The sequence below is a fragment of the Mchenga conophoros genome, linkage group LG7, assembly GCF_057382185.1.
Source record: "Mchenga conophoros isolate Kocher_MC1m ecotype Shallow Benthic linkage group LG7, M_conophoros_male_GT1.1, whole genome shotgun sequence".
Classification (NCBI taxonomy): domain Eukaryota; kingdom Metazoa; phylum Chordata; class Actinopteri; order Cichliformes; family Cichlidae; genus Mchenga; species Mchenga conophoros.
The window spans coordinates 51,499,666-51,571,754 of NC_140532.1; the positions used below are offsets into that span (position 1 = coordinate 51,499,666).

At 39.2% G+C, this 72,089-nt stretch overlaps 4 protein-coding genes across 4 annotated transcripts; 1 reads left to right on the top strand and 3 right to left on the bottom strand.

Annotated features, from left to right (window-relative positions):
• The first annotated feature begins 8,047 nt into the window (after positions 1 to 8,047).
• On the top strand, positions 8,048 to 11,886 carry ptger4b (prostaglandin E receptor 4 (subtype EP4) b). Its single transcript, XM_085280048.1, has 2 exons — positions 8,048 to 9,205; positions 10,363 to 11,886. Exons 1-2 carry the CDS (start codon positions 8,426 to 8,428, stop codon positions 10,930 to 10,932), a joined length of 1,350 nt encoding a protein of 449 aa, XP_085136174.1. The 5' UTR covers positions 8,048 to 8,425; the 3' UTR covers positions 10,933 to 11,886.
• Positions 11,887 to 19,957: 8,071 nt separating this feature from the next.
• Positions 19,958 to 36,375, bottom strand: ttc33 (tetratricopeptide repeat domain 33). Its single transcript, XM_085280050.1, has 5 exons — positions 36,136 to 36,375; positions 35,468 to 35,695; positions 27,192 to 27,273; positions 23,627 to 23,758; positions 19,958 to 20,893 (listed from the first exon to the last, which is right to left on the bottom strand). Coding segments are annotated over exons 1-5 (819 nt in total). The 5' UTR covers positions 36,138 to 36,375; the 3' UTR covers positions 19,958 to 20,518.
• A 431-nt stretch (positions 36,376 to 36,806) lies between these two features.
• prkaa1 (protein kinase, AMP-activated, alpha 1 catalytic subunit) lies at positions 36,807 to 52,611 on the bottom strand. The gene is made up of 9 exons (XM_085280049.1): positions 52,372 to 52,611; positions 50,408 to 50,549; positions 48,707 to 48,800; positions 48,267 to 48,411; positions 44,551 to 44,638; positions 44,179 to 44,403; positions 43,474 to 43,987; positions 43,160 to 43,286; positions 36,807 to 39,523 (listed from the first exon to the last, which is right to left on the bottom strand). Exons 1-9 carry the CDS (start codon positions 52,466 to 52,468, stop codon positions 39,240 to 39,242), a joined length of 1,716 nt encoding a protein of 571 aa, XP_085136175.1. The 5' UTR covers positions 52,469 to 52,611; the 3' UTR covers positions 36,807 to 39,239.
• Positions 52,612 to 57,670: 5,059 nt separating this feature from the next.
• On the bottom strand, positions 57,671 to 71,036 carry aif1l (allograft inflammatory factor 1-like). Its single transcript, XM_085280051.1, has 6 exons — positions 70,859 to 71,036; positions 70,602 to 70,663; positions 68,965 to 69,031; positions 63,648 to 63,689; positions 62,805 to 62,967; positions 57,671 to 59,216 (listed from the first exon to the last, which is right to left on the bottom strand). The coding sequence occupies exons 1-6, from the start codon at positions 70,881 to 70,883 to the stop codon at positions 59,129 to 59,131; spliced, it is 447 nt and encodes a 148-aa protein (XP_085136177.1). The 5' UTR covers positions 70,884 to 71,036; the 3' UTR covers positions 57,671 to 59,128.
• Positions 71,037 to 72,089: the final 1,053 nt, after the last annotated feature.

A 72,089-nucleotide genomic window follows, 5' to 3' on the forward strand; every position in this document is an offset into this window, starting at 1 on the left:
GATTTTCGGTCAAGACAATGAACCGCAAACTGTTTTATTATTTAGCTTGGTGATGAATCTAAAATGAAACCTAGGCATATCATGTTTACCACAGTTGCTGTATAAACATTGCAAATGCCCATCCTGGAAGAGTATTAATGGCATATCATATTAACTCTCGGTTGTGAGTCATATTTGCAAACACTATCATCAAAAATGTTTAGCAATGTGAAACCATAAAGATCCATAAAGATTTGATCACATTTCAAATATCTGACTAATTTGCTGAAGAGCCACAGCATACACGTCCTTGTGCTTACATCATTGTTTTTGTTTTGTACTTGTGCTTTGCACCCTTGGGTATTTGCAATTGTATCACTGCTGCCAGCAGTCATGCCTCAACAGTTACAGTAAATGCTTGTTTGCCTCTTTATTACTGAGCCAAAGCCACATGAAGTGTAAGCCAGAAAGCAGTACCCAGTTGCCCATTTTGTTTAGAGAGACTAGTAGCTGCTGCCCTAAAGGGAAAAACAAGTGCAAGCCAACATACTACAAGTGTAAAACAGTGTAAAAGTGTAAAACCCTTAAATCTATATATGGTCTTTAAATGATTTGATTTATCTGCATATAGTTTAAAATGAGATCTGAAAAATATGCCACTATATATAAAAATGTCTGTAATTCTTGAAAAGTTAATACAACACTTTCAAGTGGTAAATTAATCTACACTTGGAACTCCCTGCGTCGGTGTACAGAGGCAAAATTATAAAAACGTTGTCCTCATCCAAATAGTTATGGATCGAACTGTATTTAGGAGTTATATATACTTGGTTTGCTGGCAATGTAGAGCAATGTAAACCTTTCTACAGGGTGGGCCATTTATATGGATAATAAAATGGGAATGGTTGGTGATATTAAAGTCCTGTTTGTGGCCAGTGTTGGTCAAGTTACTTGAAAAAAGTAATCAGTAACTAATTACTGATTACTTCCCCAAAAAAGTAATCCCGTTACTTTACTGATTACTTATTTTCAAAAGTAATTAATTACTTAGTTACTTAGTTACTTTTTAAAAACACGATTTATCACCTGAATAGGTGATAAAGTGATAGATCTTTCACCACAGTTCTACTTTTTCTGCATAATCCATCATACAAAATGTAATCAAATGGAAAAGTCTCCTTTTTTAAAACTTGTTTTATCAGTTTTAATCTTTTAACTTTATGCATCAAGCAAAAATTTAATTATATGCACCATTCTCTGACTTGAAGAAATTTGTTTAACATTTAAACCTATTTTCTGCACATTCCAGCACATAAAATAAAATATTTTTTGTGTTTACACTCAGTCTTTCAAATAGATGCACGTAAAACACAGCAGAAAATAAATAAAATCAAAGACTCAGCGGTCCTGTTGCTCTATTTTCACCTGTAAAGCAGGCAGAGGTTTACCCTGGTGCAGGTGTGCCGCAGCGGTCAGTGGAAGAATCCGCGAGTTTCTCTGTGAATTTCCCATTACGTCGTAGCGCACTCGGTGCTTGTTTAGGGTTTTTTTTGCTGTAAAAATAAGTTTTCTTCCCACGCACAACAGACGCTAATATTTTTGTCACTTTTTATGGAATCAAACTCAAAGTAAGGTAAGTAAGTAAGTAAGTAAGTACTTCCACACTTTAAACGCTGCACGCTCATACTCTCTCCTGCACTCGATATATGATCCATTGTTGATCTGCACACAGCTGTTGTCACGAACGTCGCACTCGCTTACCTCACTGTCATGAGACATTCTCGCAAAAAAATCATGGTTTTAGTAACGCAGTAACGCAGCGTTCCTACGGGAAAGTAACGGTAATCTAATTACCGTTTTTGCAATAGTAATCCCTTACTTTACTCGTTACTTGAAAAAAGTAATCAGATTACAGTAACGCGTAACACGTTACTGCCCATCTCTGTTTGTGGCACATTAGTATATGTGAGGGGGCAAACTCCTCAAGATGGGTGGTGACCATGGTGGCCATTTAGAAGTCGGCCATTTTGGATACAACTTTTGTTTTTTCAATAGGAAGAGGGCCATGTGACACATCAAACTTATTGGTAAAGTCACAAGAAAAACAATGGTGTGCTTGGTTTTAAAGTAACTTTATTCTTTCATGAGTTATTTACACGTTTCTGACCACTTATAAAATGTGTTCAATGTGCTGCCCATTGTGTTGGATTGTCAATGCAATCACTAACCATTCCAATTTTATTACGGTGTATCCATATAAATGGCCCACCCTGTACAATAACAGGAGTGTTGAAATAGATAAATAAATAAATAAATAAATAAATAAATAAATAAATAAATAAATAAAATAATCTCAATAAAGGGAAATTCTCTCTTGCAATTAGGACAGGAGCAGTGAAATGTGACAGATCTTTGTCCAACCCTTTTGCCATATAAAGTGGGGTCAAACAAGGATGTTTGCTGGCTCCAACATTTTTTAGCTTATATTCTTTTGCCTACTTCTACATGACACATTCGAAGAGAGCATCACACAAGAAACAATGTTAAACTTTTCATCACTGAACATTGGAAGAAAAAGACCAAAGCATGAGAAGTTCTGATCCAAGATCTAGAATTTGCTGATGATGCAACACTCATTTCCCGCCCGGGAAAGCACTACACTGCTTGACAAGTTCGCAGCTGCTTGTGATGACTTCAAGCTGAACATCAGATTAAAGAAAACCCAAATCTTGTGCCAAAGAACATCTGCTGTCTCAAAGCTTCTAATCAACAGCTATGCACTGGATGCTGTTCCACATTTTGCTTCCCTTTGCTACACAACTACCACAAACAAGTCCATGAAAATAGGAATTTGCAAAAGGACTGGCCTAGCTGCCACCAACATGTTCAGCATGTTTCTCCAAGGAAGTGATTCCTGGACAACCTATGCTAGGCAAGAACACGGGCTGAACACTTTCTACATAAGGAATTTACAACTCCATTTTGGGCATTACATGGACAGACAAGGTCACTAATATGCTCATGCTTGCCAGAACAGTGATACCTACTACCAACTATGTACACTATCCTCAAAAAATCAGACATTTGGACTTGAACATGTCAGAAAAATGGACAATGGACGCATCCCAAAAGACCTTGTAAGAAGGCAAGCACCCCTTTGGATGTGTGTAAAAGAGACATGAAGAGGAGTGGCATGGCCACTGGCCTTTGGGTGAAGTTGCCTTGGACCATTGAAGGCAGAAATTGAGTGACCTCTTAAACAAAATAAAGAGAGGATAGCTGCAACATCCCATCAGAAAAGACACCAGCAAAGAGAGGCTGTCAGACCATAAGCCACTCCCATAATTGGATTCATCTGCAACAGAGTGTGCCTTTTAAGAATTAGACTTGCTGGCTGCTTTAGAAAGTGTTCCACAACTTCATGGCACTAAACATGAACTTTTCTCTGATATTTGACTACAATTGTCATGGTCCTGGGTCGGTGACCCAGCGCTTTTAGTTATCATTTTCTAGTTTATGATGATGATGATTATTATTGTTTGAGTTCTGTGTGTTATATTTGGTCTGCCTTTGAGTCTGTCTCTGTCTATGGTGTCACCCCATCTGTTTGTGAATCTGTCTGTTCAATGTCTTGCCTGGTTCCATGTGTCTGAGTTTCCTGTTTTATTGTGAAGGTTTGTGTCATATGTGAGTGTGCTCAGTTACGTTTCCCCTGTCTCGTCAGCTGTGATTTCTCCCAGGTGTGTTCCCCTTCTGTCTCTCATCCCTTGATTACTGCCGTCTGTGTATTTAAGCCCTGTGTTTCTCTGTGTCAGTGTCGCGTCGTACCCTCAACTAGCTGTGTGTTCTGCTTCTATGTTCCCAGTGTTTGGTCTCCTGCTCCAGTTTAGTGTTTCTTTCCAGTGTTTCAGTCCTTGGTTCCTCTGTTCTGACTTTTGGTTTTCTTTTGGTGAGTTTAGTTTGTACGAGGTTTTTCCCAGCAATAAAGCTGCGCCTTAAGTTTCACTTCCGTGTCTGAGTTCTGCATTTTGGGTCCACCACTCCTGCTTGCCTGCCACACAGCGATTCATGACAACAATATGAATTTGTTTGCTTTCTGACAAACTACCGGCTTAGAGACACAGCAATGCCATGAAACCTCTCAGAATATGAGACTTGCCATACCATTAATTAAACCTTTCACCTTGTACCTAGTTGTTACTAGAGCAAAGTTACCCATTAAAATGTTTTTTTCTGATATGAGTTATCTTTTTCTTTGTTGGAAAGAAAGCCTCACTGTGTGGTCAGAAGAAGTGCTACCCCTTTGAAAGTTTCACAAGTGTTGTGGTGGAGTAAGTGACACATTTGCAGACCAAGCTAGCATACAAACACTAACATCCTGCTCTAAATCATCTTGTTTACAAGTTACAAAAAACAGAATTGATTTGTTAGTCATGACTTGTTTAAATCACAACTATCACAACAACTATCAACTTCCTGACACGTGCCCTAACAAACATTTCGTTATGTACCTGCTGCAGCTGTTATTGCATCGCACAGTGTAAATGCCCATATTAAAATGTCATACATTCAGCAAACATAACATTGTGTTTGAAGTTGTATAGTTATAGCACTTTATATTATTTGGATTAATGGCTACTTTCTTAAATATTCGTGTCAATTTATATAATTGACATAGTCTTGCAAAGTTCTGAGGTGACTCAGTGGAATGTTTACAAGATGGAAAATGGTGGTTCAAATGTGTCTTTACCACAAGGTTAAAACCTACCACTGGCTGACGTAGACGTGTGTTCGACACGTTTTGATCTTTGAACGAAGTGTGAAAAGCAAATTAAGAACTTTATACAGCAATGTTTGCATTCATTGAGAGCAGCTTGGAAGCTTGTGCACATTTCCAGCTGTAGAGTGGATTCCTGTAAACTAGCATGTGTCACAATCTTTGTGTGGAAATCTGATAAGAAATGTGACAAAATACTATTTATAGATCTCTTGCCATATTGTCTTGTGGGATTTTTTTTTCTTTTTGTGATAACCTTTTATGTCATAGGAATCATTTGAAATTGTTTTGGTGTTAGCCAGTTAAATACCGGCGTACAGAACAAACTTGCTGTGCTTAAAAATAAGTCATCGGATTATTTTCATTTCTATGTCAGAGAGGGAGCACGGCAGAGGGAAGTACATTTTCTTCATCATGCTCATTAGCACTTTTTATATGACTAAAGCTGCATGAGTGTAACCCACCCAGTTAATTCTGCGTTGCTCTTAGCATAGAGCATAGCAGAATTAGTATACAGCTACAGTATACAGCTGACTCATGATAGCAAAGGTCATACATACATATATAAGCAAATACATCAGTGGGCTACATGAACAGTCTTGAAACTTTGTTTGTAAAACAAAATATTGATATGCTGCAGCATGCATTGCAGCAGCTTCTCTAGCTCTCCTGTATCAGTGTTAAAGTCTCCATTGCTTGGCAGTATGCAGCAATATCAAAACCTCAAGAACTGCAACAGAATCACTGGGAGGTGCGTGGGGTGGATGGTGGGCGTATAGAGCACACACTGAAATTTGAATACTTCCATCTGTGTTTTATTTTTTCATTTAAAAACTGCTTTGCTTAAGTCATCTTAAAGATTGTGGTTTTGGTTTAATCTTGATGGAGCAGATGTGTCTGCATGTCACTGGGGAATTCATCTGTTTTAAAAGATCTCAATCTAAGCTAAGTGAGATACTGCCTGTAGAGGTGTAAACGCAGTCATCATCAGTATTATCACTGGTTATGAATGTATTTTGAAGCAAACGTGTTTACCAATGTGGCAGCCAAACAACTGTTTCAAATTTACCTTTTATTCCAAAAACCCTGATCTTTGGCTAAATGTTTACCGTAACTGTAGCTTTGTCAAATGTTCTGTTTGGACAAGCGAGAATTGTTCAAGGCTCCTTGTTGGCTAAAGCCTTCCTGTGTCACGTTAGCATGTTCTCTGTGTACCTGCATGGGTTTCAGAGTACAGATTCATACATTTTGTTCACCAGGTACTTGCAGACATGGTGACTTTTATGACTGAGAGATAATTTGAAAGAAGTGAACGTCATCAACTGAGATAAAGAATTTGGTTTGATCTTTAAAATTGTCTGATTTAAAAGAGACAACAATTTTAATCTGGCCTAAATCAAATGCTCCATATAGAAGAGTAAAACCAGACATCGCTAAACATGAATTAATTGAGTTACAGAATTTAAATAGTAAAAAAGTAAAAAGCTATTTGGTGATTGGAGTCTGATAAAGCAACAGAATGACAGGAAGTAGGACAGGGCCCTTCGAAGTCTCGGTGCTGGTGCTAGTTTAGATGAAGCAGACTGAAGCTTGGAGAGGGTCTCTGATCGACCAGGGTGAAGTGGAAATGGCGAGGAGGTGGTTTGCGCAAATGAGAGCATCAAAGGCAGAATGACAGGAGAGCACTGACATTTAAAACATATGAAACAGAAGGTGGGTGAGAATGATGATAGCTGAACTTAGTTTGACAGCATGTGAAAATGAAAATGAAAATAATTTAAACCTGGCAATGTAGACAGATGAGTCTTCTCTTGGGCTTCACTTGGGGACGTCAGGTCTGGTGATTTCAAATGCCGATTGTACATGATGGAGGTGGAGGTGGACTTACCTTTTCCCCTATGACTAATTTGCTTTATCATTTGCATATATTAAAACTCTGGAAGTAAAACTTTCCTTTGTTTTACAAGAAAAATACAGCTGATACATTTTCCCTCTCACCCAGTTCTTGGGTATGATCATTTATAGACTCTACTTACACTTTTAATCTGGGTGCTGTTTCTCATCCTGCCCCCGGGTTTATCACTGACCATGTTTTAGTACTCACCACACTTTTCTTCATTGTGACAGGTTACCATTTCACTTAATTTCACAATGCTTAATCTGTGTCCCACACCATATCAAACTCTTAGAATGTAACTAAAATGAGTTTTTCAAAATTATACCAGTCAGTTATGTTAAAGTACTTGAAAACCTGGATAAATTCACTGTGCTAATTTTCAACACACTATTAAATATTGCAAAGGCATGCAAATTAAAACCACAGGTCCCGATAGACAGGTCCCAGTAATGGGGATAAAAAGAAGAATTTTTTTTTGTGCTTTTTTTGTTTTGTTTTGGGGTTTTTTTTCCCCCATTCATTAGGAACTAAAAGATTATTCCCAGTTCACAGTGACTCATAACCTCTGAGTTTGTGCTGACTGGTGACTTCTTTGAAAAGGGATCGAACAATCTGCAGCCTTCTGTTTCCTCATTCAAACAGACGGTAAGTCAATTCTTTCTCAAGCTTATACTTAAAGTGCCAATCACAGTGTGTGTCATGCTTCGACTTTGATCATTTTACTTTGATGGAGGTATACGCACAAGTAGCAGTCGAACAAAGTAAAAAAAAAAAAAGTTTAAGTACATTAAGTTCATTTTTCAGCTTAATTTTTCCAGCAGAGTGGTTTATGTTGTAATACATCAATATGACCGGGTTTATTCATTCTTTATTCATTTCTTGAAGCAAGTGAAAAATGACTACATAACCTGAAGAGTACCGTGCATCATGATCAAGATAACAGCGCATCAACACTGTATTTGTGTTGTATGAAAATAAGTCGGGAAACTGGTGTGCAGAGCTGTTTTGCAACTGTAGCGCAATAAAAAGTGCGACTTTTCCCTCTGTGTAAAGACAAAGATGAAGCAGGCTTCTAGACTTTAGTTAGACTGTTTCACATCATTTGAGTTTCCTCTGATTCTGGAAAAGCACTAAATCATCTCCTGCTATCTTTTAATTTGCTTGATAAATAAAGTCGCTTTTTCTTTTATAAACCACACTTATATACTCTATTTCATTAGATATTTTTTATGCATGGTTATTCCCAGTTTAATTAACTATTCTGGTTCAAACCAGCTGTTGTTATGACTTTTGCGGTGACGAAGACGTTGATAAACTCACGTCCTCGTAGGTGCACACTTGGAAATCCAATCATAAAGAAGACCTGAGACACTCATTTCTAACCTGCGCCTTCTTTCTGGCGGCTTCTCTGCTGCAGATGGTGTTTGGTTGTGTTGCTGCGCGAAAAGCTCGCTGGTTAAAGGAAATACAGAGGAGGAGCTGCCGTCAGTGACCCAAGAGGAAACTACTCTGTCAGATGATGGTGTAATTACAGCGTGAAGCGCAGCTCGCAACCTCGGTCGGAGCATCTCTTGCAAAGCAAAACCACCTGAGTGAACGTTTGTCTCCTGTGGATCCGTACTTTCACCAAAGATATGGAGTATAAATTCTGTGCGTAAAAAGAGACGTTTTGGAGATATGGGTTTGGTTACTGGAGAACTGGAGGAACGAGCATTAATGGGAAGTGTCACTGCTTTGCTCAGCGTGAACAAGTGAAAGAATTCATTGCAGTTATGAACTCCACGAAAGAACAACCCGGATTTCGTACGCCCACCATCCCGGTGATTATGTTCATCTTCGGGGTGGTGGGGAATGTCATCGCCATAGTTGTTCTGCGAATATCACGAAAGGAACGAAAAGAGACGACTTTCTACACACTTGTGTGTGGCCTGGCGGTGACAGACCTGCTGGGCACCTTGCTGGCCAGCCCCGTCACCATCGCCACCTACATCAAAGGCACCTGGCCTGGAGCTGATCCATTGTGCCAGTACTCCGGCTTCATCCTGCTCTTCTTCTTCGTGGTGCAGCTAGGCATTGTATTTGCAATGTCAGTGGAAAGATACCTGGCGATAAACCACGCATATTTCTACAACGAGTACGTCAACCAGAGACTCGCAGCGCTGGCTCTTTTAGCCATATACATTTCCAACGTTGTGTTTTGCGCGATGCCCAGCATGGGGTTCGGTCGTGTGAAACTCCAGGAGTCTGAGACCTGGTGTTTCATCGACTGGAACAGCAGTGACACAAGTGTCAAGACTTTTAATTTGATGTACGCTGGGGTGAACTCGGGCATCGTGCTGGCCACTGTCATATGCAACGTGGTCGTGTGTGGAGCTCTGATCCTGATGCACAAGCGGTTCATCCGCCGCACGTCTCTGGGAACAGATCCGCGGCGCGTCGCGGAGCTCCGGCGCAGACGAAATTTTGGACGATTAGCTGGGGCAGAGATCCAGATGGTGATCCTGCTTATAGCTACATCCGCTGTCGTCCTCATCTGCTCCATACCTTTAGTGGTGAGTATGGCGAAATGGTAACGAGCAAGCGCGCCACTAGTATATGCGCGCGCACTAGACTGTCACAGAGTTGTAACAAGCTGGTTCTTTCGAGACAGAAAAACCAGGAAAGATATTGTGTTAAACTTGATCAGTGTAATGAAAAAATAGACTGTGCGCACGCAAACACAAATACCAACACAGGTTTTACGCATATGCTTTCTGAATGTTGTGTCCTTGGTTTAGAGCTTTGTGGTCTGATGACACACTTTGTGAGCCGTCACACGTTTCGCTGTTAACACCCTTTGTGCTTTCACTTCAGCATACACACGTACACACGTACACAAGGGAATACGTGTGTTTGTGTGGGGGACTAATGCGAGTATTTACAGTAACCAGTGTCGTTAAAGTTGCTAACTTCAAAAGTCTCAATTCTCAGTTTATTCTCAGCTTTATCAGCAGACGTCATTGTCCAACCTGAGATAATGTCAAGGAGCAAAGTTTTGAGTGTTTTTGTTAAAACATCGTCCTCTTTGTGTTACTTTCGCAGAAGTGAACTGTGCACTAAGAGAACTGTCGCTTCAATTAGTACAACCCAGACAAGTGGCACGTTTATCTTTAAGATCAACTCAACAATACATTTGCAAAAGCTTTATATTCTCACTGTGCCCGTTAGAAACGTTTTAGGATAAGGTTTTTTCTATCCGTCAAAATTATGATGTAATGAAATTCTAAGAAGCAATTCATTGTAATGTTAGTAGCGATAACTGAGTGCTGTTTTAAATCTTAAGATTTAAACTTCCGGGCCTGCGGGTCTTGAAAAAGACAACTAACGATTAGACTCGGGGGAAGCCCAAGTGCCAAAATCTCATTTGCTATTTGAGAGCAAGAAATGTGGGAATTTCTTTTATTGGCTTCTTGCCCTTTGTACTTTATCTCAGTTAGCAGAAGTCAGATAGTGTCTGTTTATGCTTGACTATTCCATTTCAACTGTGTAAGAATATTAAATAAATATATAAAATATTACTCTTAAATGAAGGAATCAGGTGTAGCCAATCAAGTGTCGACAAAAACCAAAAAATTGAATTGTTTGTGAAATGTTATAAATAAATAAATAAAAATGTTCTTAATGCTTATTAAACTTTTCTACCTTTCTGTTTTCTCTGCTTGCCTCTCAGCTGAGGATCTTCATAAATCAGCTGTTCAGAAACCGCAAAGACGAGAACTCGATACTTGACGACCTGCAGGCCATCCGCATGGCTTCTGTCAACCCCATCCTAGACCCCTGGATCTACATCTTGCTCAGAAAGACAGTTGTTCTCAAGCTAATGGAGAAAATCAAGTGTGTGTTCTGTAAAATGGGTGGACGGGGACGAAGCAGTGGCAGGCACTTCCTCTGTGCTGACGGTTATCTCTCCTCATCCATCGTCTCTCGGGACTCACCATCACTGATGTCCCGTGAATTGCGGGAAATGGTGAACACATCGCACACCATGCTGTACCCATCAGAGAGAAACATGCAGGCGCGTGGGTCAGTTCAGGCGGGAGTGCAGGGTGATTCTAGCATTCCTGCTGTACAGACATTGCAGGTCCCCCAGGAGGTCCACGGGTCTAAGAGGGGACACGGAGTATTAGAGGACAAAGTGTCGGAAACACCACTGAAAGAGCCTCCAGTGTGTCCCAAAGACCCACCTCTACATGTCACCTTTACAGATGAGACAGCAGATATACAAGAAAAATGTATATAACCATAAGCATAATCACCAAAATAAGACTTTCCCCTCACAGATGGGAACCAGTGAAAGCACTGCAAACAAAATTTGGAGACTGAAAATTCTGTCAGTCTGTAGATATCTTGTGGACTGCTACAAACATTTGACAGATGAATTACAGACCTTCTGTAAGTACCCGTTATCAGTGTATCACTCCACATTCATTCTTTGCTATATTGCTAAACTCACATGAATACAATCACATAACTTTTATTAGTACAAGCCCACCGAGGGAGCATCATAAAGCTCTCCTGTTGCACTTTTTGGATTTCAGTTCATTGCCAGGTTGTCTTTGTTTCGCTGTGATTCAACAACCTGCATGATGTCTGTAAAGAATTTGTTGTGTTAAAATGTGAACAGTGTGCCAGGATGTTAATTTATTTTTAGTGTGAAATTGTACGTTACTGTCTTCTCCGTGAGAAGGTTCAGTTAGTTTGAAGATAGGTGCGGGATGAATGTGTGTTCGTGTTTTATTTTGTTTGTTTGTTTGTTTCAAACATTAAACTTTTATTGGTTGTCAGAGCAGCTCTTTCATCAAAACTATGATTATGCCATCCCCTGAATCCCATAACAAAGGCAGCTATACACTAGAGTTCCACAGTGCAGACACTGGAGGACGTTAGACTTCAAAGTGACTCCTAAAAATCCTTCTAATCCCGTCATTTTATTGATTTAATTTGTAATGCAATGCGTAATAATCCCAGCTAATCAGAGTTTATAAGGAAGATAAGGCAGGAAATGAAAGCTGAAGCCATGACCTCGATATACTGCTGCTATAGACGTATATAAATATAAACACACGTTCATGTTCAGTGTCAGATTTATCACAAAATGTTGTGTAAATGTGTCTAATGAAAAAAACAGCAACAACTTATGTACCAAATTTATAAACAAAATAAAAGTGTCTAAATATTCATATAAGCTAATAAACGTCAGTGTGTTGTTTTCTTTTGGAATCAACAGGAAGAGTGAATGATGATGAATGATGTGCAAACAAGTATTAACAGCAAATAAATGCTTGATGATGTACAGCTACTGTACGTCAGTAAGTTCTGGAAGAATGACACATTTTTTTGAAGCTTCACTTCTGTACAGCACCACAGAGGATTTTAAACAGTCAAGATGTGACTGAAGCGCAGGTGTTCAGCTTTAATTTGTTTCATTAAGTGTTTAGAAATTACAGCTATTTTTATACACAGATCCACATTAAAAAGGATTGTTTTAATGCGTTAATGAAGTCAGTGACTGCTTGAAGTCTAGAACCCAATGTTGTGTTTGTCTTGAGATGATCTACCAGGTCCTTGCTTCAGTTGCCTTTAGTTGCGGTTCTATTTGTGGAACCGCAGTGTCTGATCAGTTTTGCAGCATTTGCTGAACCTCAGCAGAGAGTATTCATCCTCTGCTTTTAGCAGCAGTCACGTCATCAATAACCAGCAGTGACCCGGTTCCACAGGCACATAACAACATCATGTTTGACAGATGACTTGCTGTTCCTCTCCTTCTCCACGTGTTTCCCTTCATTCTGGTGCAAAATAATCTTGGTTTCTTCTGTCCAAAGTTTTTTTTTTCTTTTTTGCATTTTTTCAAAACTCTGCATGCTCTTTTAGATGTTTTCTGGTGAATACCTTGCTGGTTTTCCTGTTTTTTAGTCTGACCAGTGCTTTGCGCCTTGTTGTAAACCTTCTTGATTTCCCTCCACAAAGGTATCTCCTAATTATGGACTTTAGAGCTCTTGTTGACATCTCTTTGGACCTCGTAATGAGAGTTCAAGTGACCTGTTACCAAATACAAGATCAGCATTTGAAATGAACCCAGATGTTTCGTCTGCTGTGATGGAATAATGAAGGGACAGACATCGCCTGGTCATGAGACAGCTTGTCAGTCAAATGTCCGATTACTTCTGAGCATCTGAAAATGGGGTACTGTGTCTGCACTTCAGTCACATCTTGACTGTGTGATTTTAAAAGCTACTGCTGTGGCATACAGAGGCAAAACACAAAAATATGTGTTAATGTCCAAATACTTATGAACCTACTAACATTACAAGCAAGTGCTTCTCCGAGTCTACTGAAAACAAGATTGATCAGTCCAGCAAAGACTGAGTTAAAATCATTAGTTATCACTTCAGGGTTAATGGCGTTCACCACTTTGTCAATTAAAACAATGAGGCTGGTTCAATTCTGTTCAGTTTATGTAGCACCAATTTACAGTACTCATTTAGCACTTTCTATTCTAAGGTAAGGATCCTACAGTATTATAGATAAGGGATCATGGATTGTTGGGTGTCAATGAGCAAGTACGTAAGGACAACGGGGACAAATAACATGACTGCGTGTGTTTAGGAAAAAAGCGAAAAGCGAAAAGAAAAGGATAGAAAAAAGACAACTTACAGAACAAAGCATATACTACAGAGAGAGAGAAGACCAAAGTTAAATAGTGGTCGGTAAATGCAGAGGAAGTAAAAGGGAGTTTTTAGGAAATCCGGAGATTAAGGAATTACAATAGTCCAGCCTACAGGTAACAAATGCCTGGCCCCATTGTGGAAGTGATTCTTTGCAACAAGAAAAAAGCAAAAAGCAAAACAAAAGGGAAAGTAGACGACTTCAACACAACCCAAGTGAAATTTAAACATTTCTATGTTATGGATGTTTATAAAAGACGTAGCACCTGCCATCCCCTTGGTCAGCACTGACTGCTTTGAGCAAATTTAAAATCAATAGCCGGTTCAGACGGCAGGATATCGTTCACTTGCAGACAGCTGGTTTCTTTACCTCTGATGATTTCCAGTTCCACTGTGGCCTCCGTCCAGAGCCTTCCGAGAGCAATGAAATGCCCCTCTGAGAACAATAACCCTTTAAAGACAGCTCTGACCTCAGAAATCTGTTAAAGCTGTAGAGCCTCTCGGGAGACAGGAAATAGTGACTGACAAAACAGCTGTGACAGGATTTTAGCAGAGACTCGGAAGGAAAAACGATTCTCCTTGGAAACTTGTCCCTTCTCTCCCCATCTCATCAGCTCGCGCCGCTAACATGTGACAGCCTGTTTTAGACATTTAAACTCTCGCCATGATGAGCCTGTGAAAACAAAGGGTCATTAGAAGATGCCATTGAAAAAGAGGCCAGTTGTGACATTATGGGCTTTTAGAATAACTATTGCACTATTTTAACTTGAGCTGTTGTTACCCAATCAGGATATTTGAGGATGAAAACAGAATCAAATTGATTTAGACGATGTTTGTCAGAGAGTAGCTGATGAATAATGGCACTTATTAGCATTGCAAACCATTTAAAAAGGTTGTAATTATTTCTAGCTGATGGCTTACCAAACTATACTGTGCACTAATCGTTTTCATGAGCTGGAATAGAATGGCTGATCTTGTTTTTATCTTGGGAGTGTGTAGCTTCATGGCAACACGACCATAGCAGGAACTATCACAAAGGTTGTTCTGAGTATTTTGGCAGATGTATCTGAAGGCAGATTTTGTCAAAACAATAGCCTCTCTGCAAAACTGTGTAGGCTGCAATCATGAAACTTTAAGACGTGTAGCTTATATTGAAATAAGAGCCAAGAAAGGTGTGGTCCGACACATGGCCACTTAGTGCTCGTGCAGTAATGCAGAAAAGACAACTGAGTGACAGGTTGTGCAATCCCATCCCAGCATGCTGTCATGTGTATTCTGTTGCAATGCCTTCAGGACATATTACAGTATCGATCAGCCACTGAATAGTGGTGCTGGCTGCTTCTTGGCAGTTTATAACTTTATTTATACGACTGGAGATAAAGAGCAATGCATGACACATTACGCCATCTCAATATTTATTTCACAGAAACAAAAATGCAGAAGTATTGTGTAAAAAAAAACTAAGCACACCCCATGATTCAATAGCATGTAGAAGTACTTTTACTAATAACTGGAAGCAAACATTTTCCCATTTGATCTGATTTAGTCTCCCACACTTTTGAAGAGGAATTTTGTCTCATTCGTCTCTACAGTGTCGCCTCAATTCAATGAAGTTTGCAGTTATGCACGGCTTTTTTAAGGTCCCATTTCTGTAAGTTAGAGGTCTAGGCTTGATTGGGCCACTGTGACACCTTGATTCTTTTCTTTTTTAGACATTCTGTTGTACATTTGGTGCTGTGTTTGAGTCATTGTCCCGTTACATGACCCGACAGTTGGACAAATGGCCCAACGTTTGATTCTAGAATACTTTGGTATACAGAGGAGTTCATGGTCGACTCAATGACTGTAAAATCAGTCTAAATTATTATGTCTCTGCCACTGTGCTTGACAATTGGTCAGAGGTGTTTGTGCTGATATTTTGGTTTGTTCAGATGCAACTTTACACATTTAAGCCGTGCTGGCATGCTCTTTTTAGATATAAGAGGGTTTCTTCTGGCAACCCTGGGGATATCTGCTCCTGAGAAGATGGGTAACTATGAATAATTCTCACTGTGGAATGACTTGTGGACTTCACTTTGATTTAACATGTCCCTTTAAGCCTTCCCATGGCAGCAACAATCACTTCTTTATAACCGTTGTAGATGCCTTTGTTTGAACCCACATTAATTGTTCTAGAGAAAAAGTAAACAGAGTTATCTTAATCTGTAGGACTTTTTGTCTGGTACCCAAGCGTATTCAGCAAATAAATAAAATTCATCCTCCAGGGATGACTTGCCTTGCAGACACCTTCACTTAAAACCACCCAATAACTGCTGAGACTGTTGATCGCAACATGAAGTGGCAGATTGACTAATACTTTTATCCCTTGAGCTACACTGTTAGAATGGGGGGGGGGGGAGTTCCCAAAACTCTGCTGAAGAGTAGGAAAAAGCCAGTAGCCAGTATATACCTGACAGCGTCAGAACAACTTCAAAGCAGCCGTACTCTTAGAAAAATAAAAGTTTTGACTTGTCCCAGAAATGCTGAGGCATCTGTGAAGTAGGAGGTGCAGGTTCGGCTGAGCAAAGCCAGTTGGTTAACAACAGTTCCTTTTTTTCATGCATTTTCTTTTATTTCTTTTGGAAAGTTTGGATTTACATTGAAATTGAACACGTGGCTTGACCAGCATTTGAACCATCCAAATACAGTGTGTTTACAGTTTTTTCTGATTGCTTAAGCACATTTTTTGTAACTATTGGCTAATTTTGCAAAACTCTTCATGTTAGATTTGTATTGTTGATTGTCATTTATGCTTAGAAATATTTACTTATATATGCTTAGAGTTTTGTAATTAGTTGTAGATTGGTAGAGGTTTTGATCCTTGATAGTCTGCAAACTTTGTGTGTATTAGACAGCACTTTGGGAGCATGAGAGGTCATACCGTGTCTTATTATTTTATGGTAGGATTAACGTAGTTGCGTCTGTTCTAGTCTAAGTGCTCTTTGTTTAGATGAACTGCAGGACTTCCTCACCGTGTTATCTAGGATGAACCATCTAGGGTGAGGGGGAGGCTACCCTCTTCCTGACCAAGGATGTTTGACCCTTTGATCAGCAGTCCCCACACACACACACACACACACACACACACACAGGCAAGGTACTCTTTGTTTGTATGTAGACGTCGTATGTTAATGAACCTATGTATATTCATGTAACCTCAATAAAAGGACAGTGTATGGGAGAACGGACGAGAGCTACTGGGGTCAAGCGAAGGAACGGCGCTCTGTCTGGTTCTCTCCCGTGCACGAGTAACATGAAGAACTTTGCCTATTTGTGTCTTGCTTAGCAGTGTAATTATATTGTCTTCAACGTTCCAGCGGATGGGTTCAAGCTACAAACCTAACACTTCACACAAATAAGAAAACCTGTCACCCAATCATCAAAACATTGTAGTTCTCTTGCAAAAGCAAACACAGCTAGATTAACTCTTCACACCTTCGTAAAAATGGTGTTTCCGTATCAAACAGTACACACAAGCCATCATCTACTAAGCACACAATGCGCCAACTGCACACCGATGGTATGAATACAAAACACATCTGGCGTTTGCCTTCCCTGTGCACAAGGTAGGCTATGTCAGTTTGAGCTCATACTTCTGTCATAGATCCATAAGCATGGAGGGATCCAAACTTCAAGTACTGGTGTTTAGTCAAACACATCAAAACAAACACAAGTGTTTATTTCCAAGTATAGGATTATTTGCAATCGCCATAATGACTATATGGGTTACGTGGTCTGCAGTGAACATGCTTCCTCTGCCCCCTCCTCGTCTTCCTCTTGCTCCTCCTTGTCCTTGTCGTCCTCTTCATCCTACTTCTTCACCTCCACGTCCTCTTCCTCGGCCTCCTCTACTTCTCACTCTTTCTGCTCCCACCATTGTACTCCGCACACACAGCTTACCTGTATTATAGTGCTTAGGCTGATTGCAAAGTGAACGAATTATCTAAAAAAGTTTTCACATGTGAAAGTGTGCCAGACAGTTGGCAAATTAGTGTTAATGATAGCCATACATGTGTATACTTTTGCTAGGAGTGTGTTGGAAATTTGGAAATTGAGTGTTGTGCAGTGAATTGTGCCTACAGTCTTGCAAAGTGTGTGTTACAAAATTGCAAACTGAGTGCAAAGCAGTTTTTGTGCTTTTAGTTTTGCACACTCAGTGAGTGGTTTTGCTATAAGTCTGACTAGTTTTAGAAATTGTGCTACAGGATTCACAGTTAGTGTTTAGGCATTCGGTAAAAACTGTAAAATCACTTGGCGCACCCTGATTATACACAGGTGACCTCCATTCATCTTATTATGCAACTTCTAAAAACAACAACTGCGCCAGCGATGTTTTTGGGTGTGTCTCAGACAAGCGTGTCACAACTTATATAATCTTTATATATAGTATATTAAATAAGTTAGATTACGTTGTAGAAATGTCTTCTTTTTCTCTTTGCCATATTTCTCTATTTCAAAAAGTGTTAGTAGTTTGTTTTCTTTCCTGTTATTATTATTATTACACAGTGTTCCTGTCAGTCATCTGAAGCGCTGACATTTATCACCACTGAGAATCAATCTATATCCCGCCTCATTACCCATCTGTGGTGCTGACTGATCAAGTAATTAATTATATGCAGTTTACGTTCACCTTCCTAATCGTCTTTTTTTTAACTGAAATGAATGTTTTTCCCATCCTTCCTACAAACCAGACAAGAAAAGGGAAGTGACTGCTCTATGCAAATAACTTCAACAGTTTCTTGGAATCAGATGTTCCAGCTAATCCGGTGAGACTTCACAGATGTGCCCCTCACTTGGAGGCATACAAATTCTGTACTGACCAAATCTGCTAATTTTTTGGAGTGTGAGAGCTGTACCTTGATCATAAAACACACTAAGCATGCACTTTATTAGGTACACCTTGTTGGTACCTGGCTGGACAGCCTTTTCCCTTCAGAGCAGCCTTAATTCTTTCTGACATGGATTTGGTTTAATATTTGACATGATAGCATCACAGTTGCTGGAGATGTGATGGCTGCACATCCATGACATGAATATGACATTCCAACACATCTAGAAGATGCTCTGTTGGATTGAGATCTGCTGACTGTGGAGGCCATTGGAGTACAGTGAACTAACCATCACTATTCAAGAAACTGACTGAAAGAGCTGGGGTTCTAATACTTCCAAGACACTGATGGAAGCAGTGTGTTTGCATGGAAGCATGGCAGAGGGAGAGTCATGGTTTGGGGCCTTGATGAGTCCTTGATGACTTACAAATACTGAGGAAAAATAAATTGAAAACTAAAAAAAAAAATGTAAAAAACAATTACCAGAGATAATCGGGATAATAGTTCAAGAGATTAAGCTTGTAATAGCTTCAAATAAACAAGTTAATCAAAAACACCAAAAAAACAAAAACTAAAAACTCCCTAAACAAACATTTTTTGAAATGAACAAGTGAGAATCCTGACTTTAGCATGCTGGGATCCTGTGGTATCACATAAAGAAAATGGTTCACTTACAATAGGGTCAGCAACTCACCAGCCGCAATTCAGGATTAGGGTTAAAGCCTAATCCTCTTAATACATACTATATGTATTAATTTATCCTCTGTCTGTCTGTCCCTCTCACTTCACTCCCGTCACCTGTCCATCTCATCCCAAACCATCTCGACTTGGTTTAGGTCAGGTGACTGTGGAGGCCAGACCATCTGTAGCAGCACTCCATTGACGCTCCTTCTTGGTCAAATAACCCTTACACAGACTGGAGATATGTTTGGGGTCAATGTCTTGTTAGAAAGATAAATGATGGTCCAACTAAATGCATACTGGATGGGATGGCTGTGGGAGCCATGCTGGTTTATTATCCCCATCAGTGTCACCAGCAAAGTACCCCCACAGCACCACAGCTGCTCCTCCATGCTTTGTGGTGGAAACCATGCCTATAGAGACCATCCGTTCACCTTTTCTGCATTGCACAAAGACAAGTGGTTGAAACCAAAGATCTCAAATTTGGACTCATCAGACCAAAGCGCAGATTTCCACTGGTCTAATGTCCATTCCTTGTGTTTCTTACTCCTAAACAAATCTCTTCTGCTTGCTGCTTTTCCTTAGCAGCTATTTGACCATAAAGTCTCGATTCTCCTCTGAACAGTTGATGTAGAGATGTGTCTGCTTATATATATTTATATTGTACAGTAGATCGTACAATAATACATACAGAGAAAAACCCAACAATCATATGACCGCCTATGAGCAAGCACTTTGGCGACAGTGGGAAGGAAAAACTCCCTTTTAACAGGAAGAAACAAAGGGTGGCTACTTTGAGGAATGTAAAATATAAAACAGAGTTTTTATTTTGAGTTATTGTTTTTTTCTTTGCTACATAATTCCATATATCTTGCTTTATATAATTGATGTCTTCAGTATGTATCTACAATGTAGAAAGCAGTAAAAATAAAGAAGAACCATTAAATGAGAAGGTGTGTCCAAATCTTTCACTAGTAGTGTACATAATAAATGTCTGCACAAGTCAATTCTTCTTCTCCGGTGAAAGTAAACTGCAGGAAACACAACTATGACATTTTTTTCATTGTTTATTTACTCACTGACAATTTGCTGAGCATAAATCGTGTTTTAATCCACATCCTATTTCACAAACAATCATATTCACAAGAGTAAAATGTAACCACAAGTCTCGTGAATTTTCTCTGTACTTTACAATCGCACATAAAGATTGTGGCTGTAGATTTTAACAAGCAAATGTTGTAATTTTCATGTAAATCAGGGAAGTTAAAGTCTCTCAATTTACGTGTCCACATTATTTTGAAACACAACTAGAAGCAAATAAAGTTAATATTTCTACAAATATCAGGATGAATCCTCAGTAATTAATGAATGGACCTTCACAGATTGAAATCTGACCCTCAGCCTGTTTTTACTGTTGTCTGAAACCACATTATGTTACAACTTAATTTTCACATGCACATTTACTACTATTTACATGAATGGGATTCAGACACACATGGGTAAAACTCAACTGTCTTAATTTGTACATATTAACATTCACAATTCTTGTGAATGTTAATATGTACAAAAAAGACAAACAAAAGCGGAACCTTGAAAGTCATTTATATTCTCTTCAAAGTCCTCTTGCTTTGACAAACTCTTCCTTTGATGGTGTGGCTGAGTCCTCTGATCCCTCCTCCCCTGTGAGTACATTTTTTACATTCCCCTCAGCATCTATGATTACAGCGGTCCTCTTTAGCTCCTCATACCGTGTCTGTCGCTCAGCGACGGCCACACAAGCAGCTAGCACTTCGTCAGACTCAAAATCATAGTCCTGATTGAGCTCAGGGGCATTAAGGATCTCTTTTTTAGTCTCCTCCTCTTGTCGAATCTTCTCCTTGGTTGCTGTTTGCTGCTTCTGTAACCTCCAAGCCCAGGTAAGGTCTTCCTGCCACAGGGTGCGCTCTGATGGGCACTGGTGGATGGCAATCTGGAATGACCTCACAGCCTAGAGGGACAGTAATGACATGCGCTTAGGGACATATACAAGATTTCAGACTACTGTCCTAAATGCTGCAGGTGATTGCAGCATCAGCGTTGTAATGAGCACGACCACAAGCTTCATTGTGGACAGATTGATCGTTCCATTAAAAGGAGCTCAATAACTTTTATATGACTGTGGGATGGGTTCGCACATTAGTTTGAATGTTAATAGTTATACTGAACAGAAAGATTCATGGTCTATAATTATCTATGTGACCACACATCACTCCTGAAATATGCTGCCTGGTTTCTTCTTCTTCTTGTTGCTCTCTTTAAGGGGTCGCCACAGCAGATAATCTACCTCCAATCAATCTCTAGCATCTTCTTCTGTCACACCAACCTTCTGCATGTCCTCCTTCACTAATTCCATGATTCTTCTCCGTGGTCTTCCTCTTTTCAACATCCTTTGTCCTGTATACCCAATATCTGCTGTCTGCACATGTCTGAACCATCTCACCCTTGGCTCTCTAACTTTGTCTCCAAACAGCTCTGTTTTAGCAGTCCCTCTGATATACCCATTTCTAATCTTGTCCATCCTGATCTGTACCAATCCTGATCTCTGTCAGTGCCAGTGTCCCCGCACAGTATACATCATAGCAAATGGGAAGGTTTACAATCATCTTGTAAACTTCTGTCACACTCGTCTCCACCCACACCACCTTGCCTCTACTCTTCTTCACCTCTCTTGTGCACTGTCGGTTGGCCCCAGGTACTTAGGTGCTTAACTGTCACATCTATCTCTCCTTGCATTCCTCTTCTCACCAGTGCATAACTCCACGTCTCCAGGCTCTCTACCACCTGCTGCCTACTCTCACATTATTGCCTGACAATGTCATAGTCCACGGAGACTCCTGTCTGACCTCCCATTTTCCCATAAAAGTAAAAATTAGAAAAAAGAAAATCTGTTACTTGTTCATTAAAACACAATTCTTTAAAGGATAAGATAAATGGTGTTTTCTGTAATCTGGAGATTGCTTTTCATGCTTGAATTGCTAGCCTGCATTAATCTCCTGATGGGAATCTATCAAAACTACTTGATGTTAACATTCCTCACCTGTAACATAAATAACATGTGCTGTCAAAGATGATGACAGGTTAATCATAATAAGATTTCTGAAAAAAGTGCAACCGTCTGTGCCTAAAACAACACATCAAGTATAATCTTGAATCAACTAGAGCCAAATCAACCTTTATAAATGAAAGTAATCCTTCAACTGCTACTGCAGGAAAAAAAATCATCACTCTTCTCTATAAAACTCATGGCCAAACAAACTTTATGCTAAAACGCAAATCATACATGGAGACTATGCATTTTTCTTGAATTGGATTGCAGGGGATAATAATTAAAGAAGGGAAGGACTAGAGCAGAGCCATGGAAAGGAAACATGGAAATCACTGTGTTCACATTTGCACAAACATGTGCTACTCAAACATGTTGGTGCATACAAAGCTTTGAAACTCGACTGAACAAGTCAAGCTAAAAATAGATGTGCCGTATTTTTCTTTTCCATCCCAAAAGCTTCATTACAGAGGGAGGTGTGTCTATATTTGGTTTAGTTTTAGCTGTAACTTTCAACACTTCCTATTGTTGTTGTTGGTACCATAGGACAGGTTTCCCGCTCTGGGGCGTGTAGGAGCAACATTAGCTGAAGGCGTTCTGAGTTCACCCCTGTTTGTTTGGCTTGAAAAGGGCCGAGCAGCAGAACTGCGAGTTTCGAACACCCACAGGTCCCGGCGTGTTCTGGGGCAATTTAAGCAATCGTCCAAGCCCCAGGCACCTGGGTGTGCTTTCATAGAGTTGCTTTGTCTCACTGAGTTCACAAAAAAAGTAATAGTAAACACGGTAAGTCATCCATCTTAACGGCGCTCCAAATTCGAGACAACTGACTTACATGTATCTACATAAACAGGCATAGTTTATTGCAAAATCAAATGCATAAATTGATCCTTCCAGTAAAGACCATTAGCGACTGCCTAAGAAAAAAAAAAAGCCATCAACTGTTATGCAACACTACTGATACAGCACAACTACAGCATAACTAAATGTGGATTAAGGGTCACCTAATCCAGCCCTAACTGTAAACTTTATCAAAAAGGAAAGTTTTAATCCTAATCTTAAAAGTAGAGAGGGTGTCTTGTCTGTCTCCTGAATCCAAACTGGGAGCTGGTTCCTCAGAAGCAGGGGCCTGAAAGCTGAAGGCTCGGACTATCCTTCTACTTTTAAATAGCCTAGAACGCCAGGGTAGAATGCCTAGAGTGGCAGCAGAGAAGTATCACAAGGTATCACAGTTGTGTGGTGGGATCTGACAAAAGCATGAGGCCTTTCCATGCGAATTTGCATGTTAGTCGTCTCTTTGCACCTGTTCTTTCCAGGTACTCTGGCTTCCTCTCACAGTCCAAAGATAAGGTTATTCGGTTGGGCGAAACTAACCTAATAAAACTGCAAATATTAGCCTGAATGATTGTCTGTCTTTCTGTGTTAGCCCTGTGATAGACTAGTGAACCGTTGAGGGTGTGCTCTGGCTCTCGTCCAATCAAAGCTGGGAGAGACTCCAGCCCCACCGTGACTCTGAATTGGATAAGCAGTTAAGGAGGTCAGTCTGCAGTAGTTGTGACTTAAAAATACCATTTATTATTTGCATTTTCTTGCAGCCCTGCCTTCACAGGACGTTTTTAATGCATTGCCAGATACACTCACTAGGTCCACCTCTCCCAAGTTGAGCTGAGCCCGACCCAAGGTCTGCCAGCCCTTCCACCACAATGGCCGGAACTTCACTGCCATCTCTGCTGCCTTCACAGCTGGAAAGACTTCCTGCAGAATGGTCAGCACCTGACAACAAAGAAGGTTAAAGATGATGCACGCATGCCATAAACAAAACAGCAACAAAATCAAAGAGAGAAAAAAAGATCATCGAGATCAGAAAGTACACAGGCTTTAAACTGTCTTTGCTTACATTTTGTAGTGTGACTATTTATTTATTTATTGTTGCTTTATATCTTTTCATATATCACACCATTTTATTTTCAGCTTGATACTGGTCAGTTACCATATTAAAAGTAAATAATTGATATCTCCGTCCCTGCAGACTGATTTGTGGTGACTCACTGAACCACTGGTCCTGCAGTACAGTGTAGAGCACCTTCACGGTCACAAGATTTCTCTCTAAATCACTGACATTTTCTGTGATCGCATTTAACAGTGTAAAACTGAAGTTGTTAACGTCTTTAACCTTGTATTATAAAGTCATCTATTATTCAGACGCTGGCCCTTTTTGATTTTGCTTTTGTCATGCCTGAAGTCAAGACCTGACAACTTTGTGCATGTATTTGCATAATAAACAAAAACTATTTTTGAAGAGGTTCTCTTTCGCTGGTAATGCCGTTAAAAATAGCATTATTGTCTTTTACGATTTTTTTATATATATGCAGAGCAAAGCGATGCTGACAAAAATAAAGCTAAACTGAGTATTGTTGTTAGGACATTTATGCTCTTGCTATTGCTGGACACAGGTTTACTTTTACTTCCTCCTTTTTCAATCACATTTCAACATGAGACTTAGACGTGAGAATAGCACCAGTGTACAGCAAGATGCACCAACACAACATGTTGAAGTCTAAAGACTGCTTTAATACCATAGCTTGATACCCACTGATACGCCAGGAATACCTACAATGTCTCTGTCAGAACACCGCAAACCAAAATGCCTTCAAAGCCATAACATTTTGAAGACATCTCATTATCAACAGGATCCACCATAGGTTGGAATCATTAATTTATAGCCAGTAAGACGGAGTAAAAGGTTTACAAACTGGACTGATTTCAGCCACACAGATATACAAGTGGCAGGACACAAGTGGCACAGATTAAATTAAACAGGAAGAAAGTGATGAGAGGAAGTAAAAGGCCAGCAGAGTCACTGTAACCAAACTCGTCATCTGGGCCAGTAATAGGCATTTGATGAGAACCAGCCCATTTTCAGTCTAACGACTGTGAACAACATCAGCAGTGCTAATGGATACTAATAGGTGAAGTGGGTGTACATGTGTGTCCAAACACACTGAAGCTCAATCCAAGTAGAAATGGTATAAGGCCAGTTTGAATTTATGCTATAGCTCATGTCATTCCTGGAATGAGGAAAAAAAAATCATGCTGCAGTGTTTTCCCAATACCCTAATAAATGCTTCTCTAACGATTTCCTTCTCAAATTTCTTATAATGGATGATATTATATTAGGCTTGGAGTACTCTGTGAGATGTGAATGACTATGGAAATAATGGAGGAAATAATGGAGTTTGTGAGACTACACCCACGACTTCTTTACTTTTCTTGTGTAACAAGAAAAGGAGAACTGAGGCGCAGCCAAAATACCTAAAGGAAGAGTAACTATAAAAACAAAGAGGAAAAGAAAGTTGAGAAAAGTTAAAAAAAAAAAAAGATTAAAGATTATTTACATGGTATTGAAAATAAGCAACAGATGTTAATATCAAAGTGGAAGCGGGAAAAATGGTCTATGTAGCCATGGCCACCGGCAGCTTTCATTAATTTATCATTGCTGATAAACACCATGATATCACAAAAAATATATTTTTTGAAATTTTATGCGACTAAACAAGAAAATTTTAACTATGGATTCCATGGACTGATTATAAAAGATTGATGTTTGTGGACTATTGCTTAAAGTCTCAAGATTAGCATTTGGTGAATTTTTTAAAAGGCAGAACTGGACCAGAAGGTGCAGTGTTAAGCTAGGTGTTAATAATAGAATTTAAATTCTACACTGGCAACACTGAAGGAGCTAGTTTAATGAGTCAGATTAAGGTAGGTAAGATAGGTAATGCCTGACATGCCCATTGTGATATGCAATTAACTGAATCAGTTGCTTGAAAAATATTGGCTATGGATTATATTATGAAAGCTAATGTTAACTGCGCATATTTACTTCTGCTGCTGAGCTGGGCATTAAACTGTAACGTTCTACAAGAACTGACCCACTTGTGGAGCTAGCCTCACGCAGTTACTGCAGTTTTTGGTAATTCTGCACTAGTTTTGTTTTCAGCTCTGACGTTGCAACCTGGTTTACTGGCATAACTGAATACAAAACTCCAAGTGTAAAACAGCATCTTTTAAAGTTTTGAGGTTTCGCATCTCACAAAAATTCTACAGTGTATCAGGAAACAGCAGAACAAAATGGGGTGGCTGTTTCAACCATGTGGTTAAAGACAATGTTAACCACATATGCTTTTTAAAGTACATTTTCTCACAAATGAAATATGATACTGCACTCATGTCAGATCCAAGCCATACATACTGGAACCGTGATCCCTTTCAAATGCAATTTCAATGGAAGTGAAAATAAATTATCATTAAAATGGCACTAAGATCACATTTCTTCAGGGCTGCTACTGATAAGAATGAATTTTAAAAATCTATTATTTGATCACTAAGCAAAACTTGAGTAAGCACTTGGTGGAAAAACCCTTGTTGGCAAGCACAGCAGTAAGACATTTCTTCTAGCTGGTCACCAGGTTTCACACATCTCAGGAAGGATTTTGGCCCACTGCTCTTTACAGAAACTCTCTAAATCCTTTAGGTTTCTTGGCTACAGTTTGGCAACTTAAAGCTTTGGCTCCCTTCACATACTTTCTATCAGACTGAGGTCTGGAGACTGGCTAGGCCACTCCATGGGCTAATGTGCTTCTTCTTTAGCCACTCCTTTGTTGCCTTGGTGGTTTGTTTTAGCTCATTGACATGCTGGAAGATGCATCTGCGACCCATCTTCAGTGTTCTGGCTGAGGGAAGAAGGTTTTCATCCAAGATCTGACTGTGCATTGGCCTCTCCCGTTACATAAAGTCGCCCTGTAGTTGCCCTTTGCAGAAAAACAGTCCCAAAACAAATTGTTTTTACCTCCGTGCTTGCCTGTAGGGATGTTGCTCTTTGGCTCATAATCAGCATTTTTCTTCCTCCAAACACAACGGGTCTGTTGGTCTGCTAGGACGTTACCAGTGGTACCAGTTGGTGACTGTGGTCCCAACTGTCTTCAGATCATTAACCAGCTCCTTTCATGCAGTTTTAGGGTGATCCAAAACTTTTCTCATGATTATCATCACCTCATGAGGCAAGATCTTGTTTACTTGCTATCATAAAATTTGAGATTGCTCACTTACAAAGATGTGAACAAACTTCAGTAGAGGATCAACTAATTATTTCCACCACTGTTTGTTGAGAAAATATGTCTGTTAGAGAATATAATTAATGATATACCTGGGACTTCATTTCATACAGTAGTGGGTTGTCTGGAGTCAACTGAATGGCCTCATCCCACTTCTTGATGGCCTCCCAGTGCCTGAAGAAAACACACACTGTGGTTCAAATCCAACTGAGAAAAGTGGGATTCAGGTATCTATAATCAGAGTCGTAAAGGTAAAGCACATTCACTTCTTAATAGTCATGCATTTATGAACCATGAATGCTTGCTGTGTTCACTGTGAATTTACACAAAGCCAATCTAAACATTGCCAACCTACACAAAACCAAACATCCAGACGTGGCTCACAGCACCAAGTTAAACACAGGTTCATGATGAACTTTGCTGAGGTTAAATTCTGCAGGTAATGCAGCACTGAAGCGCAATCAACTCAAACAGTAAATAATATAATGCAGTGAAATGAGACACCCAGTTTCACCATCTCCACCCAGAGATTTGATATGTTACGCAAACTAACATGGGTCCACATGCTTGTGGACATCATAAAAGCACTTTCCCCTAATTATTTCTATTGTTGCGTGCTGTAGAAATGCCACCTAATTTGAAAGCTGCCTCTGCCCTACTTTTCTATTCTTTCAGGCAACTCCCTAAAAGATTAGAAAACCAGACTATTACTAACATGGCTGTATCATGTTTCATTTGTTTACTACAACCATAACCACATGGTTGGTTTTGTGCTTTTTTTGTCTTGCCAGTTAAAAAACAAAGAAACCTAAAATACATTTATCATCTTTATAATAGGAAAAAGTGGGGAAAAAAGAACAAAGAATTTCTTAAAACTATAAAGCTGCATGTGTACGCCACAACATCTGCCCACTTCCGGCAGCAGAGAGTGCACACAGGCTGCAGCAGGTTACATAAACAGAAAAAGGTTGGCTGAAGTGAAGAGACAAACGGTAAACCAAAACCTCCCTTGGTGGTTTCTTAGCATGAGCTAATTACGTTGTCTACTAGTTCCTTCCCAGACATTAAAGCAGAACGATAGCAGAATTTGCACGAAGTCACATTAAGCTTCTCTAGAACCTCACTCCAAGCAGCTGTCACCACTATAGTTAACTGCTTTGCATAGATTTGTATACCAGGATTCACAAGTCTTCAGGTATTTCACCACATACGCATACACTCCAGGCGATTCTAGGAACTCTCTTCCTCTGGTCAATATTGACACAACACTGTTTTCCTGATCAAGATAAAGACAAGAGGTGACGTCCCGGGTATGTCAAATCGACACCTTTTATAGCTTTATGGAGATGGATATCCTGAGAAAATCAAAAGCAATTCAAATCACACAATGAGACAACTAGTGGTCATCACCTACAAAGTTCAGACTGCAGTCAGAAAACATGCCACTGCCATTCAAAAGGCAGAGAGAACAGTGAGGAAACGGAACTAAAGGAGTGTGGAAATCTTTCCATTACATGAAGTAAAGAATAAGGCAAAATCATATGAGGAAATTAAGCAATGAGCTATAAACCATGTGAGGCCTGCAAGCTAAAAATGGCTCTTCTAGTGGCATCATAACTGTTTATCAGTCAAAGATGGGTTAGAGAGACGGGACAGTGACTAGTATCAATTTTAAGAAAGTCCATTATTTGGGCAGCTATTTTGAAACGTAATATAAATTAATATAAAAACTGCATGCACAGAATCATTTTTCAAATCTATCTTTAAAAAACACACTTAAACAGTTTGCCAACTCTTTTCCAGTGGAAGTTATATTCCTCTGATTTTACTGTTGCAAAACTCTTTCACGGATTAAAACAAACGGCTAATGGCAGCTAAGCTGTCATCCCTGTTGGACAACGTCTCCCACCCCATGCAGCAGACTGTGACAGCACTGAGCAGCTCCTTCAGTGGGAGACTGCGGCACCCACGGTGTGGGACGGAGAGATTTCGCAGGTCTTTCCTCCCCACTGCTGTCAGACTCCACAACAAAGACTTTAACTGAACAAACACACACATCCACACATGTGCAATAACACTAAGTGCAATAATCTTTTCTGGCATCGTTGTATTTTTACTCAGTTGTATATAGCATTCGTATTCTATTTTTATCTTATTGTACATTTTTATTCTATTTTATTCTACTGTATATAGTATATTATTTTATTCTATTCTGTACAGCTGTGTACTGTATTTATTCTTATTGTATTCTAATTTTTGCGTCATAACTTTTGCACTGTCCACTTCCTGCTGTGACAAAACAAATTTCCCACGTGTGGGACTAATAAAGGTTATCTTATCTTATCTTATCTTAAACGTTTCCTTTAGTGGTTTATGTCTCTCTTATAATGCCTCTGCTCATAGCCTAATACCGTTTGAATGATTTAAGTGCTTACTTGTTATTAGTTTAAAGAAAGAGTGGAAAATTATGAAATACAGTAGAGGATGGATCATCATTTAACACGCTACTGTCCAAAAAAGGAGAAAATCCCAGCATGCTCCTATCATAAGAAACCCTCATATCCTTACTAGAGATGGACCGATCCGATATTACCTATCGGTATTGGTCCGATACTGACCCAAATTACTGGATCGGATATCGGCGAGAAAAAAAAAAGTAATCCGACCCATTAAATATCAAAAAAGCACCTCACAAAACTTGCTACATGGCGTAACTCGGCTCATAACCGTAGCACGTCGCAGCAGTATGCATCACGTGATAAAGCGGCTGTGTGTATTTGTAGCGTAGCTACCAAACCAGCATTCCATCTCCGAGGAAGTTATCCCAGAGAGAAGTAAAGCAAATGTGTAAGTTCATCTCTGAATGTTTGTAAAGCATTCCCACGTTAAGCTTAACAACCGATATATGGTGCGACTGCCTCTTCTCTCTCTCTCTCCTGCTGCTACTTCAATCCTGAAACTGCTTAACGATCAGCTGATCGGCTTTTCTGTCGTGAGTCCGTCTCTCTTCTTTGTTTTTGGCCCACTTCTCACCAGAAAGAGGAAACCAGCGGCTGAACAACAGCAGCACGTTTAACCTTGATAAGCTGTTGTTAGAATTTATTTAATATTACTTTCTACACCAGGATCATTTTCTGCGTAGCTGATGGCTGGTAACTGTGCAGGGGCGGATCGAGCAAAGTTTAGCCAGGGGGGCCGATGGGGCATGAACAGGGAAAAGGGGGCACAAAGACATACTTTTCTTTCTTATTCTCATTTAAAATGTCGAGCTTTTAATTATTTAATATTTATCTGAATCTTACACCCAAAGTTTTAATCTGATGTAAAATATATAGAAGTCCATTACTGTATATAGTAACTGTTAAGTCTAATATACCCTAGTAAGCTATACTACTTTTTCCTTTGGGAAGGTACCATCTGTGAATTCTGCAATTCTGTTGAAGAAAGATGTTGAATCTATTTAATTATTCTTGAAAAATAATTTATTTCTGTGCATTTTCCCCCCTGCATCAAATTAAATTTGATTACATCGATTAAGCATCATGAGGTGGAGGGTGGGGGGCAGAATAAAATACCAGAATAGGGAGGATGGTGCAGGTTTAAGTTTATTAGATTAATCAGTGTTGCTGAACTATGACATATTTTGGACGCAGTGTATTTTTTACATACAGGTATAACAGAATAGCTTTAGTGTTGTTAATTATTTAAACTTGAGTATAAACTTATACAAAATGCAGCAAGATATTAAAAAAAAACCAGTTTTATTGATTAAAAAAACACTATATCGGATTCATATCGGTATCGGCAGATATCCAAATTTATGTTTCCGTATCGGACATGAAAAAGTGGTATCGTGCCATCTCTAATCCTTACTACACAATAACATGTTGACCATTTCAAAGAGATTTCAAATATCATATTTGGCATTCTCTGCTTTTGAGAAAACACAACTTGCTGGACAAAATTTAAAAATAAAAAAATAATAGACATACCTAAGATGAGCTATTACCTTATATTTTACCTTATAAACGCCTTTAAACGTCACGTTTTGTTTGTTATGCAACCTCCTTGAAATGATGATTGTTTCACTGTGAGGCAGACATTTCGTTTTTTTTAAACACATATGCAGTTTGTGAATAAATGTGTCAGTGAGCCCAGTCATACATATACAACAACGACGAGGCAGCTAATCTCCTAAAGATGGCAACAACAGCCCAAATTACAGAAAACTCTTTGGTAAGCATGACATTTAGTGTGTTAGTGGGAAGTTTATATTACTCTTAAATTAACTAATGTTTCAGTAACACTAGGGAAATCCATGGTGTTTCCCAAAATTAATCTGAGCGTGTGCAAAGAACTTGCAGCTGAGTTGGATTTGAAATGGTTGTTTCAAAAGCATTAATCAGGTCTGCGATCACTGGCAGTTACTTGCTGCATCAACATGATGATAAAAAAGCAATAAGATGGAAGCTGCGGTCAGTTTGTGACAGAATGAGATCAAGTTGGCAATAATATGCAACCGATTTGTGATAAAGCAGCAATTAACTGACATAAACCAGGAAAAACTGCAAATCTGTTACCATCAATTTTTACAATTCACATTAAAAACAAATTCATATTAACTATTTATGGAGTTAACAAATATTTAGAAATTGCTCCAAAATAGAAATGTAGTTGCTGCAGAATGGCAACCTTGCTTTTATATAAGAATAGAGCCAAAATGCAACCAGTTGGATCGACTCCCCTACTGCAAAGAGTTGTACTCCAGATAAGGTGCTGCCCTCATCGGCGCACACGGACTCTAATTAATTCCAACATGATGGCAATCTGACTGCATTTATACAGCAGATGGTAATTATTTGTCTGCCACTTTATTTGTTACTCTGTGTGTGACTGAGCCATCGCTGAAGTATGGCAACACATTATGCACCATAGTATCACAATAGAGCAATTTTGATATTTACACTGCAAAGCTGTTAATTTTATATCAGTTCAGTTAATAAGCTCTGATGTAGTGACGGTAATGATGATGGTAAAGAAGTGTTTTAAGGCAGCTATGGGAGGGAATCCACTTAAAGCATCTTAATCATATATGGATATTTAGCAACAGGAAATAAAATTAGATAAATATCAAAACAAAATACATTTGTGGCAAATATAAATATTAACTGTGGATGGTAAAACCTTTAGGTAGCAAATAGATGTTAACATAAAGACATAATTGTAGAAAAACAGGCAAAACATAACCCCCCTACTATTCTGCTCACAGAACAAGTGGGTACTATAGGAGCTGTTCAATTACATCACAAACATCTAAACCTTTGTAATATCAGGCTGACATCACAGATCAATGTTATTAGAGGGAAAAGAAAAAAAAGACATGGCTGACATCCTCGACCAGACACCATTTCAAACCACTGAACTGCAATTATGGAGCAGTAAGACATAATTTCCTCAGTAAAATCCACTTTCTTCTCACAAATATAATTACAGGCAGTCACTGTGGACAACAGCATTACGTCTTCTGGACTAGGAAGCTTTCACAATGTGATTGTTATTTGGTTAAAGAGGTTAAATTATCACAAAACAAACATAAAAACAGCTTCTGAAAGAGGCTTATTTTTTTGTAATATCTGTATCTATTTAAAAAGAAAAAAATTTGAGTTGAAATGGTGAGTATCCATTTAAAATAAAATAAAAAGCTCTCTTAAACTGACCACATTGCTTGTTATTAGTCAGTCTAACGTTAGTTCTAAAGTTTACTTCGGGAACTCTGACAGTAGAGCTTTGAGTAGATTTAAACCTTTAAATCCCTGCTCTGTTTGAAAAGCTTAAATAATGCGGCTGTGTTTTTATTTTCCCCTCCAATATTAAATAGAGATAATCTGACCAGATGATCTGAGAAGAACAAATGCTCTTTGACTTCTGAAACATGTGCTAGACCTTTCACAGAAAAGCCATTAAATTAAATACAAGGAAAACCTCAACCTTAGATGCCTTTCTAAGTTACACGTCTCCTTGGATTTAATATGTTTTTAATGTAAATCTTTACTAGAAAGCCAACAGAAATATCTAAACTGTGATCGATATGTCTTTATTGTCTGTACAATGCTGCCCTCCTCTGGAGAGGATCTGAAGTAACTTGACTCTTACTAACAGCAAAGCTGAGGAGGGAAAAATGTTGAAACTGACAGTTCTCCCAGAACTTTTCACAAGGGAATCTAGCAGCACACTGACAGGATGCCATTATTACCACAGAATACAAATATGTTTCATGCTGTAATCCTACTTGGCACACAGTGTGGAAAATTACTTTGAAAGAACGCGGCTTATGTATACAGCCTTTTTTTCACCACTGGCTGTTTTTGCCAAGGCAACAGCTGCACAAATATTGGATTTCTATTGTCTGATTTCATTAACAACTACAGCTTTATTGAATTGCAGTGCTGTGCAAAAGACTTGAGCCACCCCTCATTTCTTTATTATTTGCTTCCAAATCAGGCTTTCTTGTAATTTTTTAAAGTGGTCTTGAAAAATAGTTGTCCCGTCTTTCTGATGGTCTTTCAAAGTTTTTCTCTCGACATTGGCAGCTTTTTCACTAATTTTCAGTCCAGTCCTTGTACCTGATTATTTTCAGAGGAATGATTTTTTTGTTTCTCAAACCTTTTAACACTGAAGTACAAATCATTCACACACTCAAAAGGCACCTAACTAAAGGGATTAACCAGTGTGTTTTGTCTACATATAACAGACAACTTAGCCAAGAACCAATTTTAAATTGTATCTTTAGAAACTTTGTTACTGGCAGCTTGTAACAAAAAACACAATTTGTTTCCGTTTCTTTGTCTGAATCTATGAATCTAAGTGCCAAAAATAACACAGACTGACACGTATAAAATAATATTTTTGTTCCAACAAGGTTGATTTCTAAAGAGCTATTAACCTTCTATATGTGTGCAGTGCGTCCTTAAAAGAATTTGAGGAAAGTGGACAAGTGGAGGACAAATAAGAAGAGACAGGCCTTAAAAATATATATATAGCAGATGAATAGTATCTGGAAGTAATTTCCTTAAGAAACTGGAAAAAATTCCACCAGAAACCAGACACAGAACATCTGGCCCTTCGGTTTATCAATCTACTGTTCACTGAAGTCTCATCAAAAATGGTCTCAGTAGAAGGCTGTCTTTCAAGTAGCCATTATTAAGGAAGGAAAATGAAGACAACACACTGAGGTATCCCAGATTACACAAGAAGTGGACTGGTAGTCAGTGACAATGGGCACTATCAGTTAGGGACTGGCCTCACCATAGCCCAGAAATGACAAACTAAATTTACATTGAGGGCCACATACAGACCACTTTGATCTTCAGTGGGCCGGACAAGTGAAACGCCACTTTCTGTCAGTGTAAAGATGGTTAACTACACATTTAATGCCTGAGATATCTTAATATATAAAAGAAATGCAATTTCAGGAGCACAATTCAGAATTGTAGAATTGCAGAAAAGGTTCCGATAGCTCACTGCCCATACTGTTCCATATTTATAAAACCTAAACGGTATAAAAATACAGTTAAGTCCAAAAATGAAAATACACATTTTCCAAAGCAATCAAGGGAGCTGGATTGGAGTTTTTGCTGGGTTGTGTTGAAAAATAAAGGCGATCATACCATATATTTACACTAACGATACAAACTGTTTCTGTCCTATATAATGCATTTCCATTTATGTTAGCACGTTTCAATAAATCGCCACAACCATTTCTAAGGCTAGGTTCACACTGCAGGTCTTAATGCTCAATTCCGATTTTTTGATCAAATCCGATTTTTTTGGCTACTTGTTCACACTACAAATAAAATGCGACAGCAAACGCTCTCTAGTGTGAACCAGTCATTGGTGTGAACGCTCAGAGCAGCCTGCATGCGCAAAAGAAGATGTCACACACAACGCTTCTCTGGCGCTGATAATTGGCGTCTGTCTTGTGTCAGTGACGTAAAAGACTGATTTAATGCGACATGACCATTCAAACAGCAGTCGCTTTCTAAAACATCCTTTATGTATCGGATTCAGTAGCACATACGAAAGTGACCCAGATCGAATTTGTGCCGTTCACACTGTCATACCATGATCGGATATGGGTCGCATAGGGTAAAAAAAAATCGGATTTGATGCGCTTTCGCCTGCAGTTTGAACGTAGCCTAATTTTCCAAGCTAAGGGTAAGGAAATAATAAATGACAAAAATAAGAGGTGGATCAAAACATTTGCACAGTACTGTGTGTTAGGGTGACCATATTTTGATTCGCAAAAAAGAGGACACTTGGCCCAGTTTCTGTGTGCCTGTCAGAATGTGTTTGCGCCAAGCACTCTCACCTGCCATGCTCAGCCAACAGGGCACCCTCCTCCTCCAGTCTCTTGCTCTTGGCAGCACAGTCCTCCAGCAGGATCTCCCGCCGTCGTTTGATAGCGTGCAGCCAATCCACCTCGGGGTCCTGACTTGGCCCATCATCCACAGCTTTCTCCGCTTCTGCCTCAAACTGCTGCACCGCTGACTTGGACACCTTCTCCCCAACTTTCCTCTTCCAGCCAAATGACGCCATCCTATATGAAAAAAAAAAAACGGGATACGACGCGTGGTGGCGGTGGTCACTTATCATATATATACTCGATTTCAGCTTTAATCACGACAGAGTAGTACAAAAATGTACATTATTATGAGCGCAAGTCTGGCCTGCTTTTGCCATCTAGATTCGTATACATGGCCGCTGAATGAGTTTCCAAAATACCGTAGCAGAAAGATTTATATTTTATTTTGGATATTTAACGTTTATTATGGCAATAACATCCCCAAAACTCGCTAGAAAAACAAATTAAACTTCGTCATACTGACGCCAGCTAACGTTAATTCGGGCAACTCAGCTAAAACTTGCAATTAAAACTTGACATGCCAGTAGGCTTGCCTACATAAAATTAACTTCTTTTAATTTTGAAGGTATGTTTTTATACTTCGTTATTTTAGAACAAAGTGGGGACATACGCACATTCATCCACGGCTTTCCACGAGCAACAGTGGATAAGCTGCAGTTAGCTAATCGTTAGCCACATTTGTTGACCTTCACGTTGCGTTCAGGTCTTATCGGTTTAAAGCCAACATCCCATCGTAAATACTGGAAAATTTGAAGAGCGGGGGGGGAATCAGCCCGTTTTTGCACAATTCATGCAGTTTCTTTTGGTAAGTATATATCTCCAATTGAAACTACAGACGTGAGGGAACAAAAGTGTAACTTTGCGTTAACACTGGTAAACTTTTCGGAATGAAATGTGTACGCCCCTTTTTTTTTTTTTAACTTTGCCTTGAACCGGTCCAACCCCCCTCCCATTCTGTGGAATGCGCGTGAATGCAGCATGACCCGGAAGTTGTGAGAATGTTTACAGTCTTTTAAAGAAACAAGAACCGTGTTTTAAATCTTTTAAAGCGCACGAAAATCAACGTGAAATCAAAATCGGTTAATATAGATTTAATTTAAACGACAAATATATGAAATTTTAATAAAATTACCGATGCCTGCGATCACATTCCAAAATACAAGTCCAATGCTATTGCTGTAAACAGAAAAGCTTAGTATGGTAGTGGTAGATTTAATATTCTATATATTCTTCACAGTATGTTTCAGGTAAAAACAAACAAACAAACAAAAGTCAAACATAAATGTGCATTTTAGCAGTTTATTATGCAGTTGTGTATATAAATGATTCAATACTGTCCATTCAGATTTACACTGATCAGTCTGGTTGGGTCCCCTTACACACCAAACAAAAACAGAACAATTATTCTTTGAAGCAGATGAAGCGGATGCTGAACTCAGACCACTAGGACAATACTCCATCAGAGGCAAAAAGAAAAGAAAACTTTTTTGCACACATTCTTTCAAAATGTATCAAGCAAGCCATGAAAAGCAGTTTATAACCAGAGGTTGCAACTCCTCCCCCCCAAAAAAACAAAACAAAAACAAAACCCCACCATAGTGTTTGTGCCTTTACCATGATCCATATATTTTGTCTGTGAGACATGAAGGTCAAATGTGGATATGAACAAAAGATGCAAGTTGGTCACAATTATCGTCACTCCTGAATTATCTCTGAAAAGTAAAATGCTCATACAACAGATAGTTCAGATTGCTGACATTTGCTAATAAACATGTCAGATAATAAGATTCTGACTTTACAGCAAGGGCATACAAATACTTTAATTCAAATAAGAACCACCCCCAAATTATCTTAAAAGTTTGATTTAACTTGATCCTGTTGACATCGTTTTAAAGATGGCAGTAGTTACTGATGTCTATAAAAAGATGACAATCAGATCTTTTAGGTTTTTGCAGTTAGAATTTTTTCCCTTTTTGGTAATGCAAAGCACCTAGAAAAATGAATAAACCAACCATAAAGAAAGTGTAATTAGATTATTTTAATCCTCAAAACCGCAAAAACAGCACCAAGAATTCTGACCGGCACAATTTCCAACTTTTACTGACATAAAACTGATAAACAGTACTGATAATGATAAGGCAGCCAAACAGGCATAACTTAAAACTTTAAGACCACGGAGAGGCAATGGATAATGAGATACATCACACTTATAATCAAAGACATATCCAACTCTACTTTGTGAGCCTGCAAGTTACCAGAAGTGCGATCTACCTCCCCGATCTATGTCATTCAAAGCTCATAAGTCTGTTTCAGGTTTAAAAACATAAAACCTTTAACAAGGTCAAACTTCAAGGGAATGTACAGGAAATTAAAACGTGTCCAAAAATGACATTGTGGATGTATTCACTTACCAACAGACATTGTCCACGCGCTGCATGTAATTGCTACTACTCACTGAGCCCTGAGGCCTATTCATGTGTGATGGCATTTACAAAACAAATGTAGGCAAAAGGCATTTCACTTAGTAATCATACTGAAATCGTATTCATTAATCTAAAACAAAAACACTAAAGAAATAAGAGAAAATAAGTAAAAATCAACTTGTCATTCTAATGCGACATGGAAAGTTATAGTTCTAGATTTTGACTGTCGTGGGAAAAAGCTGTCTAAAGTTAAATACAAAGACAATCGTGTATCAGAATAACTGATTGAATGAAATAAAATTCATTATGATTACAAGCCAGACTGTTAAAAAAAAAAAAAAAAAAATGATATAATATATATATATATATATATCATCCAGCAATAGATCTTATTGCAAGAAAGAAAGAAAGAAAGAAAAAATCAATTTCCTTTACAACCAACACTCCACCTACTTAATGCACTGATAAATATGTTTACGTCTTTATATATAAAAAGGTGGCGACAGACAAATTCAAAAACACATTTTTACAACAGGACAAAACCATGAAATTTAGTCTGACAATTTCTTAAAAAGAATTAAAAATAATAATAATAATAACCCAACATAAATTTGATGAACGCATTCTTTAGTCCCTGACGCAAGACAGAAATACAGGAGTCACAGAACTTCTTCAGACTCCAATGAATGTGATGGGTTTGCCCACCCTAGTTATATATAACGCTTCGGAACATGTGCACCAATTCTCAGATCCCTACTGAAAAGAACCAAAAAAAAAAAAACCCCAAAAAAAACAAAACAAAAAAAACAACAGCAGCAGGAAATAAAAGAAACTTGTGCAAAAGTGCTTCCTGCATCCCGTGACTGCCACCCAAACCCCCAACCTCCATGTGTGGCTTCCTTTTGTACAGGTAAGAATGTGATTTTGCTCTCTGTACTGAAAAGCAGTGCTCACCTGACTACAGTACAGAAAATTCAGTGTAATCACTTGCGCATATGTGTAGTTTGGATGTAGACGCTTGCTATTAAGTTGTTCAGGAAATTGTAAAACCCTCGTTCCTAAATGTTCTGTCCTAGCTAATTAATCAGCTAGTCATTTGTCTTTCCCCCAGTAACCCTTTGCATCCCCAGTCAGCTCAGTATACATCCCTTCAGCTTAGGGAACACCAACCTGCATCAGTGCCATGGAACAATCACTTCATCCTCAGCCGGGATGAACTGAGCCACGATTCAGTTGCATGCTTATTGCTATAAAGACACTCAGAGGGAGAAAAAGGCTAGCGATTGTTTTGCGAGCTATCGTGCAAGTAGTTTAATAAGATTTGCACACATCTCAAAGAACTCGATGGTGTGGCTTCCTGGTCGAGGGACAGATGCATTGTCCCCGCCTCCTGTGGAATCGATGGATGAGGTCAACGATGACGTCAAAGAGCCTTCTCCAGTCTTGGTGGGGTGCACGGTACTAGGTGTACCTGGAAGTTCTGCTCCATCTACATCGTTCTTAATAGCGGTCCGGTAGTTGCCCACAGAGCCAGAGCGCAGAGGGGTAGCACTTCCAGATTTTGTCTCCAACATGTCATCTGAACAATAAGACAAACTGATTTTCAAACACAAGAAGTTCAATGGGTATCACTAGGGTATCTACAAGTCTTGGAAAATACTCAATTCAATTCCTGCCACAGAGACACTGCTGTAAACAGTGAAATTAATCACTAGTTTATACTTAGTCGATTGTTTAGGTTAGGGATAAAGTGTAAGATTTTTGTAGTCAAAAATAAAGATTATTTTCTTCCTTTTAACCTAATAAACTGTAATATAGATATTGCACTGCGGACACCCAGATCATCCTGACACCCAGAGTTTGAACAATTTTGGGTTCAGTTCATGAAATATGCACAAGCCAAAGCAGCGTTCACCATTTCCTCTCAAAGCAGCTGTGGCTACACAGTCCATGGCTCTAACACCCACATACATCTCTGTTCACTGACTTCTTCTTAGCCACCATTTACTGAGATAAAAAGCCTTTGGTTCATGAGGGGTTGACCAGTAAACAAATTTTAATATAAGCTATTCGGCTTTCTAAAATGAACATATTCTAAATGCAGCTATATTTGCCGGTGCATGACCTGCCTCCTATGAATGTGGTTATGCATTTTGTTAGTACCAGTTTTAATGCTGGAAACAGACTGCATACAACTGTATTTTAATTTTCTCGATCAAAATACTGCTGACCGTGATAATTTTATGAGATTACTGCAGTCCCAATGTCCACTTTGCTTGGTCAAATTATTATAATCTGGGGTGTTAGACACACACTTGCAGTGACAGGAGGTGTCAAACAGTCAAGGTCTTGAGCCAGCCCTCATTTCTTTATAATTTGCCAGGAAAAATAGCTGGAACTATTTGTTTATCTCTTGAGCTCGGTCCCTTTTCTGTGATTGAATGAGTCACAGGTTAGTGTTAAATGGCTTAACAAACAAAATGTTAAGGCTACGTCCACACGTATTTTTGAAAACGCAGATTTTTCTATGCGTTTGCACCTTTCGTCCACACGTAAACGGCGTTTTTGGTCACTGAAAACTGAGATTTTTAAAAACTCCGGCCAGGGTGGATATTTTTGCGCCACGTTATTGTTTCGGTGAAATGAATTTCTACAATACTGTTAATTGTACTCTCTGCAATGTTTAAATGCTTACATATACACAGTTACTGTCCCTCCACACATACGACTCTGTTCTGCTTCTATGCCCCAGCTTTGTTTACTTTTCCCCACGAGGCTTCTAGACTTCTGATTGGCCAACATTTCTGCACGGTTAGGAATCTAGCGCCACCTGCTGCTTTGGCATGTTCATAGCAGCGTTTTCCTTCATTTCTGCCTTTATGTGTGGACTGGATTATTTTTGAAAACGAAAACGGTAAATCTCAGTTTTCAAAAATACCCGTGTACGTGTGGACGTAGCCTAAGACAGAGGGATTGGACTTCAAATGAGTAAAAAAGTAGCCAATGTCCAAAGAAAAACCCTCAGAAATCCTGGAGAACTATTGCTCAAGACCCCTTACACAAAAAAGCTCTCGCTGCTTGGAAGCAAAATATAAAGAAATGAGGCAAGTGCTGTATATATAGGTGAAAATCTTTCTTGTAATCCACATTCACACATCCCTTTCCTTCCCATGCAGTGTCAGAGGATGCATCCAACTTTCCTGATCTGGTGCCCGATTTGTGCCCAATTTGGTTGTGCCTGAACTGCTGCTGCTACAGCAGTCCTATTATGAACTTGCTAACAGCATTAGCACCCAGGTTCCCAACAGGAGGCAGGACTGTTGCACTGATACAGCTGCTGATGGCTTATACTTTTTACAACTTCTCTCATAGTCCTCCATGTTGTCCACCAGATGGACATTTAACAATGCCGAATCTTGCTTGATCAAACCATTTAATATGTATTAATATGTTTGCAGTCTCTCAAACTTAGTTCCCAGATAATTTTGTTAAGACCTGCAACAAATATTACTGCAGGTAAATGATTAATTTAAGAAATGCTGCTAAACTATCATGCAAATAGTTTAAAACCTAAATTAAGCTAAGCTATAAATCCATGCGATTAATTATGTGTAGTTATAGACAAATGTTAACAATCAGCATAATATTTTCTATATTTCTGAGTCATCAGGTATAAGTTCAGATAAACACAAGCTTAATGATGGACTTTGCTGTAGGCCAAAGCCAAAGCTTCACATACTTTAAATGGAAAGCCTGTGATGTATCAGAAGCACACAACAGCTCTTCAATCTCATGTTTTCCTTTGAGGTAATGCCAAACACCTACACAGACTTCCCAAACCATCATCCATGAGTTAATCATTTATAAATTCCACACTGAGGCAGCATACTAGAGGACAAAATCCAGATAAACACCGAAGATACAGAGAACTGAGTAAAGGGCTTACCTGAAGATCTAGGTTAACTGGTCAAATGTTGCAAAACTGAGTGTAAGTTGTATGAGACTAGTTTTAAAAATTAAATATATTACAATACAAGCAATCAAAACTTGATCCATCGGTAAATTACAACACATGCTGTACTGCTGCCATTGAGCTTCATGAGTCAAATAATGCCCAAACACTGATGTGTTATTACTGCCCTTTAACACAATTTCCTCATTTTGCACAGTACTGTGTTGAATCCCCACCTGTCCTTGTTTGCATTTGTATGCTGGTGTGCAATGTTCGCTCTAAGCTGCGCACGTGCGCAATTGCGCACTGCTGGCAAGGTCTCTGCAGGTATCAGGCTGTTGTTCTCCTTTATCTCATAGTGGACAGAAATTATTTTTTCAAGTGGCACAAATAATTTGTGTGGCATCAGATTTGATGCAGAACAGCTGATTGTTCTGTCAATAGTTTGAAATGTTTCTTTTAAAAAAACGCCTTGGCTGCATTAAAAAAAAAAAAAAAAAAAAAAAAAAAGCTACAAAAAACGTTGTTGTTTGCATAACTCAGTCATTTTTTTGAAGAACTATATAATTAATTGCCCAACATTGGTCATTATATACTATATTTTGCAGGCAGAGAGTTCCAGGACTCTCTCCCAGACCACAGATTCATACTCATAAGTCAGAGCTTTATAAAAAAAAAAAAAAACACATCTGCTGTCGCTCACAGTGGTCCAAGGGATCGCTCAGGGAGTTTGTGTGTTCGCTCAGACACGTGAAAAATTAGAGGGAACATTGCTGGTGTGTCTGCCATCATAATTGAAACCGAGCAGTTCATGGAACTAATAAATCTCGAACAACAGTTACTTTTATTGAAACACAGGAAGATAAGGGGAATTCACAACTGACCTTGAGTTTATGCACGTATCGCCAGAGGTAATAAAATGAGACACAATGTAATTACATTCTATTACATCTTGTTTCCCTGTGGTATAATCCATGTGCTAATCAATAAACAGATATTGACATCTGCGTCATATGTAGTTACATTTCTGGGAATGTGCGGGTCAGGCTATGACACAGATTTAATGGTGCACTTTGAATCATCACAAATAACGGCCTCGTGTATGATCTTTCATGTGTTTTATTCTCTAATATTTGAGCCATACACAGGTTAGCTATGTAACCTTATCAGTGTATCCTGCCGGGTGCTTATGCAAATGAGTGGTGATCTAAATGCAGACTGTTTCCTCACCTACTGCTACAGACTAGTGAAGGTGAAACTTACCATCTATGCTACGGAAGTCAAGGAGGTAGGTTCTGCTGTCCACTGTGTACAGTTGAAGGCTCATCTTGGCAAGCATCCCAGTAACAGGATTCTTCCTTCTCACACGCAGATAGTATGGATTCACAACCTAGAAAATTATTGAAAGGAAGGATAATGTGTCTTTGTGATGCTTTAAAAAGTACACCTGGAGCTTATTAAACTTTTAATACAATCCAACTTCAATAACTAACTGTGAGATTACATTTTACTACATTTTTTTTAAAATTGTAAATATTAAGCCTTTCCTCCTACATCTTGTCCCTCTTCTTCCTTACCTTCCACTCATAGTCCAGCTGTTTCATTGCACGGCACACCTCGGTCATGATATCATTTGGTCTACTTTGACTGCGTATACCCAGGTGCCACTTGGCTCTCCTAACACCCTGGTGCTTGGACTTCTGAGGGTTCAGTTCATCCAGTGTGTGACGGATACTCCTGGGAGGAGTCTCCGCCACGAGAAAAGGTACACGCTCAGGGTGAGGCTTCACTATCGCTGCACCTGATGAAGTCAGGTGTTGGTCATCTAGAAAAGAGTCAGGAGGGCTAGATGCCAAGTAGAAATCCTTGGCTTCGCTCATGATGCGACGATTGTCAATGATGAGATGGTAGGCAACAGCCAATGGATCCTGATGGTTGCGACTGTATATGCAGGCAAGGACCTCCTCCTCTGTGCACTCAAACTTCTCGCAAACCTCCTTCAGGGCCTCGTCGTCGATCATGTTGTTGCTGTAGGAGGGGTCCTCAGGGAACAAGTACTTTGGCAGATCTTTTTTGAACCACTCGTCCTCTCTGTGGCGAAGAATCATTTTGGTAGTTAAAAGATCATGAATGCAAACAGCACCAACAGAACTAATTTTCTACGCAGACAGTCCCTTGCCATCATGAAATAATGTGATTTACAATCTAGACAACCAAAAACAAACAAAAACAAAACAAAGCCTATAGGATTTTTGACTTTGTAAATACTCCGCCAGGCTTACCGGATCTCTTTGATGGTGGCTCTTTTCATCGGGTCCACCTGCAACATGTGTTTCAGTAAGCTTATTACTGCAGGGTTCAGATACTGTGGGGTGAAGAAGATCCCATCACAGATCTTCTTAAAAAGTGTTGGCACATGATCATCATCAAAGGGAAGTGTTCCACACAACAAGGCGTAGAGAATCACCCCACTACTCCAAATATCCACCTCTGGTCCAGCATATAACCTGAGGAGGCGTAAAAAGAAAGAATCACAAAATCTATTTTTAACTAGGCTGTGTTTTTGAGTTGTGTTTCTGTCTCACTTCGAAATGTAAGTAAAGTATCATTAGAAGAAAAGAAAAAACCAAACAGAATTTAAAATAAGCCATTACCTTCCTGAGATGACCTCAGGAGCAGCATAGTTTGGAGAACCACAACTTGTTCTGAGGAACTCTCCATCTGACATCATGTTTGACAAACCTGCAAAAGATTTTAACTATTATATAATATGCACACTTTTCAAAACACAACAACTTCAATTATTTACCTCACATAAACATTTAATGTTTTTAATGCAGTTTCAAACTATTCTAGTTTGGTTTTAGCTTAAAGTGCTTTATTAAGTATATAACTAACGTGAAAAATACTAAAGCAGTAATGTTTCGTTTTCTGTCGGCCCCCCAAAAAAAGCTGCTTTATAATTAGCTGTACCATTTTTTTAAGATTCTCCACTTACTGCAGTTCATCCTCTCAGCAAGGAGACAATGTCTTTTTCACTGGTAGCAATGGTGAACATGATTCATGAATTAACAGAAGAGTGACAAAAATACTTTACTAAAGATTCAAAATAATTTGGAATAACTGCAGGTTAAATAACAACCAATGCACACTAGAATAGTTTAATATTATCAAAGTCTTGAATGTAGTTCTGTATATTTGCTTAGCCAAATTTAAGGAATGTATGAAGGATTTTCTGAAACATATTTTATGTTTCTGGCACACTACTGCCAGAAATGATTGATCGTTGAAATAACAAACTGTTATTAGAATGTGTTTTCATGCTCGCACTAAACAACCCTGGAATCTGCTCATGGATTATGAACCTATGTGGTAAAAGCTCACACTAAAAACCCATCAAAATACCAAATGTAGTCAGATTTGGAGGACAATTTTTTGAAATTCTGTTTCAAATCTGGAGGTTTTGTAAAAATCTTTTGAGAAAGTAACTTGTAATCAAGTTGTGAAATACTAGTTAATATATGATTTGTCTGCCTTTCAAGTTAACGACTCTACAGAATCGGCATTTTTAACGGTGGTAAATGATCTGTTACTTGTGTTGGACTGACTCAATCTCTGTTCTCTTGTTATTAGACCTTAGCGCTGTGGTTGAAACAGTGGACCACAAAATACTTAAGAACAGGCTTATGAAACACTATGTCATCTCAGGTGTGTCAACAGTTGAGACCATACTTTCCAGAAAGATCTCAATATATGCTTTAAATTATTTTCTGTGTCGTGCACTATTAAGTATGAAGTCTACATGCAATGATCGGGGAACATTCTTAATTTCATTGTACCTGTGATAATGACAATAAAGTTTCTGATCTGATTGATCTGATTACAAGGGTCAGTCCCTGGCCGACTTTTATTTTCAATAATATGCAGCACCAGTGGGTTAAACTCAGCTAAAACTGAGATGTCAGTGACTGGAATGGCAAGAGTGAGTCATAAGTATGACCAGTTGTCTTTGTGTTTTGATGACTGTGTGATCCACTGAGGATTTGGTAAGAATCTTGTTGTTTTTTGATCAGAGCCTTTAATTTGCCTTTTAATTTGGTGAGAAAAATGGCTACAATCAGACATATGATGGCGCTCAAGGACGCCAAGGTTCTAGTTCATGTCTTTGTGACATCTTGCATCATAGCAATGCTTTACTGTGAGGTTTGCCCAAGAAAATCTTTAGAGGTCTGCAGTTGGTTCATATTGCAGCACCATGGATTTTGTACTGCTGCAGTCTTATAAAATATTAACTAGCAGAGCACCAAGCTACCCGAGTGATCTCGTGAGACCATATGTACCTATAGGTCCCCTACACTCTCAGGGGAGTGGTGTCCTGAAGGTCCCAAAGGTTAAGAAAACAACATATTTTTATATCATGCCCTAACATTATGGAAAAGCCTTCTGTCTGACATTAGACTGTCAAGTTCAACTGACACCTGTTTTCTATTGTATGTAGTTCTTGGGGTATTATTGTCTTTTTGTTTATTTATGCTTCAGTTATGGATTATGGTGTTTTAATTATTTATTACTGTGTTTGCTTTTAGCTTTGTTTATTCTTGGCTTTGGAAAGGACTTTTTATGAAAGTGCTCTAAACATTATCATTACTATTAGGGCTGTGCGATATGACACAAAATCTCATATCCCGATATAAGACATCTATCGTCCGAAACGATATAAAAATCACAAAAATGTAAATTCTTTTTGTAAATTCTGTGAATCTCGGGCAGCTCGACTTGCGTGAAGTGTTTCCAACTGAGCGTCATGTAGCTGGAGTCGAGTGTTTTAACCAATGCATGAAACGATACATTTTTTAGACATAAGTTGTAACGGCTGCCGTTTTCTTTATGAGTATTTATTACACGGCGTGGTGCAGGGAAAAGCCTGTTCTAACGTTTGAGTCTAAGGTTTACTTTTTAGCATCTGACGGCTAGAGCTGGGCTATATCATACCGTTCACGATAATACCGGTGTAATGTTGGGCAACGATAGGAAAATGAAATATCACGATAGAATATGGGTAAAACGCACATGCGCAGTGCCTTTGTTTACATACGCACATAGCGGCGACGCAGAATGAGAAGAGCGAAAGCGTATCGTTAAATGAAATAGATGAACCAGAACTGGTTTGTAAAAATGCTGCAACTTCAGTGGTGTGGAACTGGTTTAGCTTTGGTCCGTCAGATACACAACAAAGGACTATTTTTGGTAGCGCATGCTAGCGGGCCGTCGTTATTACCATGTTGTTTTGGAAAATACGGCACACTTAAAATCAATCCTTTGATTTTTCTGAAAATCGACAGTGCCCCTTATAATCCCGTGTGCCTTATGTATGAATTCTGGTTGTGTTTACTGACCTCAAAACGATTTTATTTGGTAGACTGTGCTGGAAAAATCTGTCAAATGCTTTAGTACAACTTTGCTAAGCTACGAAGCCGCACCGCTTGATGGATTGTTGGAGCATTATGGCTATCGTAGGCAGGAGCCTCGCGGAGTGATACGTACTGTGCTTCAACATAATATTACCGTACTGTGGTGTATAACCTCTTTTTTTAGTTTTGTGGATATTATATACGGTTATGCCGGCCAGTTTCCACTGGAAATGCCTTTTGGTTAAACTGTCAGAAAGGAATTTGCATTTGCACTGTTAAATTTTTATATAACTTTAATGCGCATTTAAAAAAAAAAACAAAAAACAGCTGCTTGTTTAAGAGAAAATACATTGATGTTTTTTGGGGGTTTTTTGCACTAATAAAGTTGAGGAGTTCTAAAGTATTTTGTCTGGTGTCAATTATATCGTCAGTTATATCGTTATTGCAAATTTTCAAATGTATATCGTGATAAATATTTTTGGTCATATCGCCCTGCTCTACTGACGGCTCTTTTTTGCTTCTCATCCGAAAATACTCTGCATACTCTTTCACGTGATTCAGTTTATTTTGAAAAGTCTCAACAGGATCTTGAGCTTTATTGTGAAAAGTTTGTGGTTTTACCGTCATTGTTGCTAAAGACAACGCATAAATACAGGCGCTTGTCCGTCCGTAGTGTAGTTATATTGAATATAAGAGAAAGAGAGAACTTTAAGAAATTAATATAGCCACTACAGTGACCATCAAAACGATGAAAAAAATATTGCCGTAAACAGTTTATTTTGCGACACCACGAAACAAACGATAGCGTAAAATTAAACGATAGCCGTTTTTATATCGTCATCCGATATATATTCTTATATCGAACAGCCCTAATTACTATTACTAATGTGTGTATAATTAACAAACTAAAACAGTGGTTCCTGCTGAGACTTCTCGATTCAAGTCCAAGAACTACTCACCAAAGTCTGCAATCTTAGCATTCATATGCGCATCAAGCAGCACATTTTCTGGCTTAAGGTCTCGATGTACCACCATGTGTCTGTGGCAGTAGTCTACTGCTGAAATGATCTGCTGGAACAGTCGTCGACTCTCCTTTTCATCCAACTGTCAAAGCAGAAATTATTCATTAGGTGTGATCTTTCCTTCCTCAGTCAGAACATCACTGATGACTAAGCAGCACCTCATGTTGTGTTTTGAATATCTTTTTCAGCCTTCACAGTTTACAAAGTTCAAAGATTACTTTATCTCCACTGTAGTCTGATGATGACAAGTGTATGATACTTATCTGCGTTATCTTTATCTCACTAATGATAAACTACACAACATCTGTGCAACATGAAATGATGGAAAGGGTTAAAGAAGTTTGGAATCAATATACAAGTTTCCAGTCCTAAAGTACCTTTCCATTTTTGCAGATGTAGTCAAAGAGCTCTCCCCCTGAGACATACTCCATCACCATGAAGATATCTGTAGGGGTGCTGATAACCTGATACCTACAGTCAAAACACAAGTCATGTGGGTTATTAGGAGTTGGAAGGTATTATACAAGAAAACATTTAGACATGTCTGTTACCATTTAATAATTATTACAAAGAATAATCGGAATATGTGCTTAGTTTTGGACAGCTGACTCAAATTTTTAGTTTTAATGTTACTTTGCCAATGGTCTATTTTAGCCCATTTATGATTAATTTTAACAAAGTAATTTAATCAACCAGCAGCTCAGTTCAACCCACAGGAGATTGTTAACACATCTAATTTTTGGTTTCCTGTAACAAAGAAAAACAATTCCTCACAAACAGGAAGAAACTTAGTTGCCATGGAAGAAAATTGGTGTGCTCAGTATTGGAAAAAAAAGTGTATGAGAGCAGCACTTTGTGCAAATGTTGAATATTATAATATAATACAAAAACAATTGAGCATTTTTATGTTTCTGCTGCCAGACAGACAACAGACTGAGCTATGAGTTAGACTCCACTGCATACTTGCAGTCCATTAGTGGCATTCATCATACCTGCATCTATTTGCACTAAAATGCTGTGTAGCTCTCTTTGCACATAAGCCACATCTGTTGCTGTTTTACATAACCATTATCAAGCTGTAGAATCAAACCAGGAGAAATTCTTGATAGCAAGTCCCAGAAACCACATTGTGTGCAGCCTCTAAAGCTCAGATTTTACAAGTTTTAAATACAGACAACAACAACAACAAAAAATGCATTGACAATGTGACAGTGTTAAGATATTTTAAGAAAACATTCAGAGCTTTTGTAAATCCAATACACACACAACATACGCACTACCATGCTGGATAAAACCAAAGGCAATAATGTCTGCCATGCAGTTTGTAGCTCAGCAGATGTTAGAGATGTTCACTAACTGTGAATCTGATGTGTTGCAATTGCAGAAAACATCCCATCAATAAAAATGAAGCAGTATTATGTTACATTACTCGATCTGTTATTATCCCCGCTAGACAGACAATGTTATGTACTTTGCCCCAGTGGTCTGTGCACCCTGCCAAAGATGGAATCAGTCTCTCATGCGTAGACACACAGACATAGCTTACATTTTTTAACATGGAACGGGTATTTCAGGCAATTATACCCCCCCCCCCCAAAGTCAGTTTAATGACCCTGTAACTGTGGCCTCAAGTCTGTGAACATTCCCTTACCAAACAGGAAGTCCCCTGACAACTGTCAAATAGTAAGTTTAGCTTAGAGCACCAGAACATTATGGCACAGTCAGCTCAGACTATGACGTTAAAAAATTACTCATTTGAAATGACACACTTATCTGTTTTAGCCTACCAGATGTTGACAATAATACCAGCAGAGCAAGCTACACAGCTACCCACAACAAAGGCAAAGCCAGTGCACTTTTGTACGTTAAAATGAAAGACCAACTGAGGGAATAACGAAACAGTCAATACTGCACAATAGGGAGAGGTCAGAAGAGAGAGTGGACTGAGTCAGACAGATACTGTCCTAGATGGATGCATTCTAAAACACTATAAAGGCCTGAAAATAGCTCAGTGGGTGGCATTAATGTGGTGGCAAGGGGATTATGGAGCAGCGAGCAGGGTGTAATCTAGGACTTACAGTTTAATTATGTGAGGGTGCCTGAAAAGCTTGAGGTTCTGGATCTCCCGGCGAATCTTTCCCACCACGTCCAAACTGCGGATCTTCTGCCTGTTCAAGATCTTCACTGCCACTTGATGCTTGGTCAGCTCATGTTGGCCCACTGAAGGATAGAAAGAGAGTGGATTGAGCATTTCTATTACAACCAAGGCCATATAAAATAGGGAATGGTGAAGTATTATGCAAAACAAGGCATCTTCACACAACTTAAGGAAAGGTGTAATTTGTTGTTTACACTATTAGGATAAAGGTTACCAGACATGCTACGAATCTTAGAGGTGAAACCTATTTTGGAAACAGAAGGCAGCATGGTGGATGAAGGACAGCAGCAATAGGACCAATATCCTGAAGTCAGTGTGAGGAATGGGAGATCTAAATCACCACCTCCTATCACAATTTTAAGAATATAAAAAAATAAAAACATTCAAATTAAAGAAAAAAAATGGAAGAAAGGGAAAAAAAGTATTTTGTTTTCAGTCAACCATATTCAATCACTCAAGCATATCAAAGCATAGCTTTGTCATTTGGTATTATGGAAAGACTGTAAAACAGTTCTCTTGTTTTTTGCTGAAACTGGCTGCCTACTGAGTGTGATAAATCTAATGCTGAAACAAAAGTCCTTCTAGAAGCAAATCTTGCCACGCACAATGTTGAAACAACTTCCAGCAACATTAGGGCACATACTTACTAAACATCAGTCAAAGCTAACCAAAACCTCTAACAAGTTTGCAAATTTTACTTCTATCTGCTGTTTCAGCATTCTCTCAAATATGTAAATTCAAGAGTCTTTGAACGCCACATCTCTACTTTATAAAGTCTCCAGCTGAAAGTTATATTTTTAAAAAAAAAAGAAAAAAATCCTAGCACATGCTAAATGATCTGTAAAGATGAGTGGGGATACACAGTCAATACATGAGCAAATAGGTCAAATACAGAGTCCTCATAACTGAAAGCGGTAAAAAGCCGCACAAGATACAAAAAGATAGCATCTCAATGGATGGTGGGAAGACAGCGCATTTGCCCATGGGAGTTAGCAAACAGCTGGTTTTGATTTACCAGCTGTGTCGGTAGTAATCAAGACCATAATCACACAGCACCAACTCTAGCTCTTTTCCCTCAACATCAACAAATAGCTGAGAGCTGGGAGGTGACTCATTGGGAATTAACCGATCACACAGCTTGCGGTGGTTCCACTCCATTTCGATATATATTGTGGTTTCAGTGTTTCTACTGAACAGAACAGCCTGTAAGGTAAACAAAACGCACAGACACGATTACTTTTAAGAAATAAAACAGGTTTTTAGTCCATTGCGTGTTGATACAACTCGAGTTGTATATTGACTTAAGCTTCTAAGCGTTCAGCCCTGTGCACTGACAAAGTGGGCGTAGATTCAGCAGAGTTTGTCCAACTCTTTCCATCAAAATTTCAGAAATAACATTGAATGCTTGAAACAGGCAACAAATACGACTCGTGGGGAAAGAAGTTGTGAATAAATGTAGCGCAGAGTTGGGTTTAAAGGCAAGAGAGAGGAAACCGTACTTTACCGATTAAAATGTACTCTTGCTTGTGGCAACATCAATGACGAGGGCTGACTTCCCGGTGTATGTCTCAACAAGCGCTTCGCTCGCTAGCACGCAACGCAACCGACGCTAAATGGCAAACTATGTGACCAGCTACAGCCCAATTTCATAAAACTTGCAGTGTCTTCTTTATCTTAGAAACTACAACGACATGCTCTAAAACCTGCGTTTTGTCACACACACAAAAAGTTCAGAAAATAACGCGACAACAAGTGTGTTGCCTCCCCAGCACTGCGACAAGTTAGCTTTCCTAGTATGCTAGCTTAGCAGCTAAGCTAAAAGCTCCCTCTCCCACCGTCTCGCAGCTGGCAGGATGCACAAACGCCTGAGACAGTTACACATACCTTTAACCTTCCCAAACGTCCCCACTCCGAGAGTGTCTCCGAGAATGTAATGTCCAATTTTAACTCTTCCTTCATGCTTCACTTTTTCCGTCGCCATCTTCCCGCAGTGGCCTTGCTGCGGGGTTAGCTAGCTGCGGTAGAGATGGACCGGACTCCGCTATGTGTTTCTCCACTCTAGCGGCTCCGCTCAACACTGAGGGTGGGAGGCGTCCCGGCTCCTGTGCGATTCGTCAAACTCGTCAACGACGTAACATGTTGCATTTAAATGCTCTCAATAAACTCCGAAATTGTTAATCTGGGTGAAGTTCATGTTGTAAACTTGTTTTGGCCGGAAATTCTACCGTATAGGCTAAATCAGGGCCAGGAAGTGAAAGGAGAGAAAATGTGCTTTAGGAATATATGAGATTGATAAATTATGATGTGCCCAATCAAATACTATGGAAACTCTGGATAAAGTCAGCAGTTTTCTGCCTATATAAAAAGGATTTCTGGCTGCTCTCTTACTGGGGCCCTATTTTTATCTGTCTAAATACAACATAAAAAAGATTTTAAAAACTGACAAAATACCATCAGGATTAAATACATTAGAAATACATTAATACAGTGAACTATGTTTCATAAGAAACCATTCTCATAATCGTCTCAAATATATTTCCCAAACCTTGTTAACTTCATAAAAAGTATATAAACAAAAGCTGCACTCCAGTCCAAACTATCCAAATTACAGTTCATAGTTGTGGTTTTAGGCTCTTGTTTATGAGGTGGATATATATTTTGCCATCATCCCACTCTGCAGTATTTGTTGCACTTATTGTTAACTGTTAAAAATATTGAAACCTTTCAAAGGTAAATATGGTAGATTACAAGAAGAAAGGACACTCAACTGTCTAGAAACAGAAAGATGTGCACAATATTCATGGGAACCAGATTTCACAACAATTGTAATTATTCATTTTATGGAGTAAAAAGTCTTTGAAATACTTGTTAAACTATGCTACATTTAATATGCAAACATATCCAGCAAGAGAGGAAAAAAGACAGTTTGACCTTGCTGTGTAGTCTGACTACAAAACTCCATAAATCTTGTAAAGAACCACTCCTACTGTATGTCAAGACCTGAAGCATGAAAAAGCCTTACAGACATGCAGGGAATTTCAATGAACTGGTCAGGAGGAGAAAAACTCCTCACTGACAGTAATGCATGACCACACGGATTATGGTTCTAAGGAGTGTCAGGACTCATGTTTAAAGCATGGGACAATGAACCTGAAAGATCTTAAAAATCTTTCACTGCCCTTTTTAAAAAATATATTATTATTTTTCTTAAGTACAAACTGAAAAATACAGGTTTTTTTCAGTCAGTGATTATTTAAAAAAAAAAAAGAAAGGCTTGGTGAACAGTTACCATGACTCCCTTGAGAATTCTGGTAGGAATTAACAGTGAGTACCAAAAGTCCTGTCAGTGACACTTAGTGTATTTTTGCAAGTGTGAATGTTGTACTTTGTATGCAGTTTGAGTCTCAGTACGTAGGGATCTGGCTCACTGCAGTACACATAACAGGTATTTGATTGAGCTTCTTAGCACACAGAGAACTCAGTATACATCCCAGAAGTACTGCACTCATACCCAAAATGATGATTTAAAGTAATTTGATTACATGTAAAAAAGAAAAAAAGAAAGAAAGAAGAATTCAGTGTAATTTGGTTACATAATTACAAAGTAAAACATTATATTAAATGGATTATATTATATCTTTTTGATTGGTTCTTGCCATAACATGAATGTTAACAGTTGTGAAATAGGGCTATGTACCAACACAACACAACTGATGATCCCAACCCCATTAAGAAGGCAAGAAATCCCACAAATGAACCCAGAGAAGGCACACCTGTGAAGTGAAATCCAACTCAGGTGACTGCATCATGAAGCTCACTGAGAGAAGGCTAAGGGTTTGCAGTGCTGTCAACAAGTGATAACATATCATATGATATATATGATATATTATCACTTGAAGCTCACCAAAAATAAGTTTTTGAAGTTTTCTTTAAAAAAGTATTATCAAATATGTTATGGTGGCTGGTGTCAGCTATATAATCATGACAGCTATATACTACTGGTTGTCAGACACAAACAGCACTGTATCTGAGGGGCACTAAGAAGGGTAAACTGGCCACGTTTTGTTTGTTTGTTTTTTTAACCGTACAAATCTTTGCATGTGTGTGTCATCACATGAAAGTATGTTCTTGAAGACACCAACTGCAGGAACAGTATTGTATTGTTAGTACAATATTGTATTATAATACAATATTGTTGTCAGTTTTGTATAAGTATTGCTTCATATCTTATTGCAGTATTTTTGTTTGTTTGCATCCACTAAGCAGGTCATGGGTTACAGTTAGAGCCTGACCCATATAAGATTTTTAAGACATCACTATTTGAGAATTTAAAAAAAAATCCAATAGCTTGATATACCAGTCCATATTTGTTTTTCTTTCTGGCACATACATAAATAAATTGCCCAAATATTTGTTATGTCTAGGGATTTCTTTACTTCTTTAATCTAGGCCCCACTCTGCTCTGATCAGCTGGTTGTATCCAAAGGTAAGTTGTTAACAGAGAAGTTACAGAGTGGCCTCTGGTGGACAAAAAGTGTAAAACATCAACATCCATAGCTTGGTTGAAGTGTTTCTCCCGTCTCTTCTTCACTTTTTTAATATTTAATTTTACAGTCATTATAAATGCTAGATGATAATAGATAATATCGCCTGAAAATATCAGTCTGATGATAAATCGTTGGGGCTCTAGTTACATTTCACACCATAGCAAACTTAAATGTCATCCAGATGATTGTGGCAGCTCAATGAAAAAGACATATATACACAATAAACGCATTTAGTTGTATAGTTAGTTATGTCATATGCCAAAGTGGCTTACGTGTCCACGTGACAATTAAAGGCATCAACCAGAGACTGTAAGGATGCTAAATGCAAAAATAAATAAATAAATAAAAAAGTTGTAAAGAGAAACAATGCATATTAAATTAATGACACTACTTGAACAACATGTCAGGTTTATAATGTGGTTCCAGCAGGAAAAGTACTAAGAAAGCAGAGAAGCTAGCCAAGTTTCCCAAAAGCTGAATGTTTCTATTTTCATAAGTGTATTTCTATGAATGTTTAATTAGTGACAGTCTATTGGTTCATTACAGCCTGTATGTGACTTTGCTTTTATACCACCAGTTATCCCCTTTTTATTTTTCACGTTTCACTTTTACATTGCGTTTTTACCAACAAAGGATAGAAACCATGCCATAACTTGGACTGTCCAATAGATGGCGATGTCTGTGCAGGATCTGGTAAGGAGACAGATGATGAATATGCTGCCCTGCAGTGCCCTAAATCTCATACACACATAGCTAAGGCAAAATTTATTATGGTGTGCAACAAAAAGTGGCAAAAAATAGTTTTGTTATTGAAGACCGAATACGGGCCTGCGGATCGGTGTCTTTAAATAATTTCCTCCAGGGATCAATAAAGTATTCTGATTCTGATTCTGATTAAAGAGAAACCCAGCAGTGCTAGCAAATTCATCTTCCTCCACTATGCTACCATAAGCTCCTGACAGTTTATTACATGCAACAGTGGTTATCATTTTAATTAGAGACAGGCTTATTATAATCCTACTGGGCCCGCCTGTTTGCATGCTTGTTAAAGTATTGCTCATTATCCTCTACTCTGTTCCACACACAGGCAGCTGCTCTCCCCCCTAACAAGGAAAGTGAATGGGCCTCACATTTCATACAGAGAGCACAACACATTCAGACCAGTTTAAGAGACTGTTAATGCTCACGTTATTTTACCTGTTCGTGAAAACAAGCAAAACGAAAAGCTCGTGAGGACAAACAAGTAGCCTAATGCACTGAGACAATGACCCAACTTAGTGTGTACACCCAGATTCTCTTATGGTACACACATCACTTTTGTGTGTGTGTGTGTCCATGCAATACGGACATGGATATCTCCAAATTAGATAATATATCACCTTTTTCTGCATTTGTCAGCACTAAGACAAAGGATGTGCTGTAATCTAGCATAAGGATTCCCACTTTAATGGTCTGCCAATCTTTATGACTGTGGTGCCATTCAAGGACACTCACCTTTGAATGTACTGTAGCGAGATAAAATTACTATTTATCAAGTGAAATCTGTTGCTGTGTGGCTGCTGCTACATTCTAATCCAAAGTGCAGACTTTCGTCTGTAATTCAAGCAGTTTCACAAAACTGTTTAGGAATTACAGCAATGTTTCTACATAGCATTCAATTTCCAGAGTTGGACAATCTGAAATAATGTTTAATATTATAATAAGGTCCCCCCCCCCCGGATGCTGTTGAGGTGGGAGTTATGGGATGGGGGCCTCTGCTACACCTTCCCAGCGCACGGCCAGGCTTCAACTTACAGGCAGCAAGCCAAAAGGATACAAGGACACCTTCCCCTGCCCGCCGCCTCTCACTGAGGGCAACTCCAGGTTGGAGTCCAGCCTCTCTCCATGAGAATCCAAGCCATGCATTGAGGTGAGGCGACTAGGTGTCTCTCGACCTCAACTAGCTCAGATTCAGAAGACGTGTCCCAAAAGCCAAACCTTAATAGCTGGAGAAAGTACTACCAGGGCCTCTGCCTGACTCACTTTTGCAGTCAATTATTGCTTATGGCCTTGAAACCACTGACATACTTAAATGATGGCTTCTTCTCTTGATATGTTACACCTTCAGTTTCTGCTCCTTTGGGGGTCTCCTCTGCCTTCCGTTTTATTTCAGTAAATGAAAAGCAAGCATATGTTGGGCTGACTTGACCCCTGAATATCTAATTTCTTGGTGATGAGAAACAAGCGTTGCTTTCTGATCTACTTCGCAACATTTGGCTGAATCTGAGCAGGTGTTATAGCCCGATACACTTCAGGTTTCATCTTGCTGGTTTTATCAGCATTCACATCATCAGGAAACTCTAGTTACACCTACAGCCATACATGCATAACGTGCCTCCACTTTCTGACAAATGATGTGCTATGATTCAGATGTAAAAGTGGTTAATGCAATACTTTTGAACCATTTTTATTAAAGCAAGAAGTCAGCACTTAAATCACTTCCTTTGATTTAAGAATCCACTGGGCTCCTGTACAAAGGCCAAGTTACAAAAACTATATCACTGTTCAAATACTTACAAAACTAACCATCTGAAACTTGCTAACCCTAAAATCTTACCAGTTTAAGACAAGTTTTTCCACAGTGAACAACTCAACACTTGTGCCCAGTGTAAGAAGACTTTTAATTGCTTTGGCGTCGGCAAAACAATGTGTATCTTAACAACACTAAATATGTAAAATAACCACCAGACGAAAGACAAAGTATCATAATGGTGTTAAAACATGTTATGTGTCAAAGTACCAATTTCACAGTAAATACTGTTTGTTAAAAGAACATTTATACTGGGGAGACAAACACAGTCATAAATTACTTAACATGTAGGAGAAGAAACCATGTTAGAGATAAATGGCTGGCTTATGGAACAATATGAGGAAGACAATTCGACAAAGACAAATAACCAAATATCAGGTTACATTTTTTCAGTGGCATACAAATAATGGTTAGAAAAGGGGGAAGAAAAAAAAAAAGAACAGAAAAAATAAATCCACCATATGTGAACCTCACTCACTCAGAATATTGTGGAAACCAGTAACAAAAATACATCAGACACTTCAACAAACATCATTAAAACTCTCACCAAACACTAAATGATAGCATCTCACGGTTTTCTTGAATTCATACACTAAAAGGACTGCTTGAACTGAACACTAGTGTGCACTCCCTCCTCCAAACTGTGTAAGCTCTACAGTATCTGCATTTTGAGGCACTTGGAAATAATATGATTGTACGATGTGTAGTATAATATGTACATCTGTTCTGCTTGCGTGCCTGTATGTCAAACTTAGACTAGCGGTTCTAAATAGAGTCATACTTACTGCTTTTCAAGCCACACAAGGACACTGAAAGTCAACAACATGCCTTATCCTTTTACTAACATTGTGACTCACAAAGTACAGCAAGTACACACATGTACACCAGTGTGTTTTTTTTTTATATATCATAAAGTGGGAATGATAACTTGGTTACTCATTCCAGATCAGTACTTTGACTCAAGAGGGGCTTTAGACCCAGAGGAAGTGGGTAGGGCTTGAAATCTCTGGCATCTGATCTGAAGCGAAGATGTTGACCAAGATAAGCCTGGCAGGAATGCATGAAAGAGTGCTAAGAAGAGTGCAAAAATGTGTTGGAATAAACTGTTCATTTTCCTTGTGCTTTTCCAAAAGCATAGTGCTCTAAATCATTAAAATCAATGTGTCAAAAAGAAAAAAAAGAAACAGACCGTGGAAGCAAAAGAGACCTCTGGAGAATTTTAAGTCTTCCCTTAAAATGCAACCATGAAACACACTACAAAATGTAATTTATCAAGCTGATTACAAGTTACTATTATCACTGCTACATTTTAATTAAAGGAGGGAAAAAAGAGGAATAAAATATTCACAGTCAAACAATTTTAGTGAGTTTTGGGCTCAGTCTTTCAAACAGAAAACTCACACACATCATATATTCACAAAATGACGTTCTTGATCACTGGTCCCACATGAACACGACACTCCACATTATTCCACATAGCTATTGATGGTCCCTCAGCTCCTTTAGCAGCATGGAGGCCTGACACTTAAGGAAGGCTAGCGATGTCCCGCTTTGGAGGGGGTCCGGCCGGCTTGCAGGGAGAGCCATTGGCTTTGTCTTCAAAAACCAAAACTCTGTGGAGAGAGATGAGTCATGGGCAGTTAACACAAGATCTCCATTTAATGTTAATTTGAGCGTATCCCAGCAGGGAAGTTGCACCCTCTATAGGTCCATCACAGGACCAGCAGAGCAGTATTTACATCATTGTCACCATGCGTAATTGCAGCTCAATGCAATTACGCATGTAAATATGATGAACATGGCTATCTGAAGTTCAAACCCAGCCTCAGAAGGGGAACAAAGGTGATTTAGGAGAGTGTGAACATGACAGGTTGTTGCTGGTCTGGGTATTTCACTTTTAAAGGCTGATCTACTGGGATTTTCCCACACAACCAGTTGTAGGATTTACAAAGAATGGTCTGAAAGAAAATATCCAATAAATGTTGATGAAAATCTGTTGTTAATATAAGAGGAATATGGCCAGATTGCTTTAAGCTGATAGGAAGCCCAGAGCAACATGAATAACCACTTTAACAAAGAATAATAAAGAACATCCCTGAATGCACAACAGGGCAAACCTTGAACCAGCTGTGCTACAGCATCAGAAGACCACTCCTGTCAGCTAAGAACTGGAAAATGAGGCAACAATTGACACAGACTCACCAAAACCGGACAGAAGTTTGGATAAATGCTGCCTGGTCTGTTGGTTTCTGCAACATTTGCCCGTAAAAGCATAGCTCTACCCTGTATCAACAGTTTAGACTAGTGGTGTAAAGGTGTGGGAAACGTGTTCATCACAACCTTTGGACCAATTAGCACCACCTGAGCATCTTTTAAAACACCACAGTATTGTTGCTGACCAACTCCATCCCTTTATGACCACACATCTTCAGAAGACAAGATAATCTGTCATGTCAAAGCTCAAATCATATTAAACTGGGTTTTTGAACATGACAGCAAGTTCAATGTGACCACCAAAATCACCAGATCTCAATCTAATAGAGCATTGGAATGTAGTAAAATAAGAGTCACACCAAAGATGTGCAACTGGCAAATCTGCCACAACTACGTGATGCTATCATGTTAATATGGAGCTAAATCTCAGGAATTATTCTGCACCTTGCTGAATCTGTGAAATGGAGAATTAGGACAATTCTCAAGGCAAAACAGTACTAGCAAGATCCTAATAAAGTGCCTTGGCATGTTCCCTTCAGCACCACGGAGAGAGGCATAAAGACTGTAAAATATTAATTTAGATGTAAATTTAAAAGACTGACAGTAGACACAGGATGTAGCAGTCAGGCAAGAAGCAGCTGAGCAATAAGTGAAAGGAATGGAATGAAAGGAAACCACAAAAGGACCGAAGGCAACAGTGGTTCAGACTGGACACAGCACAGTGAGTGATCTGACAAGAGCTATTCAGAGCAAATGCCTGCCTTTAACTTCCTTTTTTGGAAAACTCTGCAAAGCTCCAGTAAGCTCATAAGGAGTAATGATCCCAGTGACGAAACAGGCACTCAGCAACTCAAACTCTGGCACATTCCTCTGACCACTACTCTCACTCATTTTTCTTCACACTTAGGACTTGTCTGCCATTCTACCCGTCACCACTAATATTCATCAATGTAATGTTTGAACTGAAGAGTTTTCATGACCATTGTGACCATGTTCTGTCAGCATAAGGATTTGTGATTTTTACAGAGATGAGCACACATCTGTATTTTACCCAAAGTGCAAGCATATTTTAAAAGGGGTTGAGGTGGGAATTCTGGCATCTTAATAGCAGATGGCCAATAGTTTTAAAGGGAGCGACTCACGTGGACTTTGATGCCTGTGCAGCCAGACCAGCTGCAATAACATTGAACAGACTGTTTAATGTTATGGCATCTATGTGTGTTGTTTAATCAGTGTGACTTTATTATCTGATAAAGACTCCATTACACTTATCTCTTCAAAGAGCAAGGTTTCCTTTGCTGCTCTCCTGCAAGACCTTTAACAAATCCCTACACGGCTCATTTGTCAATCAAAATCTTGGTCTAACAAATTATGACTGTGTCTTCTTTTGTACTTGTGCACTGCACTAACACTAACTTAGCCCAGTTGCGGAGCTTGGTGTCATTCATTGCCCTCTAATTACAACCAAAATCAATTATTGTCCTGCCAAATGCTTTGAATAACATCAGTCTAAAGCTGTTCCGTGGCCTCAGCTTCTCCCTCTCATATCCTCTCGAGACCCCCCCCCCCCAAAAAAAAACAAAAAACCCACATGAAATAAAAGCTATACTATACGCTCCTTCTGAGGTATAGTCTCAGCAGCATATTAAACATCAGGTCCCATAAGGAGAATCGTGTGCCAACAGCTGTCTAAATGACTCGGGTGAAGTTTGTTGTTTTGTGTGCTTCCACTTGTCTTTGCACTAGGATGATGTCAGCGTAAATGTGCAGTCATATTCGTTGTGTTCCCACTAGTGCTGTCAGCATTAATTTTGTTAAAATGTTGCCATGTTGCAACGAGCTTAGCTTCTGTCTTGCTAGCTTGCGCTGCGCGCAGTGGATCTGCACTCGACAGTGCAGCCTAGGCGGAGTAGTCAAACGCAGATCCACTGAGCGCTCAACACAGACAGCATCGTCAGAAGAAAAGTTGATAAAATAAAACATTTTGTATTGTTCGATACATATGCGTACGGAACCGATATATCGAACAGTTCAATATCGATACGAGTATTGTTGCACCCCTAGTTAGTAGTTAACCATACAGATAATTATTTCATTTTTCTGTAGAACAAGAAATATGATATGCATGTATTACATATATTAGAAAGTGTAACCAAATACTGATAATGATAAATGTTATTTCTGGATGCAACAACAGTGTTACTAGATTATCAGCAAGCAGACAAGAGAAGCAGGAAGGGATTTAAATGTTTATAAATAGCAGCTGTGGGATTATGGGATACACTTTTGAACAACATTTGAGTGTTGTTCAAAAGTGAGGAGGAAATGCTATGCATTTTCTCTGCTTGCTGTTTTTCAGGATTATAAGATTTGTCTGCTAAAGGGTCCAGCCAGCTTAGTCCAGCAGAGCTGACACGCAGCAGCCATTACAGGCTCTAGCTCCTGTAGGTTGACCTAGTGCAAGGCTGCTTTAAAAGGCTTACACTGGCTACATTAACACATTTAAAAACAGGTGCACCACTTTATCCCCTGGGGAGCATGAAAAAGTTATTACATATTCTATAGACACCATTTCTATTGTAAAGGGTACATTTTAATGACACAGTATGGTAAATTTTGGTGGCTTTGTCAGGCCTATGCAACCATAAGTGGTTAATCAGCCTATTCTCAGTACCCTAAGATTAGGATCCCCACTACAGAGAGGGATGAGCTGACTATGGATAGGCTACCGAGATGGGTTTTGTTATCATGCTGATTAGCAGCCAATGCAGCATGTGGGCTGTGACATCATCCCTTGTCATCCCTGAACCCCCTGCTGTTTAAGGAAGCAATTGGCTGACACAGCACACAGTTCATATCCTCCCTATTAGACATGTGAACACAAGCAATGAACCAGCACACAGTCGTACATTAAACAAAATATCACTGTTAAAAACAAAAACAACCCCAAACACACATGCACACACACTAAAAGGGGGTTTACTTACAATTTGAGCACAGCTGAGCGCTTGCCAAGCATCATCTTGACAAAGTCCCTGTAGTTAATGGTGTTGCTGCTGCCGCCTGTCACCTCCACGATCATTTTTTTCAACTCCAAGTGGGTCTTGGGCACTCCCAGTTTCTCCATCATCCGCTTGAGACCCATCAGATCTGAGACAAAGTGGAGTTGACAAATGGATCCACGATTAGCAGAAAAAGGTGAATTGCTTTCCTATTTATGTACAAGTCTTTCTTTTCCACAATAATATGAAGAAAAGAAAAAAAACTTTCAAAAACGCTAAATTACATCAACACCTACAATAGACTTGACTAAATTTACACAGAAAGTTTCAAGCATTTATCACACAGAGATCGTTTCTGTCTAACAGTTTTATAATGTCTGCTTCTGACAGAAATACCATTTATTTCAGCTGGAATGAGTTTAAAATACATTGTAATGATTTGGTAAAAGTGCTTCTGAATCACAAAGATATCTGTGCAAAATTATGGAAAACCAATATTAATTGTGCAGAGACCAGAAAACTGAATAGGGGCTAATATTCAGAGATATTTTGCTGACTGGGGAAGTTTTATAGGACATACAGGAGCTTGTTTTAGGAACCGCAAACAGATCCTGACACTACAGTTGGCCCCACACCCGTTTCAAAACCTTCCACAACAATGGACAGAACAGTCTCACTTCCCATGCAGCACACAGCAAAGTAACATGAGCCTGTTTAAATCCTGCGCCCACTGGGGGCAGACAACACACACACAGTATTAATTACTGTTGTCTCATGTCAACATGGGCTTGAGCGACAGTTGTTATCTGGGTTGTTTTTTTTACTCACCAATCTCTCCTTGGTCGTTCAGGTCAAACTCAGCATATTTATCTGCAAAACAAGCACAGGAGATTATTACCAACAGTGGTAGTTCATTCACCATCCCCCACACACATACACACCTCGCAGTACAACACTAACAAGCACCAACCTCCAGAGAGCATATTACATGTCAGCAAAACAGTTAGCACACTCTGCCCAGTGATCTCAACATCTTACACTGTGCTGACAGCTGACCTAGCAAAGACACAAACAGCTGATAAGGACAGGTGGGTTTTTGTGTGTGTTCTCCCACATCTCTGAGCAGGAAGCAAGCAATCTGGCAGCTGCAGGGAGCCGTGGCAGCCAGATTAAGAGTCAGAAGGTCAGGAAGTTAAAACAGTACTTCAAGTTTAAACAGAGTGAAAAGAAAGATGTTTGGGCCCAAAATCGCCAAGCACAGCAGCATACAGACAGTTCATGGGCTGTGAACAATCTCAGCCCACGAGGGCCGGTGTCCCTGCAGGTTTTAGATCTCACCTTGGGTCAGCACACCTGAATCACATGATTAGTTCGTTACCAGGCCTCTGGAGAACTTCGGGACATGTTGTTGAGGAGCTAATTTAGCCATTTAAATCAGCTGTGTTGGTTCGAGGACACATCTAAAACCTGCAGGGACACCGGCCCTCGTGGACTGAGATTGCCCACCCCTGCTCTATACTCATTTCACTATAAAGAAACAAAAGTTGTAATTACTGAACATTCGAGACACTAACACATTGTCATTGTTGAAAACACTCCCTTAACAACTCCTCATTCGTGGTTTCAGCTAAAGAAAAAAAACCCTTGTTATTTATGCGATAGAATAACTTGGATGTATGTGACCAAATGTTACAATTTTTTTTTTTTTTTAAATTAGCATAGAACAATATTTACCATTAATACTTGGAGGGAAACTCTTATAATAAGATGCAGTGAAAACTTTAGGAGAAATAAATCTAGTATCATCAATTTAGTATCCTTCTAAACGTCAGTTAGGGACACAATCTCTGCAGCTATGATGGTGAATAATGATCTGAAGAGTTGATGGTTTTGGCAACATTGTGACATCACGAGGTAGCTGACCTGTGACCTCTTTGAATATAAAATGTTGAATTGAAATTTCATTGGTTTTTCTCGAGTCTAAGTGAACTATTGGGTCAAATCTGAAATTCCTCAGGAGATATCACAATTGTGAGAACGGGACAGATGGAGGGATAGCCTGAAAACAACGCCTCCAGCCGCAGCTCTAACGGGAGCATGAAAATCTCATCTAGGACTAAAACAAGTCATGACTTTCATCACTGATAAATCAGACATTTCTTTTCTTTTCTTCCTATTGAAAAAAAAAAAAAAATCACTTTGCTGTATCACACCAAAAGAAAACAATTCACACATTTTAAAACATGGAATTGAAAAAGTCGGTTGCTTTTTTTTTTTAAAGCTTTCATTTCTAAACTGGGATGGAATGAAATGGAATTGGCCTAAAGATTACTCTTGGTATATCGTCTAATCTAAGTGGTTTTAACCACAGACAGGCTTAAGAATAAATAGTAATTACTAACCACTGGATTTGCATTCACTTATAAAAGCACAACATAAACATGTCAATGAAGTGACTGCTTCTTCGGAAGCGGACATTTTTCTGCTTCTGCCTAAATTTTTCTGTTCCCTTTTCCCTGGAAGAGCACTTTAGTCAGATTACACTTGCTATTTCTGTACCACAATGGGAGCTCTGTGTGTGTGTGTTGGGAGGGACAGAGAGAGGGTACTGTGTTAACTGAGCGAACCCGTGGGGAGTGGGACGGGACAATGCCGACCCTGTTCGTAAACTCTGAGGAGTGGGCCTCCGCACACACATGCGCACACACACAGCAGTTTTTGAGTGGGCCACTTGTCGTAGCGCAGCCTGTTGATCATCTGCAGCCACAGAAAACGGCTCAACTGCACAAAACTCAAGTCTTCAGTTGCTCCTCCAGACCCAAATTCTTTTGGCAAGTGATGCTAGAAAATAAATGGCATCAAATTCTCAAGAAAGCCTTAAATATACTTTATTTTTTACTTTTCTCTGACATTCATAAGGAGGTCTGAAGTGTAAGTTTGATTTAGACAAAGTTGTTTGTCTACCACCCACTTAGTCAGCTCATCAAAAGGGATTTTCCATTTTTAAAAAAGGAGGGTGACTTGCTGATAAAATAGCTGCAATGGACGGTGACCGCACTGACTTCCTCTGCCACTTTGGCCAACAGATAAACACAAGGATTTCCCATCACTTTAAAAGACCCTAACCCCCAGGGCAGAGGCCACTGTCAATTAGCTTCTGTTTAGTCAAAATAAAAACAGCCCCCCCCCCAAAACACAACTTCAGTTTTCTTTTTGGTTTGTCTGAGAGTGATGAGAAACAAAAACAACCTGTGGAACTCTAAGCAAAGGTACAGTGCTAGTTTGTGTCTGTGTCTGTGTGTGTGTGTGTGTGTGTGTGTGTGTGTGCGCGCGCGCGCGCGCGCACTAATTCTGAGCAAATGCAGGCTACATACTTTAGCTCAATCGGTAGTTGATTATCAGCACCATCTTTTCATTTTAGTCCCAGATTAGTCTGTGTTTACTTTGCCAAGTGGCCACAATTACCAGGCAAGCTAACAGGGGGGACTAACACGCACACTTTACACTTTTTTAGAATTTGTGGTTGCAGAAGTTTGTTTTATTTAAACTTTTTAACTGTAATCGAGTTAATGGGACTGAAAAACTCAGACACAGGTTGATGCGTTCTGTCCTCTTTGCGCTTCATTTTGGGCAGCAGTGGTTCAGGGGGTAGAGATGGTATGACTGATGGACTGATTCCTTAGCTACTCCAGTCTTCAAGATACTGAACTCAGAGTTTCCCTGGACACTTCTCCACAGCAGTGCGTTCACAAATGTTAGACAGGGTGCTTGGGTATGAATGTGTGTACTGATGATTCGACACCGATACTGGTATGTATTGGACATGGCAGGAGTTGCATCGGTGAATCCCTTGGGCTGAAGTAGCTAGGGCTGTACTCTCCAGGTTGATTAGTGGACTGGTTTGTTAACACAGTCTCATTTGACCAAATACTCATTTGTTGGATAACTGCTGCTGTTAGAAGGAGAAAAGATCTGTACCGATGAGTACAATTTATGTATGTACAATGCTTGAGACTAAGGCTCCGTTCACACTGCAGGTCTTAATGCTCAATTCCGATTTTTTGATCAAATCCGATTTTTTTGTTTGGTTGTTCACACTACAAATAAAATGTGACAGCAAACGCGCTCTAATGTGAACCGTTCACGGCCCTAAAGCGGCCTGCATGCGCAAAAGAAGACATCTCTCACTCACTCACACTCACACTCTCACTCACTCACTCACTCTCACACACACACACACACACACACACACACACCTACCTCTGTTTAGACTCAGACCAAACAGTATTGTTTGATGGCCCTTAATATAAAGACCTGTTTCGGACTTTACATTTTCCAATTTTGCTTGAAGTTTTTTTGTTATTTAAATATGACCTAATAATTATCCTTATTGCTGTTTTAGAGAGGAGCAGTGCTTCAAAGGATAGCTGCAGATTTCTGTCAGAATCTGCAGATTAAACAGTACAAATAAAATGTTCACATTTCTCCAATGTTGTCTTCCAAACAGTTTCACTAACATCTACACTGGATGGCCAGGAAGCGATCACGATGTCGTCGGGCGCTTCTCTGGCGCTGATAATAGGCGTCTGTCTTGTGTCAGTGACGAAAAAGACGTATTTAATGCGACATGACCATTCACACAACAGTCGCTTTCTAAAACATCAGATATGTATCGGATTCAGTACCACATACGAAAGTGACCCAGATCGGATTTGAAAGTATCGGATTTGTGCTGTTCACACTGTCATACTATGATCGGATATAGGTCGCATAGTGTCCAAAAAGTCAGATTTGATGCACTTTTGCCTGCAGAGCGAACGTAGCCTTAGAGTGTGAGAATAATAGAATCAATACTTTGATATATTTGGTCTAAAAATTGTCCCCATCCAAAATCTGGGTGTAAAACTTAATTTTTCATTAAAACTGAAAAAAAAAATTCACAGTTGTAATTGCTCAGAACATGAGGCTTATTAGTGTTATTGCTCATTAGTTAGAGTGCTGAAATCACCTGCTGAAAAAGCTCTATTTTAAAAAATCATATTAATATTGGAAAGCTTATATTGGTCAGCTCCAAAACTGTTATTTCTGTAAAGTAACTTTGTTAATGTGATTTAATATGTTTCACACACTATATTTTCATGTTTTTTAGATTTCATTTATGTTAATAAGGCCAGCAGCCTGAGTACCCTGTGGCTGATTAATTTAATCTAGTGACTAACTGATAGGAATAATTACATTCAGCCATGAAAGTAGTAACAAGTGTCCAAAAACCAAACAAATCAATGAAAACTTCAATATAGAGTCACCTGAATATGCAAAATTAATTAAAAAAAAAACCCCCCAAACCTGCATTGGGTTTTATGGAAGTGTTAAAATAAAATAGGACTACATTTTATCTTGGTTTTTTTTGTTCCATGTGCTGGGTTGCAATGAGTCGATCTGACTGGTAGTTAAAAGTAGTGTGACCTTTAAGCCTCTGGGACAATGTGGAAAAGACGGGGGGGGGGAACCCAGCAAACCTCCCAGGACCCTGGTGCTTGGTCCCATTTCTGTTTATATATTACTGCTCCATTTCCTCCAGCAAGCATGCAATGTAAGTAGGACACTGGAGCATTTTTTCTTCTTCATTGCAATACTTACGCTGTTTTTTTACAATAAACTGCGTTTTTGGTCTGATGTGAAACCGATTAAAAAACTCACACAGACTGTAAAAAGAAAAAAAAAAAATCTACATGCCTTAAATGTAAACGCAATATCTGTGGAATGGGGAAGGAGTTCTTTTCTAAATTGTGCAACCTTTATTCCTGTATTCAGCAAGTATCAATGTTTTTACTCCTGTTCCCAGGAGCTAGGAGTTTACCCAGGAAAGCTCCGAATATTGCAACAACAAGCAGAGTCACGCCCCGGCACATTCCTACCAGGCCACTAAGGACTTGGCCTTACAAATGTTTTAGAAATCACAGCATTCTGTCTTTCCCACAGAGAAAAACAAAATGCTGAAGACTAAAGGATTGTGTGTGTGTGTGTGTGTGTGTATATTGCCTGCCAAGTAAAAAAATATTTAAGCTAAGACAAAAGCCAGGAAAAACCCCAGCCACACCACCGCAGATAGCCATCAGCTGAAGGAAGGGCTGGATTTTCTTACTTTTGAAACCTTCCAACTTTTCAGCCAGGTCTTCTTCATCACTGTATTTCTGGTCTTCCAGGTACTCCTGAGAAAGAGGAAGGGGGTAAAACAAAAGTGAAGCTGGTCATAAAATACAGGTTTTACAAGTTTAATGAAACTGGGACTACTTTTTCATCTTCCTTGTTAGATTCCAGCGAATTCCCCACACATAAACAGAACTTTCAGCACACCAAATCTGACTGTGTCCTGTCCAAATTTTGAACTGGAGACCAACGACTCCCTTTACTGTCGTCACTTATCACCGCGTTCATTAAGTGGAACACCTCGCAAGGGTATAAAGCTGCCAGAAGGGAGCTAATGTAATAAAATTATAATGATGCAACATGGCGTGTGGGAGTCATCCACAATCCTTGCAGGACAGAGCGAGAGCCAGAACGACAGAGCGTGCCGTTGTTCTTCGTGCTGACCTCAGTGTGTCTATCGAACTTGCAATTAAGTGTAAAGAGGATAAACACCACGACTGGACCTTTATCAGGGATGCCTGACTCAGCTGTGCTGAATCACACAGCAATTTCCCACACAGAAGTGTCCTGCTAGTCATTTACGTTATGTAAACAAAGGGAGGGCCAGTTTTATGAGTCGTGAAAATCTATAAGGAACGGTTAAACCGAAATACAGATATATGGATTACACTTTACATCTATGAGCAAATTACAGTCATTTTATTTTGTTTTCGGTCATGAAAAACAAGAAGAATAGTGCCAAAATTTCCTTGTCACGTTTACATATCTTGCACATGTTATTAGTTCCTCATTAATGGAGCCTTAATAAGAAAAATAAATAAATAATAGAGAGTGATGCCAGAATACAGAACACAGAAGCTGAGATTTGAGATCGGGAACTACAAGATGCAGTCATGATAATACAGCGGAATTAAATGGATGTCACTGTACAAAAGAAAATCCTGGATTTAATCACAAAATAACTGATATTTTTAGACAGAGCCGCTTAGAAACCAGGGGTCATTTCTCTAATGAACAAATAAATACAAGCAGTGCGTAGTGGCAACTGGGACTGCTGTGCAAATACATTACTGTCACTGGCTCCTTTCCAAGTGGCCTGCCTTTTTTTATTTTTATACATATATGTGTACATTTTGCCGCAGCAGTGAGCTGATGACATCCAAAGCAGAGGAGGAAAACAGATTACACAGATATCTCGTCAAACTACGGCTGACGAAGCGTGTTAAACAAAGAGCTCATTGTAACACCTGTTTCCCGTCGGCACGAAACGCGTTTTAAACGTTTCCCACATTGATATAATCGGGACAGAGGGAGACGTTCACGGTCCTTTAGCACGGAGCTGTGTGACAGCATGCAACCATTCAACAAGTGCACCCCAGACCCTGCAGTTGGTGACGGAGGGAAATCAATAAAAATGCATCATCAACAGCATGTTCACGGCCAGCTTCAAAACACGAGACAGTGGCGTTTTGATTTCTAATTCACCGCACTCCTGAGACAGTTACCCGGGAATGCACCGAATCCTCAAAAACGAGGCCAAGGCCAAGTCAAGTGTGCGCGAGCTCATTAAAATTCAAATTACCGTGAAGTGCCGTTAGAGAAGCTCGCGGCAAATAAAGAGAACACGCGTACCTGGTTTATTTCTTCCAGTTTTTGCCTTTGCTGGTCTTTTAACAGCCCGAAGGCTTTTCCACCTGCCAAACAAAAGAAAGTGAGGTTATTTTTTATTAAATAGCTGGTTAATACTAACACAGGCTTAGCCTGGACGGTAGCCGGTCGGCCTGAGATGCTCTATTGTAAAGACTAACATTAAGCTGTAGCTAGCCACAGACATAAGCAGATGCCCGCTAAAGGGGGGCATGGCAGTCCGTAACCATTTTATTTATTACCTTGGAGATTTTTACTTGAAGGCATCCCGGAATTTATCTGTGATGTAAAAATCCAGAAAATGAAAAAAAAAAATTCCGAGCCAGAAGGCTGCCGCAACTGTCCGCCTGGGAGATACTCCTATTTAGAGAATGGGCTCAATAGGCCACTCACTGCACCGGTGTCAAAACATACACTATTATCAACGGAACATCCGATCAGTCCTTTCAAAACAAAACGTTGAAATCCAAGAAAGTTGATTCTGTTCTTCTGGAAGTAGTGTTTTCAGTGGGAGAAACGTCACGCTGAACTGGAGAGCGACTCCTTCAGTCTCAGCTGACTTTATAAACAGCACATTGGCATAATGACCGAAACTATACTATAGCACCAGTGACTAACAATGAGGTCAGTTTCATGATCAAATTGCCATGACTGCAATCGCACATTGTAAGATGGTAAAAGAGTTACCCTTATGCCCCCTCAGCGATTCAGAGATGGTCTTTCCCTTTTCACCTAAATGGCCTCCTTGACTCCCTGCACAAACCACCATTCCTTCCTGTCCAGGATCTGTACATCTTCATCACTGAAAGGGTGACCACTGGCCTGTAGGTGTGACTGCAGAGCTCTTCTGTGTTGTTTCAGAGTTCTAGCGTGCGGTATGTTGATGTTCGGATTCTGATTACTTAATCGGTTGTTAAAATAATGAAACAGATATTAATCATAGACTTTCAGCTTTCCAGAGCTCAATGTGAGGTCGTGAAATACCTTACTTTGTATTGTTTTGCCAAACGCAAACGCTTCCCACTGAGACATATGGGCACAATCTGCATCAATGTTACGAGTCTATTTAAAACTCCACGCACATTACATGGGACAGCCACATTTCTTCTGCTTTATTAACAATTTGCTCTTATTTTGAAAGGTGAAATATCCACATTCCGGTATCACGACGCAGAAACGCTCCTCTCGTCAGTAAGTGATGCGCTGAGTAAACTGGAACGCCTTCGCCATCACGTGGCCTCTGAGGAATCTGCTCACAATAAATCCGTGACCAAGACAATACACGGGCAGTGAAGGGTAAATATCCACATCGGAGCAAACAAGCTGACTGGGATGAATTAAAAGGTGAAATAAATGTGCAGAAATACATTTGAGGTAAGGTATCTATACAAACATCTTTTGTGAAACAATCGCTCTATAGTAAAAAAAAAAAATTGCATTAACATATTATTCCGCAAAACTGGATTTCAGCAC

Bases quoted from the DNA above. Each gene is read 5' to 3' on its own strand.
- aif1l (XM_085280051.1), bottom strand. From the start codon at position 70,883: ATGCCTTCAAGTAAAAATCTCCAAG. The intron at 69,032-70,601 runs GTACGCGTGTTC...CCTCTTTCTCAG, and splicing joins AACTGGAAGAAATAAACCAG to GAGTACCTGGAAGACCAGAA. The intron at 62,968-63,647 runs GTGAGTAAAAAA...ACTTTGTCTCAG, and splicing joins GAACGACCAAGGAGAGATTG to ATCTGATGGGTCTCAAGCGG.
- ptger4b (XM_085280048.1), top strand. From the start codon at position 8,426: ATGAACTCCACGAAAGAACAACCCGGATTTCGTACGCCCACCATCCCG. The intron at 9,206-10,362 runs GTGAGTATGGCG...CTTGCCTCTCAG, and splicing joins TCTGCTCCATACCTTTAGTG to CTGAGGATCTTCATAAATCA.
- ttc33 (XM_085280050.1), bottom strand. The intron at 27,274-35,467 runs GTGAGAGTGCTT...TGTTTTCTTCAG, and splicing joins CTGTTGGCTGAGCATGGCAG to GCACTGGGAGGCCATCAAGA. The intron at 20,894-23,626 runs GTGAGTGTATCT...CTGTCCCTCTAG, and splicing joins ACTTGGGAGAGGTGGACCTA to GCTGTGAGGTCATTCCAGAT.
- prkaa1 (XM_085280049.1), bottom strand. From the start codon at position 52,468: ATGGCGACGGAAAAAGTGAAGCATGAAGGAAGAGTTAAAATTGGACAT. The intron at 48,801-50,407 runs GTAAGTCCTAGA...TTTTGACTGTAG, and splicing joins CACCCTCACATAATTAAACT to GTATCAGGTTATCAGCACCC. The intron at 44,404-44,550 runs GTAATGGCTTAT...ACGCCTCCTCAG, and splicing joins CCTGAGGTCATCTCAGGAAG to GTTATATGCTGGACCAGAGG.